General features: G+C 42.0%; 2 protein-coding genes across 2 annotated transcripts; one reads left to right on the top strand and one right to left on the bottom strand.

Annotated features, from left to right (window-relative positions):
- Positions 1–4,611: 4,611 nt before the first annotated feature.
- On the bottom strand, positions 4,612–9,915 carry LOC128736588 (uncharacterized). The gene is made up of 2 exons (XM_053831078.1): positions 7,042–9,915; positions 4,612–5,604 (listed from the first exon to the last, which is right to left on the bottom strand). Exons 1-2 carry the CDS (start codon positions 9,913–9,915, stop codon positions 4,612–4,614), a joined length of 3,867 nt encoding a protein of 1,288 aa, XP_053687053.1.
- An 8,674-nt stretch (positions 9,916–18,589) lies between these two features.
- LOC128736587 (uncharacterized) lies at positions 18,590–27,713 on the top strand. Its single transcript, XM_053831077.1, has 4 exons — positions 18,590–18,748; positions 22,857–23,294; positions 26,558–27,331; positions 27,396–27,713. The coding sequence occupies exons 1-4, from the start codon at positions 18,590–18,592 to the stop codon at positions 27,627–27,629; spliced, it is 1,605 nt and encodes a 534-aa protein (XP_053687052.1). The 3' UTR covers positions 27,630–27,713.
- The last annotated feature ends 44,376 nt before the right edge of the window (positions 27,714–72,089 follow it).

Raw genomic sequence — 72,089 nt, 5'->3', positions numbered from 1 at the left:
TTAACCAACTTTACCAATACGAAAATTTCAACGGATATTCCGGAACCTCCAGCAGGCCAACCCGTAACTTTAAGGTGTATCACTTAGAGAGTCAACTGTTATATGCCCTACAATTTCTTAAAAGAGACCACGGTCGTATCCGTTCAAAATCGCTCAAAATTCGAGTTTAGCCCCAATTAACTCAATATCCATATACTACGTGTATTTGTTATACGCGGAAAACCGCGTTATAGAAATATCGTGGTACCCGCGCTATAGAAATCCGCGTTCTACAAATCCGCGTTATACAAATCTTTACTGTACTTAATACTATTTAATACATTGCATATTGTTGCTTAGAGCTCAGGTATACATCTATATTTCTAACGAATTGAAATTTAATAACCTTATCTAATTATCTAATAGTACGAACAAAGTACGGATAAATTGTTAACGCTAATAGTACGGTAAAGATGCATTGTTATATCGCTATACTTAGCTACATTGTTATATTACAATAGGTGTGAAGGGTGTTTGAAGGTGAGAAATTAACAATTATGATTATTAGTTTCTAATTGCGCTATATTATTAGAACTACGATTTCTGAAGCTTGGAACACATCAAATATTCTCGATTTAGGGTCGATAGAAAGACTAAACGTAAGTTACATACGTCTATGTGAAATATGAATTAAGTAAATTTATTTTAGGAATTTAAAACCGCTGAATTACTGCGAAAATACATTTGTATACTGTTGCGAATTTGGAAACATTTCTTTCGACTCTCCCACCGAGAACAGCAGGTATAGTCCATTTTGCCCAATTCACCCCTAAATATATAGTAAAACTTAATTAGAGCGATTAAAATTAATTCAAAGACAGGGAAATAAACTCGAATAGTACCAATTTCCTCGAAAGACATCTGGAGAGTTGATTGTCATCGATTTAGTACCGTGATGAATTCACAATCGGTTCGTTTTGCCTGATTTTCTCCTAGATCTACAAAAACACGTTAATTTGCTATTGTGTAAAAAATCGTGATTTTTCAACGATGGTGTCCTTGGAAAAGTTTATCAATAAAATACAGCGCATCTTTTCAAACTATCAAGGTGATTTTCTATTCATCAATCAGGGTGATACAAACTTTTGTTGTTTTCTACTTTGCTGTATGGACAAATTCCAAATTTGTAAATTTGTGTAATAAACTACCCATGCTCTTCAAGAGGTTATAAAAACCTTCTAAAGAGTGAGCTTCTTGGTCGGAAGGTAGTTTCATAGCAGTTATCAGAAGGTTCTAGTGGAGCTCAAAGTTTTATTAGTGGTTTTATGAAATTGGTCGTGAAAACCGCTAGTGGAACGTAATGAAACTTACATTGTTGCTTGAGAAACCAGATGTTTCTTACCGAACCTCGACAGTTTCATATGCCTGAAAATGTCTGTCAGCCTTCCCCTTCCAGTTGCCATATTAAACTCCTGCACGAAAATCAGTTTGAACTCACCTTTGACGTGGCTTTTGTAGTTCAACGCCACGCAATCGTGAAAACTTCCTCATCATGTTTATCGTCATGATTTGGACTCCACACCTTCTTGATAATTCGGCAATTCGGCTCGTTGTAGATGACACTCCTCGTTTGTTTTGCGACATCTTGGACGGAGCCAGAGCGCGGTAGATGAAAATAACCAGGCCATAACCAGGAGTTGCATGCTAACAGCGAACATCAAAATATATACACGGAAAAAAATTTGATTCCGATGCCATGAATGAAATCATAAAATCATGAAATGTGAGTTCATGTCAAATCATGACTGAACTGCCACATCAGACATCACAAAATCATGAAAAATAGTTCATGATTTTGCGTTGTGGTGTACTGCAAGAAGATCGTGATATCATGATTTTTATTCATGGTATATTTTCATAAATCATGAGCTAGAAACCGGGAATCATGAGTCATTTTGCTAGTTTTGGTGATCAAATTTCTACCCGTGTAGAAAGACTAGAGCTGCGGTAAAAAGTACCCGCCATTTGAAAATATGAGAGCACGAAGAGCACATGCTCGCCGGCGCAGAGAAGCGGTTCGCTAGCAACCACACTCGGAGGTTCTACAAAACGGTGAGGAACAGGAATTCTGCCGTGCCTGTGATAATTATAGTGCTGGCAACCTGCTTACTGAGAAAAGCCAGGTGGAAGGAGCACGTCCAGATACTGTTGACCTCTTCAACATGGAGATTAGCTGTAAGCGATGGTCAAGCTTGCAATTCTTATCCTGGTTAAAGAGAAGGTTAAGTAGGCAATCAGTGAGCTGAGAAAACGGTAAGACTGGGAAGGACGATTTTCCGGGTGAACTTCTAAAAGTGGGAAGCGCGCGACTGTACGAAGCAATCCACCGGTTCATTGTCAGGATCTGAAAGGAGGAACTATTTTTGAAAAAGAACTTCGACTCGAGTGTAAAAACAGTCGAGGTATCCATTTTTGTTGACTGAGATCGTTAGCGAAGTCATTGGTCAGTGAGTACTATGCTAGTTTTTACGAGGGTCGCTTCGCGACGGTTCTGATATTTACCCTACGTCATTAGACAAGTTCCGATAGTACAACTTGCTGACTCATCATCTGTTTATGGACTTTAACGCGGCGTAAGATTCAGTCAAACTTGGGGCGAACCAACTACCGATTGAAACCCCCTTTAAAAAGGGAACAAATCAATTCCCTCAAACGAAATTAGCTGTGATAGATAAATATAGTTTACCAATACATAGAAACATGATAAGCTGATTCGTGCGACGCTGAGTGGATCTAAATCATGCGTCAGAATAGCGGGTGAGACCACAGCCGCTTTCGTGACGTTGAATGATCCCAAGCAAGGGGATCCACTATCTAACCTGCCATTCAACGTTTATTTATTTATTGGAATCCGGATATATGGGTCTTGCCCTTCATCCACAGGATATTAAAAAAAAATCACAGACATAAAAAACTTATAACATAAATTACATAAAATGCACTTTTAACTTATCTTTAATTGTTTGTCTAGAATCTAATATCGATGCTACATTCTGTACGTCATTTGCCATAGACATCATGCGACGAACCGGTTCGTTCATGCTGTAGTTCGTGTTTCTCGTGGGTAACTGGAACTGGCGAACTCTCCTCAAATTTCTGTTACCTTCGTTAAACGTTACTTGATTGAGAAGATATGGCGAATAGAACCGTTTTGTTAGGAGGTCCTTCAGGAACAGTACATCGTTTATTTTTCGTCTGCAATCCAGCGAATTTAGATGTATTAATCTGCACAGATCTACATATGGTGCTAAACCATCACGCCAACCCAGGTTACGAAGTGCGAATCGAACAAATTTCTTTTGGACACGTTCCAATCGCTGTTTGTGGATATTATACTGAGGTGTCCAAACAATTCCTGCGTATTCCACACTTGATCGTACCAAAGCTGTGTACAGTGTCACAATTGTATACGGATCATCAAAATCATTTGCATAGCGTTTTACTACACCGAACATTGAGAAGGCTTTCGAAATCACTCCATCGATATGTGCGTTGAAAGACAGTTTCTTGTCCATAATCACCCCCAGGTCGCGTACTGTGTCCGATCGTTGTAAATCGAAATCTCCTATGTGATAGTGATGTGTGACATTCGAGAGCTTATGCGAGAAAGTTAAAACGCTACATTTCGAAGTGTTGATCATCAAACCACATCTGTCGCAAAATGTTTTGAAGTTGTCCAAATCAGCCTGTAGCTTGCAACAGTCAATACTGTTCTTCACCGGGTAAAACAATTTCACGTCATCGGCGTACACTAGCACGAACGCATCATTAATGTACTCAGGTAAATCGTTCATTAAAACAATAAAGAACAAGGGGCCAAGGTGGCTCCCTTGCGGAACTCCAGAATTTACATCGAAGGTTTCGGAACAAGACCTATTAAGTTTGACGAATTGTTTCCTATTTGATAGGTATGTGTAAATCCAGGTCAACATATTTCCAACGATTCCATTTTTGTTCAAACAGGCGAGCAAAGCTTTGATACTCACAACGTCAAATGCTTTTGACATGTCAGTATATACCGTATCAACTTGATAACCGTTTGCCATCCAGATCTTAGTTCATGACACAAATTCTGCTAGGTTGGTCGCTGTACGATAGCTCTATAGGGTCCGGATGGGTTTGGTGTGGGATGACAAGGCCACCAAAGGAAGGCCAATGGGAATTCCGCCGTCCGAAATAAATCCTCCGCTCGCTTGGGTTGTGATCACTCGTAGCAATAAGTTCACTTGGTTTTTACTTATACCAACACTTTACTTCATTAAACATTTATTAACACTACTTATGCTACTCGACTTAACAAAGGTAAAAAAACTGATAACTAGTCAGAAAGTTGTCCTTTTATAGACTTGGAACAGAGGCTTAATTTTACCACGGACAAAAGTGAACAATTAGTTCTATATATATATTTCACAATGATAATGATTTGTTAATGTGTAGTATGTACTTCTGTCAGCAAGTAAGGTAGCTCTCATGTTGAGACTGAGCTACTTTTGCCGCACCGAGGGGATAAGCGTAGCTGCAATAGGGTGGTTCACCAACATCCTCTCCCCCCTGAAACAACCCATGTTTCAGTCAGTTGATCGTTTCGTTCACATTGAAATCTCCGTCATCCGTTGCAACCGGTAAGATGCAAATTTTGTCAACCGGTCTATCCACTGTCCCGTTCGCTGTTTGTAGAGTGACTACTCGGACCACCCCATCTGATCCCGGGTGGGTCGAAATGATTCGCGCCATTCTCCATTTCGTTGGCGGTAGGTTGTCATCACGAATCACTGCTAAGCTGCCTTGCCTTATTCCAACTGGTGGTTTCCACCACTTAACGCGCCCTTGTAGTTGATTGAGGTACTCGGTTTTCCATCGCCGCCAAAAGTCTTGCAACCTCTTCTGTACAGCTTCCCACGTCTTTAGTCTCCCGTAAGCTGTGTCGGTGTAGTCTGCTGATGGTATGGATTGGAGAGCAGAACCAACCAGGAAATGACCTGGTGTGAGTGGCCGCAAGTCATCAGGATCAACCGAAAGCTGCGTCAGAGGCCGCGAGTTCAGACAGCACTCGACTTGTGTTAGAAGAGTCGTCATATCCTCGTAGGAGACTGGCGTGTCCGCCAGCACCTTCAAAAGATGTTTTTTCGCCGATCGCACAGCAGCCTCCCAGAGGCCACCGAAATGGGGAGCTCCAGGGGGTATAAACTTCCACTGCATTCCATCGTCTGCACACTCCTTGGCAACCTTCTGGTGATGTTCTTTGGTGTTCAGGATTTTCAGCAACTCTCGCATCTGGTTTTTAGCTCCAACGAAGTTAGTGCCATTATCGGACCACAATGTAGCACAATTTCCCCGACGTGACATGAATCTCCGCAAAGCCTGAATAAACCGTGCCGTCGAAAGATCAGTGACCAATTCTAGGTGTGTCGCCTTCGTCACAAAGCAGACAAACACCGATACGTATGCTTTTACTGCGGTCCGCCGGTATCCTGATCTAACGTACACCGGCCCAAAATAATCGACGCCTGTAGTCGAAAATGGTCTCGCCGCCGTAACTCTCGATGCCGGTAAATCAGCCATAAACTGTTGAATCAGCGTCGGTCTCATACGGTAGCATCGCAAACATTGATGACACACCGTTCTTGCAATATTCCTTCCGCCTAAGGGCCAGTATCGAAGCCGAACCGTACTCAACAATAATTGTGGACCAGCGTGCAAGAGTTTAAGATGATAGTGTTTGAAAAGCAATTCGGTAAGCAAGTGTTTCGCAGGAAGCACAATGGGGTGCTTTGCATCATCAGACTCTCTAGAATGCCCTAACCTCCCCCCGACCCTCAATAATCCATCTTCCGCTATAAATGGGTTGTACCAGCGTAATGGTGATGAACGCGGTACCCACTCTCCCCGTGCCAGTGCTTTTAGTTCATTTGGGAAACCTTCTGCCTGCACCAATTGTATGACCTTATATTCAGCTCGTTGAAGCTCTATTGTTGTTAACGGACCACCTTGTCGCTTTCCCCCTTTATGGGACCGCAGATTGTTCAGATAACGAAGCCAGTATGCCGTTCTTCGGATAACAGCATTGAAATTAGGGAAACGAGTTAGATACCATTCGATGAAGCTGGGATTTTCCGGAACCACCGCCAGTACAACACGCCTTTTCTCTTCTTCCATACCTTCAGATGACAGATTATGTTGCTTAGGCCAATACGTCGGATTCTTGGATAGCCATTCAGGTCCTTTCCACCACAATTCATTGTTGATAATATTTTCCGGTGCAACTCCTCTTGAAATAAGATCGGCCGGGTTTTGTTCCCCAGGAACATGATTCCAGTGACAATTTTCAGTCAGCGACTGGATCTTGGATACACGATTCGCCACAAATGTTGTCCAAGTTGACGGCGTTGCCAATAGCCACCGTAGTACTGTAGATGAGTCCGTCCAAAAGAAAGCTTCCATAGAACACCTGATTGACTCTTTCACCTTCAAATATAGTTCAGCTGCCATTAATGCGCCGCGAAGTTCAAGTCTGGGGATTGATTGTGTTTTCAACGGTGAAACTCTTGACCTCGATGACAAAATAGCAACCTTAATTTTACCGGACGTGTCCTTGGTACGCATGTACGCGCAGGCTCCAAAAGCCCTCTCAGAAGCATCGGAAAACATATGGATTTGTACCCACACCGTACTACATATCATGACATAACGCTCAATACGTAAATTGTTCAGAAGCGGAATTTGCTCGTGAAAGACTCGCCACTCATCTTCAACCTCTCTAGGTAAAGGAGAATCCCATCCTAATTTATTTCCCTCTTGATCCTCTAGACGCCACAACAGTTGCATAAATATTTTAGCGCGAGTGATTACTGCTCCAATAAGTCCTAATGGATCGAATAAAGTGGCTATTATCGAAAGAACCTTTCTTTTCGACAGGGAAACATCTGACGACAAAGCGGGTATGCGAAAACGAAATCGTAAGACGTCTGTTTTGGGTATCCAAACTAAACCTAAAGTTTTAACCATGGGATCAGGGTCCAGATTAATCCCATCATCTGCTTGAATTGCGAGTTCTTCCTCCGGTAATCCTGCCAGTACGGTTTCACAATTAGAAGCAAACTTTCGTAGCCAAAATCCACCGCTGCGTAGCATCTCCTGCAGTTGGATGCGAAGTTCTGTAGCTGTGATTGGATCGTCAGCACCTGTTATCACGTCGTCCATATAAAAGTCCTCTCTAACAGCAGTCGAAGCCAACGGAAACCGCTTCTCCTCATCAGTGGCCAGCTGCATAAGTACTCTTGTTGCAAGAAACGGTGCTGGCTTGGTACCGTATGTGACTGTCGATAGTTCATACGTAGACAGAGGGACGTTGGGAGAGGTACGCCACAAAATGCATTGAAATTGCCGGTCTTCGGGATGAATATCAATTTGCCGAAACATCTTTTCAATATCGGCGACCACCATCACCTGGCGTGTGCGGCTACGAAGAATTATCGAACGCAAATCTTCTTGAATGACCGGACCGACCAGCAAGCTATCATTCAAGGAAACGTTGCTAGATGTTTTTGCGGAGGCATCAAACACCACCCGCACCTTAGTGGTTGTGCTGTCTTCTTTCACCACTGGATGATGTGGGAGAAAACATCGCTTAACATCCGTATCGTGTTCATCGTCGATTAATTTCATGTGGCCCATGCATTCATACACTTTCATGAAGTCGGCATATTGTTCTCGCAGCTTCTCATCTCGCCCCAATCGCTTCTCTATTTGTAAGAATCTACGCTCAGATATCTCCTTCGAATCACCTAGCTTGGCAAGTAACTCATCATTTCTCGGATAGGACACAGTATACCGACCCGAAGGCTGCCGTCGGGTAGTTTTGGTGAAATACTCCATACATCTTGATTCCTCGGGAGAGTAGTTGTGCCTTTGTCCAATGTCTTCAGATTCCCAGAACTTCTCCAGTAGGCTATCTAAATTGTAGTTTATTGCAAGGTCGCAAACGACAGATTTAACGGAAGCAGCCACCGAACATTTGCCCGTGACCACCCATCCAAACACAGAGTCCACCAACGAGGGTAAGTTGTTTCCAAGTCGGATTTTACGGCCAGTTGTGAAAAAATCGAAAAAGGCCTCAGCCCCCAATACCAAGTCAACTGAGCCACCTTTGAAGAATGTCGGATCCGCCAGTTCGATCCCACTCGGTAAATTCCATTGGTTGACGTCGACCAATATGACTGCCACTTGTGCTGCGATTTTGGGTAGAATGTACATTTCCATTGGTTGCGAAAACTCTGAAAACCTGGATTGTACCATGACAGTGATTTTCCTCTGTACCTTAGAAGATAAACCTTGGATGCCTACCACCTCGACCGTACATGGTTGCTCTTTAACCGTAAGAGATTTTCGCACTCGATCGCTTATTAAATTACACTCCGCCGCACTATCTAATAATGCTCGAGCATGAACCTGTTGACCTCGGTCGTCCACCAGAGTAACAATAGCAGTGAGTAAAAACACTCCAGTCGATGAACTAGATACCGTGTTGCAAACCACCTTGCTGGTGGTCGCCAAGTTGACCACCTTTGGTTCGATTGCTTCTTCGGTTGCAGCCATCACCGCCGAAGTTGGTTCGCCATTGGGTTTTGGTTTTTCTTCGGTTGCTTTACTCCTGAAGCACACGAGCGTATGGTGTTTCCCTTTACATTGCCTGCAAGTGAATTTCGAATTGCATTCTTTCGCATGATGACCCCGCCGGAAACAATTTCGACACAGGGAATGGCTACGCAGAAGTGCATCTCTCTCCGAAACCGATAACCTTTGAAATGATGGACATTGGTAGAGAAGATGATTATCGGAACAGCTGACACATGTGCCGCTCGTCGAAGGTCGTTGAACCGATGCATTGTATGCTTTGACCGTGGCTATTTTGTTTGGACGCTTAGGTTGTGTGTACTCTGCCTTAATTTCGCTGGGCTTGATGGGCACAGATTCCAAAATTCTGGCCCGACGCTGTAAGAACTCAGTAAGATCCTTTATGGTATCCGATTCTTTGGTGGAGGAAAATTCCTCCCATCCCCTTCTAGTAGTGTGATCCAAACGCGAACAAAGTAGATGCACCAGTAGCATATCCTTATAGTCAGTCTGCTGGGGAGTGACCTGATCCAATGACTTAACTATCTTTTCGAAATTGTCTAGTAGAGAATTTAACTCAGAAGCCGATTCTCTCCGAATCGTTGGTAACTCAAAGAGTGCCTGAACCTGACGTTTACGGAGAACCTTCGTGTTTGAGTAACGCTTCGTCAGTAGTTCCCATGCAACAGTATAATTTGCCTTGATAAGGGGAAGTGAATCGATAATCGATAAAGCTTCTCCTTCCAGCTGACTACGCAAATAGTGAAACTTTTCGATCTCGGGCAGGTCGGTCTGCCTATGTATCAGTGAGGTAAAGAGATCACGAAAGGTAAGCCATTCATCTATCTTACCACTAAATTTAGGAAGAGTAATTTGTGGTAATCGCACATGAGGGGTGGGCCCGGGGGGATTATCGAGAGAGCGAGTAGTCTGGTTAAGTACGGTTTGGTCACAATCTTCTCTTTGCTTACCAACAAGAAAAGCTTTCAGCTCGTAAAAACGGTTCTCGAAATCGATCCGATTTTTGACGAAACTATCTGCTTCTTCTATCGATTCTTCGTGGGATTCGACGTCATCGATGGCCTCGTTCATTTTATCCCACAATCGATCCAGCTGCTCCAGTCGTACGTTGACCTCTGCCGATCTCGTATCATCCCGGTACTGCTCCATAAATCGACACATATTGTCGAACGACGTTTGTAATCCGCGCAGCTTCGTTTGCAGTGACTTCAGTGACGGAAGTTTGGATTTAGCGGCAGGCATGGTGTGTTCCTCAAAAAATGAGACCAAAGTAGCAAAGCTTGGGGAAACTAAAGTGCTTGGAGAGCCAATTACCTGATGGCTCATGAATATGAGCCTTTTGTTTTAATAAAGATGCTCCTCGAACTTTCACACAGTAGAATCCGTAATCCCGTAGTACGGATCAGCCAAATTGGACCGGTTATGCCAGCAGCAACCGTTGATAATGATAGCGTCTCGTATAAATCCAATCACAATTGTTCCTTCCAGGTAAGCGTGAAGCAATTGGTTGCGGGTGTAGTGTAATCAGCAGTGTGAATCCAATTTCGTATGTGATTTACCACCATGGGAAAAGTGCGGACAATCCGCTACCGTCGAGTAACAACCTGTGGGTCCACAAACGAAAGACCGCGAGCACTGGGATTTGGGTTGTAAAACTTTGGAATCGCACTCACCGATTTTTCCAGAGGAATAAGGCCTTGAATAGTTGTATTTAATTCCGTGAGGCAGCAAACCGACGCCACTTAGCAAGATGGCGTATCCTATTATGTGTTTCCAGTAGATTGGGTAGGCCGGGTCCAATGGCGCCTTCTGATGTCCTTCGGATTGGATGTAATGGGTTCCTCAAACCGCATCCGGTTCGAAGGACCAGTTGTACGATAGCTCTATAGGGTCCGGATGGGTTTGGTGTGGGATGACAAGGCCACCAAAGGAAGGCCAATGGGAATTCCGCCGTCCGAAATAAATCCTCCGCTCGCTTGGGTTGTGATCACTCGTAGCAATAAGTTCACTTGGTTTTTACTTATACCAACACTTTACTTCATTAAACATTTATTAACACTACTTATGCTACTCGACTTAACAAAGGTAAAAAAACTGATAACTAGTCAGAAAGTTGTCCTTTTATAGACTTGGAACAGAGGCTTAATTTTACCACGGACAAAAGTGAACAATTAGTTCTATATATATATTTCACAATGATAATGATTTGTTAATGTGTAGTATGTACTTCTGTCAGCAAGTAAGGTAGCTCTCATGTTGAGACTGAGCTACTTTTGCCGCACCGAGGGGATAAGCGTAGCTGCAATAGGGTGGTTCACCAACAGTCGCAATTGATCTTTTCTTTAAGAAACCGTGTTGGTGATCTTTAATCTTTGTTTCCAACCATAGATAAAGGTGATCATAAACGAGGGATTCAAATAATTTTGGAATGGCTGATAAAATGGCTATTCCACGGTAGTTTTCTACATTCAATTTTCTGCCCTTTTTGTGAATAGGAACAACATGGGAAATTTTCCACCAGCCGGGGAAATATCCATGTTGCAGGGATTTATTGAATAAAATATGCAGGGGGTATATTAATCCTGATTTCCACATTTTAAGTAGTTCATTCGAAATTCCGTCTGGGCCCGAACCTTTCTTTGCATCAAGTTTATCGATTTTGTTACTAATTTCCTCCAGTGACAATTCTGACAGTTCGAAATTGTTTGGAAGAACTGATAGATGTTCGAAATGGTCTAAGTTCTCGTTTCGGTAAGTATTTTTAAAATATGTAGCGAAAAGATCGGTCGCTTGCTGACTGTCGCTCGAGTTTCTCCCCTGATAAGTAACATTAACAGGCGTCCCCTTGTCCTTTCTTTTCTGATTGACGTAGCTCCAAAACTTTTTAGGATTACTTTTCAAATTAACTTGCACATTGTTAACATGCTGAAGACGAAGCGCACGGTGTCTTGCTTTAAATCTGTTATGTAAACTATTGTATTCCTTCTTAAGATTTGGATTTGGATCTTTTTTTAATCGGTTGTGCAATGATTTTTTCTCGCGCATCATTTTAATTAAACCCGAGTCGAACCATTCAGGATAACGTTCACCTTTAGTCGCTGCCAGAGGTAATCTAGGACAGTTTCCCACTATCACCTGATATACTGTGTAGTAAAACTTTAAAGTATTATACTCAACAACGTTCGATACTTCTGTAGTCAACCATTCATTTGGTAACAGTTGCTCAGAACAGAGAAAATGGTGCATATGCTCGATATCGAAAGCGTTGGACGTGCTACTGAAGCTGTTTTCTGTTAGAAAAATTCTGTCCCAGTCAATAAGCATCAATTCCTGCAGGCCTGCGTCATAATTTATGCGGCCCCAACACAAAGGAGATAGAGATGGACCTACCTTACGTATGCCATCATCGTAGTGTAAGCGCTCCGTGTGTACTAGAATTTGCATCGCACTATGATGCAGTTCAGCAGTGATGATAGGCGGGATTTTAGAAACGTGATAACTTGCCTTGAAAGGTGCAAAACGAAAAACAAACGTGGAAAGAAACGGGACTATCTTCACGAAATCTATACGACATCGACGTATACGTATGTCATCAGGGTTAACAACGTGGATATCATCGGAATCAACCGTAGAGCAAGCCTTCTAATCGGAAAGCTGCTACTTTGGGATTTATCATAAGCAACGCCAAAACGAAGTAAATGGTTGCTTGAATAAAAGTCGACCTATATCCCAGCAATACTAAATTTTAATGCATAAAAACAATAAAAAAATAAGAATAAAGCCTGAGTGAATTTGATTCTAAATGAAATATAATTGGAACATAATTTTCATCAATTTTAATAACCCTGATCCTGATTCAAAATGTGAAATTTCGATTCCAATAACTAACAAGGTGAAAAGAGGTCCCCCTCCCCATCCCATTGGTCTTGTCGAGAGAAAATTAGGCCCGGGGAAATGACAATAAAAAAATTCCAGCGCTCAGCTCTCAAACACACCTTTTGTTGTGTAAACTCACAATGAAACATTCTAGCTAGGATGATGCTAGAATGTTTCATTGTGAGTTTACACAACAAAAGGCGTGTTTGAGAGCTGAGCACTGGATTATTGGGGATTATGTATTTTCTTTACTCTTATTTTCTTATTTTTCCCAATTTGAGTGCAAAAATATTTTCTAATTTTGTTATGTCCTCCTTACCAAACAACCAGTGTCGGATGAAAGTTATTTTCCGGTTTATCGTACTTTCGTCGTTCTCTCCTATAAAGTCTACGAAACTCGCGCTACTCTTGATCGAACAATCTCAATTGAGCAAACATTGGAAAACATCGCATCGCAAAGTTAGTCGAAATTATTTTCATCGACTGTAGTGTGTTGTTGAGTTTCGCGCTCGATTGATATTCCCCAAAGAGAACTCTCCTTACAGAGCCTACCATATAAACTCAATAATATTGTTTTGCAAAACAATTGAGAACAGCTCAAAGAGGATAATTAGCACTACATATTGAGTCATGACAACGGTCTAAAAATAATCGGATGGTTCTGGCGGAGCGTCAAAACAGTTTCGCACAAATTTCAAACCGTCACTGAATGAATGGATGGATGTCCGCTTTTCCGGCTGTCATTATGAAATCCATTATCTTTAACCCGGCAGACATTGTCATATAAACTGTATTCATTTCCTCTTACTATCAGCCGACACTGCAGGAGCGTGATGATATTTAAATTTTATTCCGCTCCACTTCAGTACTCCGGATTGGATTGTAGAATGTAACAACTTTTGCCGTCACGCATGACATGCACCGAATAATTGAATTTTCATCCCGAACTGGAAACTCTCCGGAGGAACCCGGTGACCCGTGTTCCGGTTGACTGAACAACCGTGGCCGTGTGTAATTACAATTATCGTAATGGAAACCGATATCCTCTAGCGAGCGGTTCCCGTTGCACTTTGTCAGTTGATTGCCACCGTCCGCCGGTTGCGGTGGTGAAAGCAACAGCCGGTGATTATTATTATTAATAATACTGGGCATAATCCTTGCGCCGCGCGCGGTACCGAAGGACCGCCGCCCTGAACCGTGCCCTCGGGGTGTCCGACTAAAGCGGACCTCCCGTATGCCAATGTCGACTTTGATATTTAATTAGACGCCGGATCACTCTCGGAGCGAAGTGTCAAACAACCGACGAGGCAATTATCCCCGATGAAGGCACGGCCTTTGCGTGCGCGCCGGGCCAAAACCGTGTCGAAGCAGAAATAACCTCAATGAACTTTGTTGATGGGGCTGAATGTTATTATTAATTGGTTCTTGGTGACCGATTTCGGTTATTAGGAAGATTAAACGCATTGTGCGTGATAGATTGTCTTCATTAAGGCGTATGAAACTGTAATCAAGTTATAGCCATTGATCCCGCTGATGGGTTTTCGGTAATTGGAAATTTCGAATCTATCATATCACCGATGGTGATTATCTTCGCGTTCATCATAATACCTAAATGGTATTGTTACACTTTATGCATACTAGAATTCAATTATACGTTGAATAAACATTTTATGAATAAAATTCATGATTCAAAAAAATTAAAATACAAATAGTGTGCTAAAGTGTATTCAGTCCAAATTTGAGACTATACTTCTGGCTAAATAGATAATGAAGATGAAAATGGAAAATGAATACCGTAAAAATTCACGCAATATATTCGACAGTGCGCATGTTCGTCGAGCATTTCACTGCTGTTACTGGACTTCATTCGTTATCACAGCTGGAAAACAGCTGATTCATATATGTGATCTACCACAAGATTTATTCGTAACTTCATTCTATTTTACCACCAGGCGGATGTATAATATTTTTCAGGTTATCGTTTCATATGTAAACAGAAATGATGTATCTAACTAAAAGTTTCGGGAATCGGATCGGGATTTGCATCAAACACATAATTTCGTATTTTTTTAGCAAAGTTATTTTTGTAAAACTATATTCGTAAACAATTTCATATAATTTAAATATATTTGTCGGTTTATTTTCTACCGCACGTGTAGTTATTACGAATGGTTCGTATTTTGTACAAAAAACATATTCGTAGCACATTTTGCATCAGAACGCATTTAATTTTCACTAGAATCTCTTTTTAAATCCATTCATTTTACGTGATTTCGTTTTACGTCTACCTTTTTACGTCCGAAATTTGTATTAACGTCCTCTCGTTTTACGTCTAAAATTGGAATTAACGTGCTATCGTTTACGTCCAAAATTTAAATTGAGGGGACATAAACGACTAATACTTTCTTTTTTTTATTTCAGATTATGATTCTGCAGTCTTTTCCTCTTATTTTGATACTAATTTTGTAATGATCCGTCTACGGGAAGTGGCCGAAAATTTTTTCATCTATCTTTTCTTTTTCTCTTTCGTTTTTCTCAAGCTGCATATAGTTTACAAAGCTCAAAAGTTATTAAAGTCTTTGTCAAGCTACTAGCAACAAAACGTATTGTTCCAATACGTTGTGTAGTTTCTGAGAGAAAGGTACATAAAGTTCGACTGAAGTTTTTTGGAGCGTCTTAGTAGAATACGAAACCCAAAAATAAAAAATAAGAAAACTTATCCAATTTAGTTCTACTATGTGTATTTTATTCATAAAGTTTGAAAATTGTGGTGTTTCAAGAGGGGCGTTTTATTCCGTCGATGTTGTTCCACGTCGCACTGGAATGCTTATGTGTTTTTCGGCCGCTTTCCGTAGTCGGACCATTTCAAAATCAGTATCAAAATAAGCGGAAAAGACTGCAGAATCAAAATCTGAAATAAAAAAAATAAATTTTAAGAAGTTTTAGTCGTTTATGCCCCCTTAACGTCCTCTCGTTTTACGTCCAAAATTTGAATTACCGTCCTCTTTTTCTACGACTACAAGAACTGTTCAACCGGTTAGTTAAATGGTGCAATTACAACTGCACAACTCTCTCTCTCTCTCTCTCGCTCTCTCTCTTTCCCACACACACACACACACACACACACACACACACACACACACACACACACACACACACACACACACACACACACACACACACACACACACACACACACACACACACACACACACACACACACACACACACACACACACACACACACACACACACACACACACACACACACACACACACACACACACACACACACACACACACACACACACACACACACACACACACACACACACACACACACACACACACACACACACACACACACACACACACACACACACACACACACACACACACACACACACACACACACACACACACACACACACACACACACACACACACACACACACACACACACACACACACACACACACACACACACACACACACACACACACACACACACACACACACACACACACACACACACACACACACACACACACACACACACACACACACACACACACACACACACACACACACACACACACACACACACACACACACACACACACACACACATACAGGCCGGTGAACACTCTAACCCAGCGGTTATGGTGCCGATCAAAGTCAGTTTGGCTTTGTTCGACCCTATACTTACTTACTTTAGTGGCAACGGTCCGTTACCGATCCTGCGCCGAACGAATTATAGTCCTCCAGTACCGTCGGTCCTGGGCTGCCGTTCTCCAATCCCCACGAACACCAGCTGAACGTGCATCGTCTTCGACAGCACACACCCACCGGGTGCGGGGTCTGCCTCGGAGTCTACGGCCTCTTCCTGGTTCTCTGCTGAAAATAGTTTTGGCTACTCTTTCATCGGGCATTCTGGCCACGTGTCCAGCCCACCGCAGCCTGCCACATTGCACTACCTTCACTATATCAGCATATTTGTATACTTGGTACAGCTCGTGATTCATGCGTCTGCGCCACACTCCATTTTCCATTTTGCCACCAAGTATAGATCGCAGAATTTTACGCTCAAAAACCCCAAGCACTCGCCGATCAGCTTCCTTTAGCGTCCATGATTCGTGTCCGTAAAGGGCCACCGGGAGGATTAGTGTTCTGTAGAGCGCCAGTTTTGTGCGAATTTGCAAACTACGGGACTTCAGCTGGCTACGTAATCCGTAGAAAGCCCGATTCGCGGCTGCAACTCGTCGTTTCACTTCGCGGCTTACATCGTTGTCACATGTCACGAGTGTACCAAGGTATATAAATTCCTCCACTACTTCATATCGTTCCCCATCTAACTCCACCTCGGCACCAACACCACTTGAGCTCCCACGTTCCCTACCAGCAACCATGTACTTCGTTTTGGCGGTATTAATGGTAAGTCCCAATCTCGCTGCTTCCCTTTTAAAGGGCCTAAAGGCCTCTTCTACTGCTCTACGGTTGATTCCGATGATATCGACGTCATCCGCAAAACCAAGAAGCATGTGAGATTTCGTGATGATAGTTCCATTCCTTTCCACGTTTGCTCTTCGTAATGCACCTTCCAAGGCAATGTTGAATAGCAGGTTCGAGAGTGCGTCCCCTTGCTTCAGTCCATCCAACGTCACGAAAGCAGCTGAGGTCTCACCCGCTATTCTAACGCATGATTTGGATCCATCCAGCGTCGCACGAATCAGCGTAACTAGTTTCGTCGGAAAACCATGTTCTAGCATTATCTGCCACAGCTCATTTCGTTTAACTGAATCGTACGCCGCTTTAAAATCCACAAACAGATGGTGTGTCTGCAAGTTGTACTCCCGGAACTTGTCTAGCAACTGGCGCAGGGTAAACATCTGATCCGTCGTGGAGCGACCCTCACGAAAACCCGCTTGGTACTCGCCGACGAAGGACTCCGCTAACGGTCTCAGTCTGCAGAACAGGATACGGGAAAGCACCTTGTAGGCAGAATTGAGCAATGTAATTCCTCGATAGTTTTTACACTCCATTCGATGTCCCTTTTTGAAAATTGGGCAAATGAGGCCATCCAACCACTCCTCCGGCATTTGTTCTTCCTCCCAGATCCTGACAATGATCCGGTGGATTGCTTCGTACAGCCGCTCGCTCCCCGCTTTTAGAAGTTCAGCCGGGATACCGTCCTTCCCAGCAGCCTTACCGTTTTTCAGCTCACTGTGGTTCGACCCTATATAGCCATTAAATGGGAGCGGGAACTCTTATCCCCACCACCACGCGGTGCCTACTGGGACGCAACCAGGTCTAGGGTCAACCAAATACCAGTCTTAAGTTGCACCCTCGGTTGTGTGCTAATAGGGAGACGGGGGCACGTAGTGCCTACGGGTGGCGTAGTGCAGTGGTATAAAGACGCAAGCATAGCTCAAGTCCCATAAACTAGCTGCAGACGTCGTAGTGTCCAGTTAGAGTTCAGGACTTTAAACCTAAAAGCCAGGTCAGGAGTGCCGAGGGCACATTAGGATCGGTTCCAGGAAGATCCTAATTATGGTATACTGGAAAGGCAGGATAACGATCGGATTAGACGCTATAGGGCTGACAGCGGTGCTATTCTACTACCTTAGGTAAGGAAGGGAGACACCTTCCCAAAACGGCGAGTAGGCTAATGGTACAGCTGCCATTCGTCCCACTAAACCGTGGCTTGTCTCTAGGTACGTTCAAAGCTCGTCACTCACGTCCAAGTGCAATGGTGTAGGATGAGATGACATATTCCTGACTAACGCTGATCGGATGCTGACATCCCTATTCCCATGAAGAATAGGGGGAGTCTCCCTAGTCATAACCTCCCTGCTTGCATAGATCACCATGGGATCGTAAAGGCGACTACACAAATACGAGCGGAGACAGCGGCCTAGAGTCGGGACCCAACAGCATGGAGATAGATTTACAAACACCACAATAAGTAGGAGAAAAAGGAGAGGAAGACCCGTTCGCGACCCGAAGCGCGAAATTGCAGCGTTGGCTAACTCGGACTGCTATGGCAAACGCCGGACAGCATGTACTGGCCACTGGTAACAGCAATCTACAGCCTGTGCAACAAGGACTGCCGTACGGCAGATCGAAGCTGGAGGAGGCCAAGAAAGCAGCCGAAGAACTCTACGGTTTTGTTAAGGATAAACTGGGAGTTTTTCCGACTGTGATGATAATAGGTTGGAGAATTGGCTGTTCAGTCTTTAAATTCAGTGGACGATTTGTTTTATTTACGCCAACGTTTCGATCTTTGGTTTAGATCTTCTTCAGGGCTTCTACAATATGTCTTATTAGTGATTTGTGATCTATCTTGTAATTTGTGATCTGACTTACAAAGTTTAAACCGTCTTTGTCTAGTAACATTTAGCCTATAGTGTTGTCTGTCTTTGAGTTTGGATGTATAATGGTCTGGTAAATATTGTATAGTCATGAATATTGTAGTAATTGATATTATGTAAACTCACTCGTTTGTCTATGATGTCTAAAATATGTTAATTGTGTCACAAGTTCACTCATTTGTAGCTGTTTTTGATCACGATATTTTAACTCTTGGTTTGATTTTTCCTATTGTATTGCCTATTCGCTGTTTTTATTCTGTTTGTGTGTAGCGTTAATCATTTATGTGCGTGCTAATTTGTGTTTGTCTGTGTGCGAGGTTTGTAATTTTTGTGTTTTAGTGTGTTCAGTATTGCTGTGTAACATATATCTATTCCTTCCGTGTCGGTGCGTTTGTTGATGTTATCTGTCGTCATGATGTGGCAAACTTCCAATATGGGTAGTCGTGTTGGTTTGTTGCTTTGATCTAGTATTGATGCTTGTTCTAGATTGAATCGGTGGTTGGTGTTTACGCAGTGTGTAATCATCGCTGTTTTCTCCTTCACTTGTGCTAGTTGTATTTCTCTTGTGGTTTGATCCTGTATCTGTGTTATTTTGTCTAATTTGTTTGTATCTGATTTGTGTCCAGATAATCTCGTTTTTAGTCTATTGGTTGTGAGTCCAACGTACATAGCTTTACACTCTTGGCAGTTAATGCCGTATATTATATTGTGTTTTTGTAATTTATCCTGTTTTCCTTTTGTGGTACGGTAAAGCCAGTCGATTGTGTAGTTGTTATAATGTGCTATTTTGATATTTGTATATTCACTAGTCTTTTCAATTAGTTTTGTTATCTTTGGTGTTAATTCGTTTATATATGGTATTGATTTGTATATTTTGTTGTCATTCTCAGTTTCGTCTGCTATTATATTTTTAGGGTATCTGTTAATTAATCTATTTATGAGTCGTATCGGATAGTCATTTTGCTTTAGCTCTTCTATTATTGTCTTGTTTATATCTGTTTGAGTTTTTGTTGTTGTTAACTTGTTGACTCTTGATATCAAGTTGTACGCTGTATTTATTTTTTGATACATTGGATGCATTGAGTGGAAATTAATAAAGCGTCCAGAAGCTATAGGTTTTTTGTACCATTCTGTACCAAATGTTTGGTTGTTATTGCTGGTAATTAGCATGTCTAAGAATGGTAGCTGTCTATTCACTTCTACTTCAACTGTGAACTGTATTTTTGGGTGGTAATTATTAAAGCTGTTTAGTACGTTTTGTATTTCGTGGCTTGGTATTAATAAAAATAGATCGTCTACGTACTTTTTTAAAATTGGAATGGGAATATTAATATTTTCTATAACCTGGTCTAACAGTGCATTCATTACCCAATCTGCCAGGATGGGCGACAAAGGGTTACCCATCGCAGTACCCCTCACTTGCTGGTAGTACTGTTGTCGGAATTGAAAATAACTGGCATCCATGCAATAGTCAATCATTTCCCAGAACAGATTTAGATTGATGTTGGTGTGTTTACTTATTTCAGGCCAACTTGTGTGTATAGCTTTCCTCACTAATTCTCTTGGTATATTGGTAAATAATGATGTGACGTCGAATGACACCGTTACATGTGCAGGAGGCGCTGTAAAACTGTTGATGTATTCACAGAATTCATACGAGCTATTGATGTTGTGTGTGTTGTCTATTGCTGTTTTAAGTATGTTGGCGATGTATTTTGATAGTTGATAATTTGGAGCTGTCATGTTGGGGACGACCGGTCGCAGAGGCAGATTAGCTTTATGTGCTTTTGGTTGTCCATAAATTTTGGGACAAACAGCGGTGTTGCATTTTAACAGCTTTGCAGTGTGTTTTTCGATCAGTTCGAGATTTAATAGTCGTTGTACAAAGTTGTTGTTTGTGTTTTGTAGTTTTGTGGTTGGATCTCGGTTTAGTTTGATGAATTCTGTGAATACATCAACAGTTCCGTATGAATTCTGTGAATACATCAACAGTTTTACAGCGCCTCCTGCACATGTAACGGTGTCATTCGACGTCACATCATTATTTACCAATATACCAAGAGAATTAGTGAGGAAAGCTATACACACAAGTTGGCCTGAAATAAGTAAACACACCAACATCAATCTAAATCTGTTCTGGGAAATGATTGACTATTGCATGGATGCCAGTTATTTTCAATTCCGACAACAGTACTACCAGCAAGTGAGGGGTACTGCGATGGGTAACCCTTTGTCGCCCATCCTGGCAGATTGGGTAATGAATGCACTGTTAGACCAGGTTATAGAAAATATTAATATTCCCATTCCAATTTTAAAAAAGTACGTAGACGATCTATTTTTATTAATACCAAGCCACGAAATACAAAACGTACTAAACAGCTTTAATAATTACCACCCAAAAATACAGTTCACAGTTGACGTAGAAGTGAATAGACAGCTACCATTCTTAGACATGCTAATTACCAGCAATAACAACCAAACATTTGGTACAGAATGGTACAAAAAACCTATAGCTTCTGGACGCTTTATTAATTTCCACTCAATGCATCCAATGTATCAAAAAATAAATACAGCGTACAACTTGATATCAAGAGTCAACAAGTTAACAACAACAAAAACTCAAACAGATATAAACAAGACAATAATAGAAGAGCTAAAGCAAAATGACTATCCGATACGACTCATAAATAGATTAATTAACAGATACCCTAAAAATATAATAGCAGACGAAACTGAGAATGACAACAAAATATACAAATCAATACCATATATAAACGAATTAACACCAAAGATAACAAAACTAATTGAAAAGACTAGTGAATATACAAATATCAAAATAGCACATTATAACAACTACACAATCGACTGGCTTTACCGTACCACAAAAGGAAAACAGGATAAATTACAAAAACACAATATAATATACGGCATTAACTGCCAAGAGTGTAAAGCTATGTACGTTGGACTCACAACCAATAGACTAAAAACGAGATTATCTGGACACAAATCAGATACAAACAAATTAGACAAAATAACACAGATACAGGATCAAACCACAAGAGAAATACAACTAGCACAAGTGAAGGAGAAAACAGCGATGATTACACACTGCGTAAACACCAACCACCGATTCAATCTAGAACAAGCATCAATACTAGATCAAAGCAACAAACCAACACGACTACCCATATTGGAAGTTTGCCACATCATGACGACAGATAACATCAACAAACGCACCGACACGGAAGGAATAGATATATGTTACACAGCAATACTGAACACACTAAAACACAAAAATTACAAACCTCGCACACAGACAAACACAAATTAGCACGCACATAAATGATTAACGCTACACACAAACAGAATAAAAACAGCGAATAGGCAATACAATAGGAAAAATCAAACCAAGAGTTAAAATATCGTGATCAAAAACAGCTACAAATGAGTGAACTTGTGACACAATTTACATATTTTAGACATCATAGACAAACGAGTGAGTTTACATAATATCAATTACTACAATATTCATGACTATACAATATTTACCAGACCATTATACATCCAAACTCAAAGACAGACAACACTATAGGCTAAATGTTACTAGACAAAGACGGTTTAAACTTTGTAAGTCAGATCACAAATTACAAGATAGATCACAAATAACTAATAAGACATATTGTAGAAGCCCTGAAGAAGATCTAAACCAAAGATCGAAACGTTGGCGTAAATAAAACAAATCGTCCACTGAATTTAAAGACTGAACAGCCAATTCTCCAACCTGTTAAGGATAAACATTACGTGAACAAGGAGATCAAGCAACTGGCGATAAGATTAAAGTCCACCATTCACGCTGTCGATAAGGAACAACAGAGCCTACGAACGAGAGTGGAAACGGCTTAAAAAGTGTTGACAAACGCTAATGAAGCACCACAGATAGCGAACCGGGAGGCAGTGAAAGGAAAGAGGAAAGGAAATCTCCAAGGGGCAGAATCCGGGTCTCTCTCCACGCCGAAGAGGCCAAGACCTTCGCCAGGAGACGCAAGACCAGGAGGCTCCAAGAAACCCAAGGATACGCCAACCACTAGCACACAGCTGACTACTGAAGAGGTCATCGAAGAAGATAGCCACGCTCCGTGGCAAGTCGTGGGGAACAAAGGAAACGAAAAGAGTAACAGAAGTAGACCCAGTAAACGCATGTTCATTAAGGGGAGGAATAAAGGCGAAGCGCTAATAGCAAACGGTGACTCGTACGATGAGGTTTTGCGTGCCATGCGGACAAAGCCGGAACTCAAGGAACTAGATGTAAATGTACAGAAAATTAGCTGCACCCGCAATGGCGAGATGATCCTCGAGCTGAAAAAGGACCCGCAAGTTAGTAGCTCTTCTCACAAAGAGCCAACTGAGACGTGACGGTGACGCGGTGGAAGTGAGAGCTCTGTGCCCGGAAGCGACTCTCCACTGCAAGGATTTGGACGAGGTTGCTTCGGAGGAAGAATGGCTTCAAGTCCATAAAGAACTACCGGTCTAATAATGGTTTTGTACATTGTTAGCTTCGTGCGGCGGCGTATGCTTCCTGATCGTAGCGTTTTACGAAGGGCAAAGTAGACCCAATTTCCCGCTTGAATGCGCCGCTGGATCTCCTTACAAGTGTTGTTGTCAGCGGTCACCAGCGATCCCAAATACACGAACTCCTCTACCACTCTAGTTCGTCGCCGTCAACGGTTACCGTCCGTGGGAGGCACGCATTTGTTTCCTTTGAACCTCTTCCTTTCATGTATTTGGTCTTCGACGCATTTATTTTTAGCCCAATTCTCCTAGACTCCGCTTTTAGTCTGGCGTAGATTGCCTCCGCCGTCGCAAAGTTCCTGGCAATGATATCGAAGTCATCTGCAAAGCCTAGAAGTTGGCTACTCTTGGTAAAAATCGTGCCTCTCGTTTCGATGCCCGCTCGTCGGATCACCCCCTCAAGAGCGATGTTGAACAGCATGCAGGATAGACCGTCATCTTGTCTCAACCCTCGTCGCGTCTCGAAGGGACTCGAGAGTGTCCCAGAGATGCGTACAAAACACATCACTCGATCCAATGTAGCTCTGATCAGTCGCGTCAGTTTGTCTGGAAAACCGTGTTCGTGCATTACGTGCCATAACTTGTCTCGATCGACTGTATCGTATGCTGCTTTGAAATCAAAAAAGATGTGATGCGTGGGCACGATACACATTTCTGCAAGATCTGTCGGATAGTAAAAATTTGGTCCGTAGTTGTGCGAGCCCCCATGAAACCCGCCTGATAATTCCCTACGAAACCTTGTGCTATCGGTGACAGCCGGCGTAACAGGATCTGGGAGAGTACCTTGTAGGCGGCGTTTACCAGCGTAATACCACGATAGTTGCAGCAGTCTAGCCGATCTCCCTTTTTGTAGATGGGACAAACTACTCCTTCCATCCATTCCTCCGGTAGCCTTTCCTCCTCCCAAATCCTCGAAATAACCCAGCGTAGAGCCTTTGCTAGCGTTTCTCCGCCATGTTTATAAAGCTCTGCCGGTAGGCGTTCCTTCCCAGCGGCTTTATTGGTCTTCAGCAACCTGATTTCTCGTTTGACTTCTTGGAGATCAGGTGCTAGGACATCACTATCTTCCATGGGCGCTCCTAGGTTAATTTCCGTTCCGCCTCCTTCTGCGACTTCGCCATTGAGGTGTTCATCGAAGAACTGCTTCCACCTGTCGACCACCTCGCGCTCGTTTGTGATTAGATTCCCTCCCTTGTCCCTACACATGTCAGGTTTCGGTGTGTAGCCCTTCCGAGTTTGGTTCACCTTCTCATAAAACTTGCGCGTGTCATTAGCTCGGAATAGTTGCTCTAATTCTTCACGATCTCTGTCCTCCTTTTGGCGCTTTTTTCTCCTCAGGATCGTGGTCAACTGGTTCCTAGCTCGTCGGTATTTGGCCAGGTTCTCTCTAGTGGCAATACGTAGATAATTTTTCCAAGCATTTTTTTCTCCTCTACCGCTTGTTGGCATTCCCCATCAAACCAATCATTTTGTGTACTCCGAGGCACAATACCTAGTGCCGCGGTAGCGGCCTCTCCGATGACCAAGCGTATTCTGCCCCAACCGTCTTCGAGGTTTGAAGCACCTAACTCCTCGGAAGAAGGCAGTGCCTCATTCAGTACTCGCGCGTAGTTCTCGGCAGCTTGTGGGTTATCTAGCTGCCTGATGTTCAGCCGAGGAGAGCGGCTTTGACGTGTCCAGTATACGGTGGACAGCTTTGAGCGCACATGTACTGCTACTAGGTAATGGTCAGAATCAATATCCGTACCCCGACGGGAGCGTACGTTCGTGATGTTAGAAAAAACCGGCCCTCTATGAGAACGTGATCAATTTGGTTCATTGTACGTTAGTCAGGTGATCTCCAGGTGGCTTTGTGGATATCCTTGCGCGGGAAAAAGGTGCTTCGGATCACCAGACCTCGGGAAGCTGCGAAGTTTATACATCGTTGGCCGTTATCGTTTGTGTCGGTGTGCAGGCGTGGGGTCCTACCACCGGTCTATACATTTCTTCCCTACCGACCTGGGCATTCATATCCCCAATGACGATCTCGATGTCCCGTAACGAGCAGCTGTCGTACGTTGCCTCCAGCCTCGCGTAGAACGCTTCTTTCTCATCGTCGGGTCTACCTTCGTGCGGGCAGTGCACGTTAATGATGCTATAATTGAAGAAACGGCCCTTTATCCTCAATACACATATCTTCTCGTTGATCGCCTTCCAATCTATCACGCGATCTTGCATTCCGCCCAACACTACAAAGCCCATTCCCGTTGGTAGTGCCACCGCTCTGGTAAACCTGGGCCTTTCCATCACGGATCTTCCATACCTTCTCTCCTTTGCGACAGATTTCCTGCAGAGCTACGATGCCGAGTTTGCGGGGTTCCAGCTGTTCAATCAGCACCCGCTCGCAACCTGCGAAATTTAGAAATTTAAATTTCCATACATTCCTTTAGTTTTACCGTGAACGCGCGGAAAGAAAACGTGCGATGTATTAGGGAATTGTCAAAAATGCTGTTCAAATATTACGAACACGTCCGCCATTATGGCTCGTAAAAAGCTGGATTGCGGATTTTCTGCTTTCCAGTCAGTGTGTCAGAGTTGAGCACTATGGTCAAAAGGTTTAGGTGTGTACATTATTTTGTCACCAAACCAATGCAATTGGAGCTGTTGAAATTTGAACTTCCTTCCGTTGGCAATCAACGATTAGACAAGAAAACGTAACCATATTACCTTTGAAAAAGGCCAAAACCAAGGGCCGAAACGTCAGGCAGTATAAAAAAAGCCGTTTTCAATATAAAACTGACTGGAAAGCCGAAAATCCGCAATACTTAATTCTAGATGTTGCTTACTGTTACTGTTGCAGTAGAAAAGCTAGGTCACATCGCTAGGTGGATTAGTTCGGGTTTTATATTTGAAGCAATACTGCAAGCTAAAATCTACTTCATCAATTCATGACCCTCCGCACGGATGTGTGATCTTCCCGGGCGATACAGCTGCGACAGCATCGCATTCACAATTATTTATAAACACACATTTGGTGATTACCTTTAACCGCTATACAAACGATTACAACAACAACTGGTGCTGATTAGGTCAAAATATCGAACGGCGGAGAACTACTCAAACCGTTTAGTCTCAATCGTACCTTGGTTGTGTACCGATCGCTCGATCCGGAGATGATGGCTGCCGTTCGGTTTTCGCTGCTGGGTCTGTTGATCTTTGCAACAGCAGCACCATCAATCCTCGCAGCAGCTGTCCCGTGTGACGATTCGGCCCCCGCTGGTGGTGTGACGGAGTGGCAAGCCCGCACTCCGGAACAGACATTGTACGCGTACGTTCGCTGCCTGAACGATTCCTCGGCTACGCTTGAGATGAAAACCAGCTGGGTGCGCTGGCAGCCGGATAATACTGTCGACAGTCAGTGTTATATAAAGTGTGTTAGTGAAGATCTAGGGTTAGTAGATAGGAAGGAACGACGAATTCGACCGGATCGGTTCATCAAACAAGCCGATGCGTACTATAGTGGTGATCCTGATAAACTTCAAGAGTTCAAGCAAGACGCTGAAACCATGCTAGCTGGGGAGCTGGATGAAGTCAACTGCCAATCGGTGTTCAGCAAATATGTGGAGTTTTTCCTTCAACATGCGCCAATTATTCTTCGCATGTTTCACGGGCACTACAGGGATACGGGATTAACCTATGATCAACTGGCGGATCAAGTGAAACAGCTCGGTCAAACGTTTCTGGATTTTTGCGAAAAACGACACGACAGCAAGTTGGATCCCGGTGACAACTGCCCATCGGCCACGCTGCTGGATTGCCTCTTTCGTGGATTCCGATGGATTAGCGAGGAAAATGAACTGAATGTAAGTCATGCGTAATTCGCAAAGTTGTTGCTTTTTTTGAGCTTGATCTATCGATTCACCGTAGGTCAACGAAGTTCGTCGTGACTACGGTTTGTCTGGTTACGAGCTGGATGCAGAATCGTGTGAATCATCGGCGGCCGATGCCCGTGCACTGTACCAGTGTTTGCGAGATAAGGATGCTGAGAAGTTAAGCCTGGTGATAGCGAACCGCAATCAGCGGTCGGCTTATTACTTTGATATGACATCCCAGGAAGAACCGTGGAAATCGGCGGTGGAGCACTCAAAGAGTCTACCTTAACGCGTTGGTCATTGTTTGCTGCAGTTGATGTAGGTGAATGGGTGAATACAAAAGTAGGATCTACATTATCTACAATAACAAATCATGAAATAGTAATGGAACTTGTATCTTCAAAAGGGGAATGCAACAGTGACTCTCTATCGTAGATAAATAAATAGATGCATTGTCAAACATCTGAATCTGAATTTCGCAAAAATTTTTAATGAAAAGTCACACCATAATCAATTTACAAATCATCAAAATTGGTTGTATAGAATAGAATGTTTGAACATAGGTTTAAACATATCTCCTTCGAGTTGTTTAACAATTTCCCTACACGTTATATTCACCACCATTGACCCATGAAGCAACCCAAAATTCGACTGCCATGTGAATTGATTTTTTTCTGTGCTTTTGCAAAGCAAACCATTCACCGTTGATTTCGAGCCGAATGAGCAAAAAAGTGTTTGCCCCTCCCCGGCAGCGGCGCGCCCGGCGTAGAGCTTTATTCTCGGAGGAGCATTTGCCATCCTCCTTCCGCGCGCCGTCCGTTTCCGAGGAGCGGTCGTACCGTACAAGTGCGGTGGTGATCAAATATTAAAATCAATCATGTGGAAAGGCGAGAAAAATGTACGACGCAACGGAGCGAGCGATGCCAAAGCATGTTCGACCGATGCGATGCTTTCAACCCTCTATGCTGGTGCGCTCAATCATATCACGATTATTTCAAGAATTCACTCCGTTCGTTCCTCTATTGAAGGTATAGGAGTCGACGAGTGTGTTCTCTGTTCGGCAAAACCAAAGGATATGTCTGTTTATTGCAATACAGGAGCGCCGTTCTTTTTTTTATTTTTTTTTCTTTACTCGTACGAGGATTGATCTCAAGGTCGACACAGGAAAGCTACGCTGCTGCTGCTTCTGCTTTTGCTGCTGCTGGGAGGAAATAAAGTACATCGGAAAACGAATCCTGACAATCACCTGCTGTCGAAGCAGAAAAGGAAAGGTTTCACTGCAGATTTGTCGATGGATAACCATTATTGTGTGCGATTGACCGATATAAATGGATCTTGCTGCGGTATAATCTCGGGTCCACTTACAGCTTCCTAGTTGTGCTGATGCGAAGTTTATTTATCGTGAAGGAAACGTGATGTTTTTCAACTTTTTATAGTTCTTCTAATCTGTGATTTAGCTTTTTGCGATGCCTTTAATCGATCTCATTGTGAAACTATAAAACTGACTGAGTCTTCCATCTTTATCAGTATCTTGATTAAAAAGTGGAAGCGATTCGATTGTCCGATAGAGTTCCTTTTCCGTACTAGGTGGATTTAAATTTTTTTTTCTTGTTTAGCACGAAAAGTTCCACAAATACACCAATGTTATTGGAGGCCGCTGAATACCAAAAACCATATCAACAAATTCCAGGTTGTTTGTTCGGCGCCATAAAAATCCACCGCTAGAGAAGCATATGCAGATGTGAGCTTTTGTGCTTATTTGGCCGGGGTACGACTTGCACCACCCCGCCGCGCCACGCTGCGTCGCTTGGCGATGCACAGTGGTTCAAAAGGGAGAAAAGTGGAACTTTTTTCCTAGTGTCTTTTGCTTTCATTTGAACATTTATGGTCTTCAGCACTTTTGTTCGTATGAATATCCCCTTTAATTTAAAACTGTCAAAAGTTCATCATCGCTTACTATAATGGAAATAAAAAAATAACTTTTTTGTGTTAGGAAATATAGACATAGATTCTTCGGCAAAGTTGTAAATATTGTAAAAACAAGCAACTTTCCTGAAGAAATAAAATTTCTCGAGATTTTATCGAGTGCTGAACTATAGGCCATATTCTTTAAAACTACTTTAAAAATTGGTTTTTTATCCTTAGCTTTCGTTAGTTGCATTTTACAAGAATACAATGTTCTAGGCAATAATCGAAGCTCTCAAAATACACGTTTTTGTAGCAAATCGCAAGTCTCTTGGACCTTTACTTGCTGAGTTATCGCATATTCAAGCTATAAATTTCCATAGCTTCACGAGCCTATGGGGTAAAATGGAGCAAGCGAATTTATGAAACCAGCGCTTTATCTTAAAGCTTAAGTTGAGTACTATAAACTTGTACGGGTTCCGCTTGTCCCCAACCACCCAAATGAGAGTACGGTAAGCATACGTTTTATGTGTTTCGCGTTCGCTAAAGGCTCGATGCACGTCCATTTTTTTGTGGTCGTAGATAGACACATGGTATCTTCGGCAAAGTTATAGAAAATATAAAGGTAAACAACTTTGCTAAAGAAATGACATTTCTATTCCTATCAAGTGCAGAGCGATAGAGAATTTTCCTTGGAAATTCTCTAAAAATTAGTTTTTCATACTTAGCTTATGTTGGTTGCATTTTACAGGAATATATGGTTCTAGGTGATTATTGAAGGCCTCAAAATACACGTTTTTGCAGAATATATTAAATCTCTAGGACCTTTCCTTACAAAGTTATAGCTTTTAGCTCGTGAGGTTAAGGAAAAATAAAGCTTAAATAACCGATAACTTTGTAAGGAAAGGTCCTAGAGATTTACAATCTTCTGCAAAAATATGTGTTTTGAGTCCTTCAATAATCGCCTAGAACCATATACACTTGTAAAATGCAACCAACATATGCTAAGCATGAAAAACTGATTTTTAAAGAATTTCCAAAGAAAATGCTCTACAACTGTGCACTCGATAGAGATAGAAATATCATTTCTTTGGCAAAATTGTTAATCTTTATATTTTCTATAACTTTGCCGTAGAAATCAGGTTTCTATCTACGAACACAAAAAAACTGGACGTGTATCGAGCCTTTCGCGAACGCGAAACGCATAAAACGTATGGTTGCCATCCTCTCATTTGAGTGGTTGGGGACAAGCGAAACCCGTACAAGTTTATAGCAATCGACTTGAGCTTTAAGATGAAGCGTTGATTCCATAAATCCGCTTGCTCCATTTTACCCCATGGGCTCGTAAAGCTATGGAAATTTAAAGCTTGAATATGCAATACCTCAGCAAGTAAAGGTCCAAGAGATTTGCGGTCTTCTGCAAAAACGTGTATTTTGAGAGCTTCGATAATTGCCTAGAATATTGTATTCTTGTAAAATGCAACTAATAAAAGTTAAGCATGAAAAACCAGTTTTTAAAGAAGTTTTCAAGAATATGGCCTATAGTTCAGCACTCGATAAAGATAGAAATTTTATTTCTTCAGCAAAGTTGCTTGTTTTTACAATATTTACGACTTTGCCGAAGGAACTATGTCTATATTTCCTAACACAAAAAAGTTATTTTTTTATTTTCATTACAGGAAGAGATGACTAACCTTTGATAGTTTTAGATTAAGGGGTATATTCATACGAACAAAAGTGCTGAAGACCATAAATGATAAAATGCAAACAAGAGACACTAGGAAAAAAGTTCCACTTTTCGCCCTTTTGGACTACTGTGCGATGGTTGTCTTGTTGCGTGATTGTGAGCGGCAGTCGGCAGTCAATCCGATAGGCACCCAGCCGGCACAGAACAGAACAGAACAGAACAGGCCGGCATTTATTGCGTTTTGATTTCAATCTGCACCTTTGTGCTTGTGTTGTTCCGAGCCGAGGCTTCCGTCTGATGTGCCGCCGATGCGTGTTGTTGTTGTTGGCCAAGTTTCGTTCTCGAAGCCAAAATAATTGACGATAGGAATTCGGCGATGAAAAGTGAGCTGATGGCTTGTCGGATTTAATGCCTTCGCTGCCAGAATGCCGGAAAACGTGAATACCAAATACCTAGCTATCGACGGGAAATTTAAACCTTCAATTATTTTGAAGATTTATGTCGGAAAGAATCAGTTACCGAAGCCATCAAAATCCGGTCGATATTAAAGTACAATAAAAAATTTGAATGTTGTCTGATTTCATTGTCTGAAAAAATAGCGTTTGTTTCAGTAGCTAAACAAATTAAAAATCAAGCGAAATATTATCCCATATGTTTGAAACCCACTGACTGAAGCGTCCCCATCACAGCATGAAAAACTAGCTTGATGTATTCAATGATAATGATGTTGATAAAAAAACCACATAGTCGATTTTAACATGAATGCAAATCTTTTATTTTGCATAGTGAACATGTAATCGCGAATGAATTTTATAAAAAATCACCACAAGTTCTGGGGTTGTTCATGTGGACCGAATTTTGAATCTTGAATTTAAATTAAATTAAACCTTCTGAGCAGCGTTGCCAACCTTCCAGATTTGTCTGGATTTTCCAGACTATTTGATGCCTAAAACCAATTATTATACCTTAATGGCATGATGCCGATGTCGGCTGATTGCATAGATGCGTGCTGATATGTATTTGTTTTTATTTTAATGGTTTTTCCAAACATTCATATGAATGTAACGGATGCGATGTTGAGTTATTCTGTGAATATGATATTCCTGCAAGAGTATCAAATTAAATGACTGGAAGCAGAAACGTGGCTCTGTTGAAAAGTGAAATCTTACCGCTCACCACCCATGATTGCCACATCAAAAGAAAATTTATCAAAAGTAGCGTGGATTTTTAGAAATCTGAAGCGACTCAGAAAATGTCATATCACGGAAAATCAGTAGTGGTTCAATACTAGAATGCGGAAATGAATTGCAAATCAGTAAATAAATATATTTGAAATGAAAAACTCTCGAAAGGATATAATTAACATTGAGAGGCTCTCTTTGACGTCCCTCTCTTCCGATTATTGCGGCAACATAAATGCAATTCAACTAAAGTTTTCCTAACTATTACCTTGCTAGTAACGCCACCCAGCAAACACCAACTCGAATATCAATGTACGAAAATCGTTATTGACTTTTGATAAATTCAGGATCGTAAAAATAGCCTAATAAAACGCACACAAGTTTATATTCTGTCGTATTTGACAATAACAAGTGATTGACTTACGACTTCCAGTACAGAATTGTATATCATTATACAACTAATCGCTTTGAGTAGGATCTTATTGCATATAACGACTCGTAAAGTGGAATTGTTAAGGTATATTTTGTTGTACGTATATGGCCTCCAAATTAGTACACATATATGCTAGTTTTGTGCATCAGATACGATTTTTTAGGGTATATATAAGTACATATAACTCATTTGTTACTCTGATATACATATGAAAATATTTACTGGGCAGCAATCAATGTAAGTATGTATGTATGGGGGTAGCCTGCATCACCTCAGGGGTTTCCCATTGTATACAAGTAGAATTACTGCAGAATCGTATTTATCTACCCAGCAACTTTCATGTCAATGCTGTTCGTGGAGAACTAAAAGGGGCTTGGTGGATCTATAAGCAATGTCACTTGCACGATTCCACGGAAATGTAAGACACTCCTTTCAGCATCGACCTCCCGTTTCTAAATACATAACTTATCTAGAATAATCTCACCACCAGTCCGTCGAATGGAATAGAATTGCATCATTTGAGTTTCCACAAGTGCTTCCATTATTAATTTAATTTTTTCTTCTGATATCCATGACCATTATTTAAACGTTTTTCGGTCAGATTTTTCACTGTACACTCGAGTCTTTTTTACACGGTTTGTTTTTTTCGATTACTCAAGAACGGTGCAATTTAGAGACCATTTACAAAATACGTGACGAATGTCGGGCCTCTCCCAAACGTATTGAGAAATAAATGAATAGTCCCTAAATAGCCCCGTTCTCAATATTCGAAAAAACGAACCGTGTAAAAAAAGTACTTGAGTGTACAGTATGAGGTGCTTCATGAGCTCAAACTAAATAAGTAATTAAAATAATTTATATTAAGCTTTCGTCTTAACAGGTCGTGTGGTTCAGATCAGGCAGCCGGCAACCACCCAGCTTCGCAGCTCCTAGGTTGGCTACTCAGTAGAGCATTACTGGGTGCCTGCCAGTTGGTCTCGAGGTAAGACGCTGGTCTAATAAGCCAGTCGTCGTATGTTCGAATCTTGGCTGGGAGAGGCTGTTAGAGTTAATAGGATCGCAACGCTGACCCCGCACTGTCCTGTATTCTAACGGCTGGTTGCGAAGTCTATCGTATAAAAACAGAAGGTCAAATTTCGATAACGGAATTAGCTTTGCTTTTGGGTAAGGCCACGTAGAGGCGCTAGGTATGGGATGGCTGGAGCTATGTTGGACGCTTCCTCATTTGCCTTCCCCATTTCATACCCAGCTAGTAACGCCAACATATAAACTGATACGTTAAAGTGCGATTGCATTGCCGTGATAAACGAAAGCAAACAGGCCCGAAGAGAATCTCTCATTGTTACTTAGGTCCGTTTGAAAAATTACGCGAGAACTATTCCATATAGAAAAAATTTATCATATTTACTCCAGAACTAAATTCGCTCGATACTACTGATAAGACCTTTAAGACAAACTTTCAAGACCGACCGACTTTCAAGACCTTCAAGAGAGATCGACTTATAAGACAGATCGACAGGCAGACAACTTTCAAGACAGAACGACTTTCAAGATAGACTTACTTTCAAGATAAAATAACTTTCAAGACAGGCGGAATTCCAAGATAGACGGATTTCGAGATACACCAACTTTCACGGTAGACTGACTTTGAAGATAGGCCGACTTTCAAAACAGATCGATTTTTAAGAAAAACGGACTTTCAACACAGACTGATTTTCAAGACAAACAAACTTTCAAGACTGACTGACCTTCAAAACATGCTAACTTTCAAAACAGACCGACTTTCAAGACAGACTGAATTTCAAGACAGACAGACTTTCAAAAAAGGCCGGATTTCAAGACAGACGGGTTTTCAAAAGAGTCAAACTTTGAAGACAAGCTGACTTTTAAGACAAACCGACCTTCAAGAAAGACTGACGTTCAATACAGATCGACTTTCAAAATAGACCGATTTTCAAGACAGACGGATTTTCAAAAAAGACCGACTTTCAAGTCAGAATGCCTTTCCAGACAAACAGACTTTCAAGACGGACTTTCTAAAGAGTCAGACTTTGAAGATAAGCTGACTTTCAAGACAGACTGGCTTTCAAGACAGACTGACGTTCAAGACAGATCGATTTTCAATATAGACCGTCTTTCAATCCAGAACGGCTTTCAAGTTAGGCCAACTTTTATGAGAGACAAATTTTCAAGATAGACCGACTTACAAGACAGATCGATTTTCGAGACCGACAGACTTTCAAGACACACAGACTTTCAAGACACACAGAGTTCCAAGACACATATCCTTTATAGACAGACTGTCTTTCAAGACAAACCGGCTGTAAAGACAGACAGACTTTCAAGACAGACTGGCTTTTAAGAAAGACAGAATTTCAAGAGAGAGCAACTTTCAAGACAGACAAACTTTCAAGAGAAGTTTTTTTTAAGAAAGACCGACTTTCAAGACAAAGTGACGTTCGAAACAGATTGACTTTTAAGACAGACAGACTTTCAAGACAGATTTTCAAAATAGACAGTCTTTCAAGACAGACTGGCTTTCAAGACAGAATGACTTTTAAGATAGACAAACTTTTAAGATAAAGATAGTTTCAAGAGATTTTTAAGACAGACGACAGTCGACAAAGTGACTTCCAGGACAGTGGGATTCTCAAGACACACGAACTTTCAAGAAAGACTTTAAGAACAGACCGACTTTCAAGACAAACTGATCAATTTTCTAGACAGACTGACCAACTTTCGAAACAGACTGACCTTCATTGCGGTCAGATTTTCAAAAAAGGTTGACTTTTAAGACAGTCCAACTCTCACCGATTTTCAAGACAGCCGACTCATAAGACAGAGAGATTTTCAATACTGGTATTTTCAAGATAAATCAACTGTAAAGACACAGGAACTTTCCAGACAGTGGGATTTTGAAGACAGACTGACTTGCAAGACAAACAGACTTTCAAGACAAACAGACTTTCAAGACAGGCCAACTTTTAAAACAGGCAAACAAACAGACGTCAGACGGTCAAACAGACAGGACGGACTGACTGTTAAAACGAACAGACTTTCATGATAGACAGACTTTCAAGACAGAGGGATTTTCAAGGTAGTTTGGAATAACATATTTTGGTATTACTAAGCTATTGAATAACCAATGCAATAACAAATAACAAATTGAATAACATATGACATATTAAAAATCATTTTATAAAATATTTACCTATTCCTTGTCAAGCGATTTGTGTCGTTGGACAAGCAAGGTTGCCGATTTCTCTGCAACATATTTTACCCGGGCACATCGAATACAATACCATTCGAAACGTCGACTGTACACGAAAAATAAACATTTTTGCACACAACTCGAGACCAAAAGGCAGTATCAAATTTCAAATAAATTTATAGAAACCCAGGGCTATTAGCTGACTGCGTGTAGAACAAAAATAACATTGGGCCATTATTACTTCCCTGCGGAACACCTAGTCATATTAAATTATATTTGTTTATAGAGTCTTCTACCGATATTTTTATTAAATAGCTGAGATTGATTTTATTTCCTACTTTTCCTACTACTTATAGCTTTCCCACAGCGTTTCAGTTTACGCAACCTTAGTAACAATTTGAGTTTTATAACACTCTTATGATGGCATTCAAGACCAAAATTGGTCTGGAAGACCACCATAAGAGTACAATAAAACACTTTAGAACTTTCAATAGTTCAACCACAGAGAACAGACGTCCCAGCGAAAGATCCACACTTGGATAAAACTTGTGTCAAATTATTATTTATATTGTTGGAGTTCGTCACCGTGAATTTTATATATCAATTTTGTTGATTTTTTTCGGTGAAAATAAAAACTATGATGCTTTCAGCGGACGTTTCGACCTACTATCCTTCAGTCATTGACTACGCCTAAAACATAATTACATTTATTTAACTATTTTACACTAATTAATTTCGAACAGTTTTCTATCGTCAACACAAACTTACTGTTGGGAATTGTCGATTTTCGGAAGAATCACTTTCTGATAGCAGTTGTGTAGGTTAGAACAAGCAGCTTCAAACTGGAATTTATTCGTCTTAATAACCTCATTTTTATCATAATGTATTAAGAACTTACATTGTAGTGTTTCTTCAAGCACTATCCGAAATGGCAATCTCAACAATAACAATATAATTGACCCTACAAGCAAAGGTAATTATTGAAACAATATTTGTTATAATACTCTACCATGAGTGTTCTTATTTGAGCTAACTTACACTATAGGTGATGATATGCACATATAACTCACTGACTAACCTCACTAGTGTAATATATTGTATTAATAACTTTAATCGATGGTAATGATTAATGATCGATGGTAATCAAATGAACTAGTCTTCTAAGTTGACTAATTAGAAGCCTTTTTTTATGAAGCACGTTTTTAACCTTCTGTCGCCTTACTTTTCACTTCATGTTGCAATTATGCTGCTTTTCAGTCGAGAGGTATCTGGAGCTAACACCAACATTAACCGTGCAGCCAGATCACGAGTTTTTAACACTTACATTAAACATCTATTCTCACTGCGTCGTCCTCTATAACTATTACTAACTAAGCTATCGTTTTTTCTTGTCTTCTAATTGTCGCAGCTTAGTCATTAGACCGTTGTATGTGTCATTAAAATTCCCGCACTCTCGCTGTAAGTTTACGGTCCGCTCTTGTCCTTTTACTTTAATGTGAAATATTTCGGCTGTGAGACGGGTTTCCTTGTTTTCGATTTTTTCTAAAACGCGCGTATTTTTAAAGTCAAAAACATGACCTTCTTGTATAGTATGTAGCGTTAAACCTGTCCTAGCTTCTGATTTTCTAGTGTCATTTTTATGTTCCGCTATTCGGGTTTCTAGTCTTCTACCTGTCTGTCCTATATATTCCATGTTATCTCCTGCTCCACATGGTATGGAGTACACAACATTCTTCTGTTTTGTAGCCGGGATCGGGTGTTTCAGTTTACTGAAAATTTAATTTTTTATTTTGTTCCTAGGTTTTGTAGCAACGGTACATAGGGAGTCGACATGTATTTTGCATCCTCACTATTTTGAATTTCATTTTCCATTGTGTTGTAGTGTTTGTGTACGCGCTGTTTTAACATTTTTTGAGTAAACCAAATCGGATAACTGTTGCTCTCTAAGATTTTTGTTGCTCTCTGTATTGCCGCTGGACGATCATTTATGTTTGTTAGTTTGATTGCTCGATCGTATAATGCGATTACTGTGTTACACTTATGTTGAAACGGGCTCTCCGATGTATAGTCCAGGTATCTCCCATTGGCTTGCTTGGGCAGCCAATTTGTTAAAATTCTTCCGTTGTCCCGGGTTAGCATCATATCCAGAAACTTGATCTTTCCATGCTGTTCTTTTTCAATGGTAAATTCAAGCCTTTCATGGAACGCATTATAAGTTTCCAAGATTGCTTGAATGTGTTCCTCCTTTGCGATGCACAGGTAGTCATCCACATATCGGCGGTAGTATAGGAGCGGAACCTGATTTTCTTGTAGTAAGCGCATACTCTCCTGTTCCAGCTTTTCCATTACTACGTTTGCAATTACTGGCGAGAGAGGGCTCCCCAGTGTAATTATGTTTTAGGCGTAGTCAATGACTGAAGGATAGTAAGTCGAAACGTCCGCTGAAAGCATCATAGTTTTTATTTTCACCGAAAAAAATCAACAAAATTGATATATATTATGTCAAATTAGTTGGGAAACTATAGTGATGATGTCGTTATAGGGGCATAAAATTCTACACTAAACTCACAACAGCTACCTTCTGGCGCTAGCATAACGCATATAGTCCATATATTCTAGCGCCAGAGGAGCCAAAGGTTGTCAGTATCCAAATCAAAAGAATCATTTAGTTGGGAAACTATAGTGGTGGTGTCGCTAGCATATTAGGTGATTTTAATTTGAAATTTTATCCAAGAATTCCGGAAAAATTTGTTCCTGAATGGATGTCTGTTCTCTGTGGTTCAACAGCCTGATCTAAAACCATACTGTTTAGCTGTTTATTATTGATTTACATTTATCGGCCTAACAGTGTACATGAACACCTACGAACTAAACAATAAAACAATTGTGTACAAGACACGACCGCATAGGTGACGTAGGACTACGCAAGTCTCTTTGTAGCGATAGGAGCATATATCCATGCATCTAATAATAATTCATGCGTTGAATGTAATATTTATCAAACTAGCAACATTGTATACATTCAAACTTCAATAGATTTCACAGATATTTCCAATGAAATGGCAAACATACGCATCCATAAAGAATTATATTATAACCGAACACTACAGCTGTAGCGTACTTTCCAACACAGATATCAAGTTCGTCAAGCCTTAATCGTCTCGCCGAAAAGAAATTGTGTTTGTCACGCAAATCATTAATTGACTGTATAGTAATATTGTGCTAGCAGCTGTACCTGGATTAAACCAGATTATTTTTTCTAATTACCATTGTCGCTCTTTATTTTTCTCACTAGAGCATCCTCACTGCGACATCTTTTAGATTGCGGTGTCCAGTAAGGTGCAAAATGCGGGATACATTCTTGCCTATAAATTTGATACAAGAAGACGAGTTTAAATTTCCTAAATGTCCGTGCTCTGTTTTATCCGTTTCGTATTTTTACTTCCCCAAAGAGTTTTATCAGGTCATAATTATAACTCCCTAGTGATTGGCGACATATCGCGTTTTGAACATTTTTGTGTGACTTGTAGCACTAGTCAACTTCAGGTATAACTAGCTTGAAACGAATGTTAACTGGCTTAAGGATCTTACTCAACACATGAAATATTTGTCATTGGACGCACGACTTATGGTTGAACCGAAAAATAAATAAATAATCTGAGTAAATTTATCATTAGTTCACTCGTCAATCTCCTTGAAAATAGAGATATACTCTGTTTATCAGTTATTTCACACTTGTCAGCAATACAAGCGAAAGTACATATGTAAACAATTACATACAACTAATTGTAAAGCAACAAATTAATATCCAAAGCCTATTGTAGTATACATATTAAAAGACGTGCCCATTCCTATAAACCGAATGTGGTGCCGTCGCTAGAATTATTATGCTAACGCGCGCAATGCATACTTTATGCTTACGCGTCTTTTGCTACTTAGTTACTCCAGGAATCTTCCTAGTAATAAGTATAAATTGTATCAATGTATAGAGGTTCGATCGGGTATAAAACGGAACCCATTCGCACCGATAAGTCAGTCATGATCGAGTCCTAATCGAGTCATACCCAATCAATAAACCAACATAATAAGTCACCAAATCGTTTCGGCAGTCGTTCAATATCACCATTCCAGTCTCAGTTTCGGTGCTCTACAGTAAACTACCAGACTATTTTCGGATCAGACAATCGCTAATTCTTCCACACTTTGAAAGACGCTGCATCACGTTACATGCATGTATATTCCGTCAACCCCTTTTTCATATAAGACATCAGAGTTGATTTAAGTCTTGCATGTGGATACCATCAGCTGAAAGATGGGGTTAATTGCTCACTTTTTTATCACTGTTCACTTTCAGGACATCCAATTGGAGTAGATTATCCGCGGTCCCCGGAAACCTTGTTAGAACGAGAGATATAACTTTATCACTTTATATGGCGTACTTCCCAAGCACAGATATCAAATTAGTGTAAGTCTGAATGTCATAAAGAATCTTCGACTTGTTGGGACGAGGGGGTTTTGTTGCTTTTTTTTTCTAAAAATAAAGTAATCGGAATCACAGTAAACAGAAGGTGTATCTAACTGTCGTCCCTGCCTGTGAAGCAAAGCAATCATAAAGAAAATGTATGAGGGTATTTGACCTTGAAATTTTTCGTTAATTTTCACACATTCGTGATTGAATAAGAAAATCATAATAGAAAACATACAATTGCTACATCTATTATGAGTCGATCGATATATAAACCATGGAAATCCATTCACAATTGGCAGAACCGTTAGCGTACAAAATCTTTCATATTTTCGTGGCGCTCGCATTTTTTGAATTTTTGAAACACTATTTAAGTCAAACAAATAATAGCGCATGACTGCTCATTCGTCGTCTGCGTAGTCTGTTCTGTATTGCACGAGTCTCATAATATTCCACTGTCGAAGTTGGCCTTGCTGATCATTGGTATTTGTTCTGGTGAGGATTCACAAAGATGCATGCATGCATGCATGAATTTTTCCAGTACCTAGTACTTTCTCAACTAAGGTCACGAAGTTCACAACCTTCCGGGGAAGATCGTTTAAAAATATGGTAAACAGTAATGACCCTAAAATACTATCTTAAGGTACTGGAGGCAATACAATTTAATTAATAAGGGGAAGGAAGATTCAAATGGGTAAAGAGGTAGGTAACGGGGTGCAATTGGAACGATAACAGTTATACTCCTGACTGGGTGATAAGAAGGGATTACTGAAAGGAAGGAATAGGGTGGCCATTGACAGGGGGAAGGTTCAAAACCGTAAAAAAGGATTGTCTTGCATTGTAAGGATTACCGAAAAAAGACAGATTTACGACAGAACAACAGGAGGGAAGCTGACAAAGGGAGTAAACACATTCAAGTGAAACAAAAGAGCGTTGTTTCTTGCATTATAAGAATTTTTGTTACTCCGGGGCTCCAAATAGGGCTCGGGAGGGTATTTTCAGCCCATTAAGCGATGGCATCTATTTTTTCGGCCTATGGCCTAGTTCTAGTGGAAGAACAGATGGTTTTGACGTTCGTTGAACAAAAAATAGTAGATTACTTACAGTCTGAAGAAAATACTTATAACATTTTAAAATTGTATGTCGGCAAAGTATTTTTATTGGCGAAAGAAGAGGCAAATAGGCTGAATTTAGAAACCTGCTGAAAATACCCTCCCGTACCCTATGTTCATTGGTTTCAAACGTACTCCAACGAGTAATACTCCCAAATGAAAATTGAATTGTAGTTTAGCATTGACGCAAAAATTCTTGAACAAGTCATTCAAGAAGTTGTTCTTTTCACCGTTGCAATCCTGGTGAACATGGTAACTCCATTGATTTCTGAGAAAAAGGAGACGCATGGTAATTTTTTTTCTTATTAAATTTCCCAAAAATATATGTTGGAAAAATTCGGCCAAAAACCAAAAGTGTTCAAGAAACTTTTTTTATTTTCAAATGAAATTTAAGTCCCAGAGCACTGTATCTAATATTTTCAGTAATCAATTAAAAAATCATATCAAAAAAGTGTCACTTATAATACTGTTGAGCTAACCAAAGCAAATCATTTACAAATTTCACTGTAGGTTATATCACCTGTTGATTAATAAAAATAATGAATTTCAGCGGCCAGTTCTACCACGACCATACGTTCCGTATCATTAATGTCAAAAAACAGAATTTTAAACATTCGGTCAGATAATAAATATTCGATTTCTTCCCTGCCCATTAATAGACTAGATTTGACTGCCTACGGTTGGAGTGTTTTCTGCTGACTACGCTGTCAGCCTAATCAAAATATGTGTATTATTCAGACCATTAAACCTCCGAGTGCGGTAGTTGTCGTACTTCGACAACAATTGCCATCAATTTTCGACACAGTTTGTGACACACAGCTATTGCAAAGCTTCGAAGCGTCAATTTTTCGGCCTCCCATCCAACAACCATCAATCCCTCGCAAACGGGGCTCCCTGTGCACACAGCGGCGCGCAAAGATTTATTCTATTTACTTGGAATTGAATCGACCAGTAGCTCAAGAACCACTTGTTCACTCACTTTGCCGGTTTTCCCATGAATTCAATTTCAGCTCAACAAGGTCCAGTTTACTACCCTCCACTCCACCATCCGGCAGCGCGGCAGCGCGACCGGGTCTCGTGATGGAAAAGAAAAACAGTACGCAAGGAAAGCGTACCAAAGGAATAAAGGTCGAGATTTTGCTAGCGAGTGATTCAATTATTCAAATTGAATTAAAATCCAGTGCGAAAGCATTTCCCTTCCGTTCGGTTTGTCGGAAGTCTCCGAGTCGGACGACTCGGTCGGTGATGTCCATTGTTAAAAAAAAGGAATCCGCCTGCTTCAGTGCTAAGGGATTCAAATGCTCCCGGGGCATTGTAGACAGAGAAACAAAAAACATCAACGAAATAAGGAATAAATAACGAAGGATACTGAAGTCAGTTATTTGTCATTTCTCAGTTGACATTGGGCATGCATTGGAAAAATTGAATTTCCTTAAGTTATTGTTTTGAGTGCTTAATCGCGATTCAATTGACCGATTCGAATACGCACAGAGTTCGCACTTTGTCACATAAATTTCTTAAATTTATACCAACAAATTAGCCGTCCTGGAGGTTGCGACCCACTTTAACTGTTGACGGAGGCTATTCGCAGATCCTTGAAAAGATATACCGAAATTGAACTACAAATCAACCAACCTCCCCCGAAACTGGAAGCCCACGATTAGCATCTTTACTGGCGTGCTGGAAAGCCAGTAGAAAAGTTCTCAAGTCCGAGCTTCGAGCGGCGAGCTGTTAGTAACGATGCTTGGAATATAAAATTTCAATTTAGCAGCTGTGTGAAATTATCTTTCTTTTCATCGGATTTTCACCTACCGTACGGTGGTGGTGGGCGGCGTCTTTTTCACCGCCGATCGCCGACTGCAGTGGATGAGTGAGTACGCGTCGAAATCCGATTCATAAAATCAGGACAGCATGGGTGGCGGTACAAAACAACTTTTGGCTTTCCGTTTTATCAACACAATACCACGCGGTACAGAAAGCAATGGTGATTTTGATATGTTTTCTAGTGTTGAAAAGCTGAAATTTCGCATCTGACATGAACTTCTGAGCTAGTCAAATCATTATCATAGTAATCTGACAGCATTAACTTATTGTTATTTTGACAGTTAAAATCAAATGCAGGCAGAATCTGATAGGTGGATTTACGAACAATTTTTTTCAAATTCGTTTCCATATTTGACTGCTGGTGACTAAGGATGACCAACAATTCTCGATTCGTTATTCGTGTTGGCAGGATGCTGTTGCTCCGCTGGATCTACTCGTTGCAATTTCGTCTATTGACCTTCCGCCTTCGACTAACTAACACTATACGACATGTCTGATTTCATCAATATTTATTAGTTCACAGATTTTCTCCCCCACGCAGTAACAAAAAAGTGTTGGTAACTTGCTAGCTCTAGGACCACCCTTACTGGCCGGGGTGACGCGCAGTGGCCAATTGATTCTTCAGTAAGTGGCAAAAGCGATAACATCTGGCCCCTCGGTCGATTCGGGCGATTGCTAAGCGGTGAATAATTGAAATCGAGAAAATTTGCACCAAATGTTGAGCTCGGATACCGCAGGCTGGTTGGTGCGTTGTGTTGTATTAAGCTATTTTTAAACTTAAATATGCTATTCAAGCAGAAAATGAAAGTAGAATTTTTGTCGAAATTTATGGTTTGAGAGTTGCAGTGTATTATTGAACTTTATTCTTTGATTAATTGGCCTAAAATGGATAAAACTCATAAATAAAATAAAACATAAGTTGTTTGCAGATAACCAAATTACTAGATTTCCTCGCAGTTTTTCATCTCTGTCCAAGCAATCTCGCGTCCACCTGCATAAAACACAGGAGATGGTGTAAAATATATCTTTGACGATCCCGGGGGATACAACCGCAGCTTACCTACTGCTACCCACCCACTACTCTGGTTGTATATCTACAAATTTTCCGCAAAGGTTCGCGTGAACAAATCCTGTATCCTCCGCTCGCAAGCGGTACCCCATATTCACTTTGCAGTGCCAGCATAAAACATGTTGAATACACACGTATCATTCAACCACTTTCACTAACCGTGAACGAGATCACTATGAGCCATCACCGTTCTAGGGTTGGAAATAAGTAACCATAAATTGTGAGTACATACATTTTTCATTTCCAGCTAAATTGCTCCACTGTGCAACAACACGTTGCACTGCAAATGTTGCAGTGCAAAAGGCATTTACAGCAAGCATGCAACTGTGGTTGGTTGGCGGCTATATTTTTCTACCGAGAAGGATGAAAAAAAACTTCATCTCCGCGTCAGCAAATATATTTCACCGTAGACTCCGTAGGCATAAACGTCGGTGAACGAAGCTGTGAACCAACTTGTCGCCAGTCGAACTCCCGTCCCGTCCATCACCCAAAACATGCAACCGACCGCCAGGACCGTCCACCCGCCCGTCCGCCCGCCTAAGCACATTCGCGTTCAAAAGCGGCAATTTGAGCTATCTCAGTTTCCATCAGCGTAAAAATGTATTTTTTTTCGCTTCTCATGCACTCCACACCCTGCTCTTCGGTGGATTATTTTGTCTGTATGCAATTCTCCGGGAAAAGCCCAATCCAAGCGCGGCGTACCAGCAGCGGAGATATTACATCTCTTCTGGAACATGCATGCAATTCCCTGCAGCATCCACGACGGGGTTTCCTGTGCTGCGATCGTGAAGTGTGGGAATATCTCTACACTCATATATAGGGACGAGAGCATACTTGTGTGGAATTCGCTTCTTTCTTTTTTTTTTTTTTTTTGCTCCACCCGGTAGCAGCGATAAGCTCGGAGCGGCTGGGGAGTTTTATTTTGCAGCGTTTATTCCATTTTTCCCGGTTGGATGATCGTCTTAATTTGGTTCGAGTGTACGCTCGGTCGCGGCGGGTTGTGGCTGTGGAATTTCCCCCGGAGCTATCGGAGATGAGCACATTCTTAATCGTGGAAATGTCGCGGGGGAAAGAAATGATAACCGTGGTTTCATATATTTGCATTCCTACGGAACATTGCGATTTTCTACTCAGCTGGGTTATAATCGAAAGTGGTAAATTGATCGGATGTCGTTTTAGATTTGAAAGGCGTTCATTTCGTTTATTCATTTAGTGTCATTTAGTTTCCCCAGTGATTAAAAAAAGGCTTACTGAATTAGCTTAGTTTCAATTAACGAGTTTGAAAGTAATTCTATTAACCGTCAAGAATGGGATAAACTCAATAAGGGTAGATGCCCAAGTACTGGTATTTTTAAGATAATATTCTTAGTTACGAAGCTTCAAACCTTTTGTGATGGAATAGAACTAGCCTATCAAGCAGCAAAATAATTGGAATTGATGGATGAAGCGTAAAAGTGCCATCTACCATCAATATCTTTGGCTCGAGCAGCACGTTCCTCACAATCATGTGGAAGATTTGTGTCTTGTGCCATCTACCTTACAATGGAATCCAATAAACGATCAATGCCAAGTTTTAGCAGGTCCGTGACAGTTAGACTAGCATCGCTGACCCTATCCCTTCTGTGCAGTGGAATGAAAATGCGCGGTACCCACGTATAAAAATTTGGCTAGCATCAATCCCACTTGTACGTTTAACGCATTTTATTTGGACTCTGACTCTGATCCTGACCCTGATTTTGAGCTTGACTCTGACTCTGACTCTGACCCTGACTCTAACTCTGACTCTAACTCTGACTAAATCCGACTCCGACTCCGACTCCAACTCCGACTCCGACTCCAACTCCGACTCCGACTCCGACTCCGACTCCGACTCCAACTCCGACTCCGACTCTGACTCTGACGCTGACTCTGACTCTGACTCTGACTCTGACTCTGACTCTGACTCTGACTCTGACTCTGACTCCGACTCCAACCCCGACTCCGACTCCGACTACGACTCCGACTCCGACTTCGACTCCGACTCCGACTCCGACTCCAACTCCGACTCCGACTCCGACTCCGACTCCGACTCCGACTCCGACTCCGACTTCGACTCCGACTCCGACTTCGACTCCGACTCCGACTCCGACTCTGACTCTGACTCTGACTCTGACTCTGACTCTGACTCTGACTCTGACTCTGACTCTGACTCTGACTCTGACTCTGACTCTGACTCTGACTCTGACTCTGACTCTGACTCTGACTCTGACTCTGACTCTGACTCTGACTCTGACTCTGACTCTGACTCTGACTCTGACTCTGACTCTGACTCTGACTCTGACTCTGACTCTGACTCTGACTCTGACTCTGACTCTGACTCTGACTCTGACTCTGACTCTGACTCTGACTCTGACTCTGACTCTGACTCTGACTCTGACTCTGTTTGTGACAGACAGACAGACAGACAGACAGACAGACAGACAGACAGACAGACAGACAGACAGACAGACAGACAGACAGACAGACAGACAGACAGACAGACAGACAGACAGACAGACAGACAGACAGACAGACAGACAGACAGACAGACAGACAGACAGACAGACAGACAGACAGACAGACAGACAGACAGACAGACAGACAGACAGACAGACAGACAGACAGACAGACAGACAGACAGACAGACAGACAGACAGACAGACAGACAGACAGACAGACAGACAGACAGACAGACAGACAGACAGACAGACAGACAGACAGACAGACAGACAGACAGACAGACAGACAGACAGACAGACAGACAGACAGACAGACAGACAGACAGACAGACAGACAGACAGACAGACAGACAGACAGACAGACAGACAGACAGACAGACAGACAGACAGACAGACAGACAGACAGACAGACAGACAGACAGACAGACAGACAGACAGACAGACAGACAGACAGACAGACAGACAGACAGACAGACAGACAGACAGACAGACAGACAGACAGACAGACAGACAGACAGACAGACAGACAGACAGACAGACAGACAGACAGACAGACAGACAGACAGACAGACAGACAGACAGACAGACAGACAGACAGACAGACAGACAGACAGACAGACAGACAGACAGACAGACAGACAGACAGACAGACAGACAGACAGACAGACAGACAGACAGACAGACAGACAGACAGACAGACAGACAGACAGACAGACAGACAGACAGACAGACAGACAGACAGACAGACAGACAGACAGACAGACAGACAGACAGACAGACAGACAGACAGACAGACAGACAGACAGACAGACAGACAGACAGACAGACAGACAGACAGACAGACAGACAGACAGACAGACAGACAGACAGACAGACAGACAGACAGACAGACAGACAGACAGACAGACAGACAGACAGACAGACAGACAGACAGACAGACAGACAGACAGACAGACAGACAGACAGACAGACAGACAGACAGACAGACAGACAGACAGACAGACAGACAGACAGACAGACAGACAGACAGACAGACAGACAGACAGACAGACAGACAGACAGACAGACAGACAGACAGACAGACAGACAGACAGACAGACAGACAGACAGACAGACAGACAGACAGACAGACAGACAGACAGACAGACAGACAGACAGACAGACAGACAGACAGACAGACAGACAGACAGACAGACAGACAGACAGACAGACAGACAGACAGACAGACAGACAGACAGACAGACAGACAGACAGACAGACAGACAGACAGACAGACAGACAGACAGACAGACAGACAGACAGACAGACAGACAGACAGACAGACAGACAGACAGACAGACAGACAGACAGACAGACAGACAGACAGACAGACAGACAGACAGACAGACAGACAGACAGACAGACAGACAGACAGACAGACAGACAGACAGACAGACAGACAGACAGACAGACAGACAGACAGACAGACAGACAGACAGACAGACAGACAGACAGACAGACAGACAGACAGACAGACAGACAGACAGACAGACAGACAGACAGACAGACAGACAGACAGACAGACAGACAGACAGACAGACAGACAGACAGACAGACAGACAGACAGACAGACAGACAGACAGACAGACAGACAGACAGACAGACAGACAGACAGACAGACAGACAGACAGACAGACAGACAGACAGACAGACAGACAGACAGACAGACAGACAGACAGACAGACAGACAGACAGACAGACAGACAGACAGACAGACAGACAGACAGACAGACAGACAGACAGACAGACAGACAGACAGACAGACAGACAGACAGACAGACAGACAGACAGACAGACAGACAGACAGACAGACAGACAGACAGACAGACAGACAGACAGACAGACAGACAGACAGACAGACAGACAGACAGACAGACAGACAGACAGACAGACAGACAGACAGACAGACAGACAGACAGACAGACAGACAGACAGACAGACAGACAGACAGACAGACAGACAGACAGACAGACAGACAGACAGACAGACAGACAGACAGACAGACAGACAGACAGACAGACAGACAGACAGACAGACAGACAGACAGACAGACAGACAGACAGACAGACAGACAGACAGACAGACAGACAGACAGACAGACAGACAGACAGACAGACAGACAGACAGACAGACAGACAGACAGACAGACAGACAGACAGACAGACAGACAGACAGACAGACAGACAGACAGACAGACAGACAGACAGACAGACAGACAGACAGACAGACAGACAGACAGACAGACAGACAGACAGACAGACAGACAGACAGACAGACAGACAGACAGACAGACAGACAGACAGACAGACAGACAGACAGACAGACAGACAGACAGACAGACAGACAGACAGACAGACAGACAGACAGACAGACAGACAGACAGACAGACAGACAGACAGACAGACAGACAGACAGACAGACAGACAGACAGACAGACAGACAGACAGACAGACAGACAGACAGACAGACAGACAGACAGACAGACAGACAGACAGACAGACAGACAGACAGACAGACAGACAGACAGACAGACAGACAGACAGACAGACAGACAGACAGACAGACAGACAGACAGACAGACAGACAGACAGACAGACAGACAGACAGACAGACAGACAGACAGACAGACAGACAGACAGACAGACAGACAGACAGACAGACAGACAGACAGACAGACAGACAGACAGACAGACAGACAGACAGACAGACAGACAGACAGACAGACAGACAGACAGACAGACAGACAGACAGACAGACAGACAGACAGACAGACAGACAGACAGACAGACAGACAGACAGACAGACAGACAGACAGACAGACAGACAGACAGACAGACAGACAGACAGACAGACAGACAGACAGACAGACAGACAGACAGACAGACAGACAGACGTAGTTCAATTTGATGCTTAGAAAGTAAACAATTTTGTTAAAGTGTAAAACCTCTTTGATTTAATGTCCTGAAAGTGAAATGTGATGTGAATAAATGTGAATGGATTGCATCCATATACTGCAATAATTTGTTCGGAACTGTTGTCTTGCACGGCAACAGGGCTGAAGGGATATTTATGCATGTGACGTAACGCAGCAATTCTCAAAGTGAAGAAAATCAGCGGCAGTCTTATACGAGAATAGTTTTTGAGTGTTTCATTTGCCACGTTGCGTCAGTTATTTGCTTGCAATTCTTTACATAGTTTTAATTTTATATCTGTCAAGTATGCAAATAGCTGTAAAGTAGAGTGTCAAAAGGAAAAAAAAATATCAAAAGGTGAAATCATCACCAATCATTAGAAGATATGTAATTGTGGCCTGATGGTTTAACTCATGGTGGCATTACAAACTCTAAGAAACAGATAAAAATAACATACAGAGTTCATTTTTTTTTCACATTTTTTTCTCTAAAAAAATCTTTAAAAAATCGACGGCGAAACAATAAACAAAATTGTGGTGCATTTTAATTGTAAACAAATCAGTGTGTGTTTAACAAAATTAATGGGCCCAACAGGAATACCTTGTAAAACATTGTTTTTATAAGATGTAAAAACAATATTAGCTCCCAGTCGAGGTATGACGCTGGCGTAATAAGCCAGTCGTCGCATGTTCGAATCCCGGCTGGGAGAGGCTGTTAGAGTGACTAGAATCGTAGCAACTGGCCCTGCAATTGTCCTGCACTCTAACAGCTGGCTGCGAAGTCTGTCGTATAAAAACAGAAGGTCAAGTTTCGATAACGGAATGTAGCACCTAGGCTTTGCTTTTGCTGATTGCCACTAACGCCCATGTGAAGTTTTTTAACTGTACCTACTATTTCTTATGATCTTATAAATAATTACTCTTTCAAAGAAAGTTGTTTATGTGAGTGTAGCTTACGATAGGAATTACTTTAGAAATTTGTCACTGCGCAACGCTAGTATACATGTGATTTTTAGGAAAATGCAATACGACTTGACCTGTCAATTTGAAAATTGTTTCCAAAGAAATTATTTAAGTGATCTGTCTCTGTCACGGTTCAACCTAAACTCTTTTTTCAGTAAAGTGGAGGAGCGTTTGGTGAGAAGAATCATTAACTGGATGAAACTGGGAAATTTTGATAAGAAGCCAAATAAATATTGGGTAGCTCAATGGTAAGTGGACTCCAACCCAAAGTTTCTCGGTTGCTACCCGGGTGTTTTAGACAATTAAACTATTATCACAACCCTTATATTAGATAGTCTCACATGTCATTTTTTCCCTCCCGTCTAACCATTCCATATACGCACACATATGCTCCCCATCCAACGGTAATTATTTTTTGTATGAATTACCAAGGATTGTGTGTTGGCCAAGGGTTGTAGATCTCACCAAATGCTTGTTCACTTTACTCAAAAATGACTGTGCCATTCCCAAAACTATGAAAACCAGTCCAATATTTTTACTGAATGGCGCTAGTGTACGTAGGCAAAACCTTCTAAGATAATGACTATAATTAGTATCATGAAATATATCTTATATAAGATCAATATCAAAATACACTAACACCACCCTTTTATCACCGTGACTAAAAAGAATGCTCGTAAGATTGTTCACCGCTCGGCGACCCACTATAATTAATTATGTAATTTTTGTAACGCAATGTAAATTAAACAAAATGCGTAGTAGAAAAATGAAATAAAACGGAATAATTCTTTTCGGAACCGATCGGAAGTCAAATGTTTCTTCGGTACTTTCAATAGCAATTTATGCCACCACACAAAAACAGAAATTCATAATTGAAGTAGCTTTTTCGCTTATCAGATTCAAACCAAATATCAAACATTCTGCTTCAACCCTTCGTGGGGGCGTTACAACAACCAAGAGGACGCATCAGTTGTCACTAATGACCTATCGTGAGTCGACGTGTTTCTATCGGTACAACCCATTTCGGCAAGCTGGCACCCATCCTAGTTAACGTCGGTACTCGCCCTCGTTCTCTCTCTCTCTTACTGTGTATGTGTATAAGTCTATCTTGTGCTCACTTACCCTCTAATTATCAATCAACAAAACATGATAACATCAATTAAATTAATGTTTTGCCGTGCTCGTTGGAAATCGATACCGGCGACATCGAATTACATGATTTGGTGTTCGACGCCGAAGACGAAGACGATGCCGCCGCGAGCCACAGCCGGGGGGACACAGCCGTAAGGTTAATAACATGCTATTAGGGGCAAAATACTACCGACCTGGGCACCCGAGCCAGCTATCATCACTCGCAATTATCGATCCGAGCGGAGTCTAAGGTCGCCTTGGGGAATTCAGTTGCTGGGTTTCCATTTTCGGGAACAGCTCCAGTCAAGTAGCGAACGCAGCAGCTGTCAGCCAACAGTCGGGGCGAAAGGTTGCGGGCACGATAAATTTATTATCACTATTTTGACAACAAATCGTAATTGCTGGAATGCAAATGTAGCCCTCAGCACGATATAAGTGGTAGTTCACACGAAACAACCGGACTGTCCACTCCACTCCGGTAGATTGGTATAAATTGAGTACAAATGATAACTGATTGCATTTTTGGCACTCCAATCCAATGGGTGGTTGGATGAGGAAGGGGCAACAATTTTCACCAACTCATCACCAACACCAACCCCGCAGGGGACTCGGTTCAGTTGAGCGCTTTTCAATTATGGTCGATAAAATGCGAACGAGAGTGTGCTGATTGGTTTGAGTGATGGTAGAACGCATTCGATGAGGAAAAAAATGTATTCGCATTTTGCGCAACTTTTCATTCGCTTCGAATTGTGGTTGTTCAATTTACGACTACGCGAAAGTTCGAACAACCGACCGAAGCTTTATGAACATTGACTATGGAATCGTTTCTAGATTGGGTTTACTTCAAAGATACGTTTGACTCAGATTACCATTAAGCACTCAATCATTATTTAAATTAATTCTCTTTCGCAGAAAAATATATTTTTCAATTTGCAAAACTTTCAGTCATTGTCGGATAGATTTTAATTAAAATAATTAAATCCAATGCAAACCAGAATAATTGATCCTCCGAGGCAAGTCGTCTTACTAGCCACTTCCAGAAAGCAAAACCGCTTCGTTTCCATCCAGGGCGGCAAAACTTGTCAGCGTAATCCCTAATCCCTACACAACTGAACACAACGACGCCGTTCGCTTCACCAGAGAAACTCATTCGCAACCGCAGCCAAAATCAGCAAAAAGTGACACCACTCTCTGTTCCGTGCCGAAGCCAAACCGTCCGGGACGGACGTTCAGGTCCAGGCATGAACGACAACTCGAAAGCTGCTAAAATCGCATTATTACTCACCGACCAATCAATTATCCATAAAATAATCCTTCGCACAAGCAGGTCATTCATCCATTCAAAGGCCAATCCTTTTCCGAATTGCCAACAGAATCTTAAGATTCTCCAGAAGCCCTTTGCTGGAGCCGCATCCGACAAAACGGCATCCATCGCCTGTAGGAGTCGACAAAAGCCGCCCACTTCTTCGGCTTGACTTCCTTTGCCGATAGTTCGATTATCGAGCTTGAACGAGGATCTTTTTGCCTGTCGTCCAACGATGGTGGACGTTCGCTTCTTGCCGGTCGGTCTCGCCCTCCGATGTACGAGGCTGTAAAGCTAAGTATAGCAAACTCGAACTGTCCTGCAGCAGGCCGCTCCGGTCCGCACATTTCCCGTTATCGTTACAGGACCACATTGTTGTCTTTCAACTTGAGTTGGCTTCAGCTGAGAATAGCATCCCTTCCTTCCGTGCATCCGGCCAACTGTCCAAGACTTTGAGCAACACATCGCATCTCAAGGGTTCGATACATTTTCTTTAGCAATTCATGTGCTTCGGTTTCATGACTGAGTACACACTGGCAGCCCCCCTCCCACCGACACCTTCTTCGGTTTCACCTTGACAGAGAGGACCACTGTTGAAGATTCTGATAAATGTACAAGTGTTCATAATGTCGGTTCCTCTTTGTGACTCGCATCATCTTCTTGCTGGTCGGAAGATGTTGGTACCGGTTGGTACAAGTTTCCCTCGGCCGGACCGACTGGCGTTGGTTGGCAGGGATGATTGTGGTCTGTGGCAGCTTATAGATTCTATATAGTTGGCTGTATTATCGGGAGCAGAACCCGTTCTGAACCCGAGCCTGCTAGCTGCATCCATGGGTAAACGAGATCAATCTGATTAGGCCACAGCTTGGTTTATATTTTACCGGCCGGTGCTGGGTGGACTGGACGAGAAGCGCGCGAGTACGAAGCTGCAGCTGCTGTCGGGAAGTCATATCAGTTCAGGATGACACAATCACAACTTGACTATGATTGGTAAAATTATGAGCCGGCAGAGCCGTGCCAAGGGGCTGACGTTATTGTTTGATTGGTCCTAGTTTAGTTTACAGCAAAGCTGATTATAGCATTTAGAATCGCACGAATCCTCGTTGTGGTGATATCATTCTTATTTAAGTTCACCTGTAAGGAGAAAACATATTTCTATCAGTTTGGTTTTGCGGGACATCAAGTAAAACTTTGCAGTTTCTGGGGCATTTTTCGGAAAGTTATGCGTAAATGAACTTCAGCATTAACCAAAGCACATTCTCAATAAATTTTATTTGTGTCAGACTTACTTCACAGACAGACAGACATAACACTCGTTTTCCATCCTTCGTACCGATTAAACCGTCATTTCAAATTTGTTCATAGTTGGGAATGCCTCCGTTTTGGTCTAAGTGACGCTTTTTGACGAAAGAAGAGGAATTCCCCATAAAAAATACTTGCTACTTCGAGGGATACCCATGTTGCTATTTGATATTTGGGAATGTCGATCATAGATGGTGCTAGTGTTCAGGCTAAATGTGAAGTACGATAATTTTTGTTGATTTTTCTTCTAAGAGTTTTGTCTGTTTGTCTGTGCTTACTTGATACATGTAACTCTCGTCCCTGATTTTGAAACAATTTTTAATTTTTACTGTCTAACACGCAAAAGAATAATCTAAGCATATTGTTACAAAATTACTGATCATTTTATTCATCCAACAATGTTAGAATTCACATTCATTCCAAAGTTACAGTTTAAAATTTCTCTTCTCATATTTCTACTCATTACAGAAGCAAAGCCGTAGTCCTACGACGAAAAGGTTCCACGTTGTGCAAGAGATCTTCAACTGCAGAATGCAAAGTGACGCTTCTGCTGCTTTTGGAACCATAAACCAGGAGAAGCTAAGCAAAGCTTCTTCTGGCCTGGCATGGCACTATAGAACTTCGACAAAATAATGGTACAACAACAATTGCGTCGCTGTGGTTCCCAAGATATTGTCTCGGTCGGTCGGTCGATATAAATGGTGCTTTATGCCGCATTCGGAACTTCACTGTTCTGTTTTTTATTCGACCGACTTTAGCCGTTACAGTACAGAACAATTGCGACGATCCTGAGCAGGTGAGATTCAAATATACGACGACTGGCTTTTTAAACCTAGAAAACACTGGTGCTCTAGTGCTCTAGTTAAGTTTCTCTAGTTAAATCAGTGTCATACTTAATTTTTTGATATGAATTGGATGAAATTACATTCCGCTGGATAAAAATTCGTTCCCATAAATTGTCTTAAAGTGAAAACCGTAACTTTTAAGTACGTGCCATAATCATTTAATAGTATAAGCGTCTTATTTCGTCTGTAACCAAAATCAAGCCTCTGAGAGAAAGTCATATTCAATCAAGACAAGCATCAGTAACGTAATTGTATCTCATTGAGATACATAGCGCTAGATTATTGCATTAAAAAGTGTTTTTTGCCGAAATTAGAGAGAATCAGGTTGGGTACCTCGGACTCACTCTAAATTAGCCGCGAGGCGATTCACGCGGCCTACGGTTAGTCATATCTTCTATCTATATAAAAGCCTTGTCTGTAGCCAAAACCAGGGCTCTGACAGGACGTCATAAGAGGCTTATCGGTAACTAAAAACAGGTCCTTGACAAGAGGATGTCATGCTTTCGCAGCAATGGGTTCTATTCTCAGTCACCTAACTAGTCGACTGCTGGACTGCTCGATAGCTCAACTGGTTGACTGGACTACTGGCTTTGATTGCTTGACTGAGCAGCTTGATTCAACTGCCCGACTAGACCACCTGACTAAACTGTTCAATTCGATTGCTCGATACAACTACTCGATTCAACTGCTCGATAAGACCACTTGACTAAATTGTTCGATTCGACTGTTCGAATCAACTGCTCGACTCAACTGCTCGACTCAACTGCTCGACTCAACTGCTCGACTGAACTACTCGACTCAACCGCTCGATTCGACTATTCGAATCGGCTGCTTGACTAACGACTCGACCAGACTGCTCGACTAGAGTACTTGATTCAACTGCTCGACTGTACAGCTCGATTGAAGCCCAGCAGAAATCACGAATGACCCATGCTGTTAAAGTGACTATAATCAAACAAAAAATAGTAATAATACAAAGATTAAACATCTTCGCAAGCACTGGTCAATGGAATGTATTCGCAGTTTTCTTCACAGATATTTTTATTTTCAGGATCGTAAGATTCGGGCTCAACTAGTCATATATCTAGAGCCTTATTCGGTCTGTAACGAATACCCCAGCGCCACAGTGCCAACCAGTGGCGTGTCTAAACATAAACCTTTCAGAAGTATATTTCGGCTTGAAAAAATCAAGTTTTCGTAGGATGGCTGATCTATTTTTACGCAAATAATTTACTTCGAGCAAAAATACCGGCTGATTAGATTAAAGATTCCGCACATCAAGTTCAAGTCATTTCAACATCTAAACTAGCTTGACGTCCTGAAAGAAAACCGCAAGAGAATAGATCGCTGCAAGCCCTCCGTTTCAATTAGGGCTGTCGGTATTGGGCGCTTTTGGTGAAAACCGGTATTTCGGTATTGGCGTAGAAAATACCGGTAATACCGGTAAAATACCGGTATTGGCAGATTATTCGAAATCAATAGAAATGTCGATGTATTTCAGTAAATCTTTTTATTTTCAAACTTTAGCTTCAGTATTGTTGCTTATCAAAGTAGAATTTAAGCAGATATAATACTCTAAACGATTTTACTAGTATGAATTTTATTACCAACGCTTCCAACCAATGGAAAAACTTCCACTTTCATCGATGTCTGACGAACGGCTCTAAGCGCATCAGGAATTTTCCTTTCATTTTTTCAAATTTAAAGTAGGGAAACCCGCTCTTAATTATTTACAAATATCTTGTATTGTACTTTACAGCAAAATTAATGCCCCGGTCTCCTACAGTCTCTCAACGAATTTTTCCTCCATCCTCAAACCGGAACTCTTGCATAGCGTCATTTTCTTCATAATCCTTCACAGATATCTTATCTTCTCTGTTATCATTCCCACTATTCGAAGATAGTGGGATGCAGATTTCATATCCTTGTTTAATCAATGTATCACTCGAAAGACTTCCAAATTCCAAATTCTTTCTTAGCAGATCCTTTGATGGCAAAAATGCTCAAAAAGCGCAAAGATCCCTGTATTCTGATCAGGGCCCGGCATTGTCGAAACAAATAAGTGAAGCTGACTTTCTCCTACCTTCGCTTCACACATGAAGCGACTTGTTTCATGGTTATTTAAGTAGTTGGAAAATAGTTAATATTTTGCTCGTTATTTAAAACAATGCTGGTCGCTTAAAAAAATTCTCTGCAAAATGCAACGTTGGCAGTCGATGAAATTCCTTAGAATTTTTCCACTCCTCGCATTTAACTTGCAACGGACATGAAAAATATACTGCAACACGAGAAAGCTGATTTACTAAAAGTAACGTGACGTAATTGAATAAGTGAGTTGGTGGGATTTCTCTGGCCATTTAGGAAGTAGCATTAATAGTTGGTAGATTAGCACGGTAGATTTTATTGCAGGCAGTAAATGTTGCTAGAGAATAAAATTCAGCGTCGAGCGTTCAGCATCGCAAAATACATCCTATATAAGAAAAGAATACTACATATACGCAACGCGAGTGAGTTCTTCGCTATTTTCCATACCATCTTGAAGATGTCAGTCATTTGAGTAACCTTCCTGAAGACCGCAATCTTCTAGATAGTCAGCAACGCAAGATACAGCTTGTATAAGAATGCTACATATACGCTAGCGCCACGTAGTGAGTCAATTCTGCGTTATTTTCCATACCATCTTGAAGGCGGCAGTCATTTAAGTAACTTTCCCGAAGACGTTAATTCAAATTTCGGAAGTAAAACGAGAGGACGTTAGTTCAAATTTCGGACGTAAAACGAGAGGACGTTAATTCAAGTTTTGGACGTAAAAAAAGTGGACGTTAATTCAAATTTTGGACGTAAAAAAGTGACGTAAAACAAAATCACGTAAAAAGAACGGACGTAAAACGAGATGCTAGTGTATGCGTGAAATGGTAGGAATCTCACTCAAAATCAATTCAATTGCATTCAAAGTTGCTGCACAGAGAACAGACATTTATGTTCATATAAAATATCGTTCAAATGCTGTGTAAAGCTTTAAACAAAACACTAGCGACATCTCTCTTAGCGTGCGCCACATAAACTACATCCATGTTGCCAGAATCAATACATTTTTCTGCTATGTTCTACATATTCGAGTTACTAGCAACTATAATGCCAGTTACTGTAGCAACGACGTTGGCTCGAATCTGTTTATTGAATTTCAATAATGTTCAACGACGTATATAAACATTCGACTGCCTATCCCAAAAATTACTTGGTGAGGAGTATAAATCGAATTATTTTGTTGAGGTATGTACAATTTAAAATAAAAATTGGAATAATCTATCAAGCGTTACTACCAGGTACTATTTCAACAAACATACAGGCAGTACATAGGACGGACTTCAATCTCTCCATCAATCGCACGCTAAGGACAGCCAAAGTCTCTGTGTGTCTGTTCTCTGTGGTTGCTGGCCTTCTTCTGAATATTTGATAGAGAAATACAAATGAAACTTTAAAAGCGGTCGTCATGATGAAGTAAAAATCGTTTCCATGACGCTGATTGAAGCCAATTTTGAAACGAAGCGGCGCTGCTTTAGTTGAAACTGAAGTATCATTACTTCATAGTTGAATAACAATTTACTATTGTAAGTGACGTTTCTGGGCCCTGATCTTGTTTCCTAAATTCGTTATTTGAAAGCTTCGAATAATTTTATGGCTTTTAAATATCAAGTTTTTCTAACATAAACTCGTCTGGCTCATACAATGAAACATTTTTACAGCAAAGATGCTCTCCTGTGCATTAAATGGGCTCAAGAGTTATAATTATTTGACCCACCATTTCACTCTCTGCATTGTTAGTAGTCGAATAATCTCGTAGTAGTAGTAGTAGTAGTAGGGGAAAGCCACCATCATTTCAAGGACTTGCCAATGTATGTGGGTAGAATTACAGTAGATCCAAATTTGATTATCAAATGAATTTCACACTAATGCTGTTACAGAAGGGCCAAAAGGGATTGGGCGGACCCACAAGCAGAGGCACTTGTGCGCATTCCGGGGTTATAAGAGTCGCCTTCCAGCATTAGGATCCTTCCATGTAATAATCAATTTCGCTATACCAACTTTAACCCACGTGATGATTTGTTTGTTTTGAATTGAGAAGTGCCATATTTGCTTCAGACCTTAAGGATTCAGGTTGGCAATCCACTCCGTCATCCAGCCTTCCACATTTATGATATCAATAATAATACTGTTAATATATGATATGATATTAAGATGAAATGTGGTATAAATGATAAAAATAGAACAATCTCACCAGCAGTCCTTCGTATGGAATAGAGTAGCGTCCTTTGGGTTCCATAAATGCTTCTTATTTAATTTTAATTTTTAAAAGTTAATTTAATTTTTCATTCTGGTATCCATGTGCAGTATTAAAACTCGTTTTGGCCAGTTTTTACTATATAGCAGGAGATGCTTCATAAGCTAAAACGAAAAAAATAATTAAAATAACTTATTAGGCTTACCTATTAGCTAGGCCGTGTGGCTCCGCCGTCTGCCCAAAACCGCGGTTTTGAGACCAGGCAGCCGGGAACCACCCAGCAACGCACCTCCTAGCTTGGCTACTCAATAGAGCATTACCAGGTATGGCCACGTGGAGGCGCTAGGTAGGGGCTTGGGATGGCTAGAGCTATATTGGACGCTCATTTGCCTTTCCCATTTCATACCCTGTTAGTAGTCGAATAATCTCGTCTGCATTAACTCCAAATTGTTTTTCTTAAAGTTTTATAATCTTCGATCAAAAATAGTTCAGATTAGAAAATACCGGAAATACCGGTTTTTTGCCTTTCCAAAACCGGTATTTCGGTATCCAAAAATTGGCCGGTATTACCGGTTTCGGTACTACCGGTACTACCGGTTAGACAGCCCTAGTTTCAATCGTTTATATCAATATACCGTAGGAATTTATTACAAACTGAAGTCTTGTGAGAAAACGTGGTAGACGATATTGTCGAGGATGTGATGTGATGCAGAAATGTTCTGAGTGGAGAACTGCGCTCAAAGACCAGCGACGGAGTAGTTTACACTGAAATTGGACTTGGAATTAAACGCGAAATTTCACTTGCAATTTAGCATAAACTGGACTTAAAATTTAAGTTGAGACCGGAACTACGTTCAGGCAGGTTGTTTATTTATCGCAAGCTAGTGCCCCAGGCTGGTAACTAGCAAATGAACTAAAGTTTAAACGATTCGCTGCCGAGTAGAATTCCAATGTTTTGTGCAAACTTAGTAAAATACTTTTACTTTTTCTATCTGGCTTGGAGAGGAGCCGTGAAAACTGGCTTCTTTGTCGTCTTTTCTGAAAAATTTCGATACTTTTCTCACGTTTCCTAGCTGTTTTACCAAAAGCTATGAATATTTAGTTTCCTTTTTGTGTGTTTTTTTTTGTTTACATGAGTGTAGAGTGGTCCAATTCGGCCATTTGGGGGATTGGGATTGGGATTGGGATTGGGATTGGGATTGGGATTGGGATTGGGATTGGGATTGGGATTGGGATTGGGATTGGGATTGGGATTGGGATTGGGATTGGGATTGGGATTGGGATTGGGATTGGGATTGGGATTGGGATTGGGATTGGGATTGGGATTGGGATTGGGATTGGGATTGGGATTGGGATTGGGATTGGGATTGGGATTGGGATTGGGATTGGGATTGGGATTGGGATTGGGATTGGGATTGGGATTGGGATTGGGATTGGGATTGGGATTGGGATTGGGATTGGGATTGGGATTGGGATTGGGATTGGGATTGGGATTGGGATTGGGATTGGGATTGGGATTGGGATTGGGATTGGGATTGGGATTGGGATTGGGATTGGGATTGGGATTGGGATTGGGATTGGGATTGGGATTGGGATTGGGATTGGGATTGGGATTGGGATTGGGATTGGGATTGGGATTGGGATTGGGATTGGGATTGGGATTGGGATTGGGATTGGGATTGGGATTGGGATTGGGATTGGGATTGGGATTGGGATTGGGATTGGGATTGGGATTGGGATTGGGATTGGGATTGGGATTGGGATTGGGATTGGGATTGGGATTGGGATTGGGATTGGGATTGGGATTGGGATTGGGATTGGGATTGGGATTGGGATTGGGATTGGGATTGGGATTGGGATTGGGATTGGGATTGGGATTGGGATTGGGATTGGGATTGGGATTGGGATTGGGATTGGGATTGGGATTGGGATTGGGATTGGGATTGGGATTGGGATTGGGATTGGGATTGGGATTGGGATTGGGATTGGGATTGGGATTGGGATTGGGATTGGGATTGGGATTGGGATTGGGATTGGGATTGGGATTGGGATTGGGATTGGGATTGGGATTGGGATTGGGATTGGGATTGGGATTGGGATTGGGATTGGGATTGGGATTGGGATTGGGATTGGGATTGGGATTGGGATTGGGATTGGGATTGGGATTGGGATTGGGATTGGGATTGGGATTGGGATTGGGATTGGGATTGGGATTGGGATTGGGATTGGGATTGGGATTGGGATTGGGATTGGGATTGGGATTGGGATTGGGATTGGGATTGGGATTGGGATTGGGATTGGGATTGGGATTGGGATTGGGATTGGGATTGGGATTGGGATTGGGATTGGGATTGGGATTGGGATTGGGATTGGGATTGGGATTGGGATTGGGATTGGGATTGGGATTGGGATTGGGATTGGGATTGGGATTGGGATTGGGATTGGGATTGGGATTGGGATTGGGATTGGGATTGGGATTGGGATTGGGATTGGGATTGGGATTGGGATTGGGATTGGGATTGGGATTGGGATTGGGATTGGGATTGGGATTGGGATTGGGATTGGGATTGGGATTGGGATTGGGATTGGGATTGGGATTGGGATTGGGATTGGGATTGGGATTGGGATTGGGATTGGGATTGGGATTGGGATTGGGATTGGGATTGGGATTGGGATTGGGATTGGGATTGGGATTGGGATTGGGATTGGGATTGGGATTGGGATTGGGATTGGGATTGGGATTGGGATTGGGATTGGGATTGGGATTGGGATTGGGATTGGGATTAGGATTGGGATTGGGATTGGGATTGGGATTGGGATTGGGATTAGGATTGGGATTCTTCTGCGCAAGATTCAAGGTCACGGAAATCGTTTCAGTCCATGTAATTGCCTGTCCGATATTCTCTTTGTGATATGGAGTAAATAGTCTCCTGTTTCCAGTGTGCGAAGAGGAAATTGAATCTGCTTGTAGTTGTGCTCCTTCTGCGCAAGATTAATGGTTATATGAGAAATCAATATTCAGCATCATTCAGAGGGGAACAAATGATTGAACAGAAAACGTCGTTGTGAGAAGCGTATTTCTCTGCCTCTCATATGCTTATGATGAGAAAAATCAAGCATGGTTCTATGAGAAGGTGAACCAATCTGGTGAAGGATACCCTTCGAAGCCTGATATGTGTAGGGACGAGGAAGCAAACCTGATCACAAACAAGCGCTGGGTGGTCGACAGGTAGGCGCAGTTCTACGATGTGCATCTCAATGTTACAGAATATGTGTGACTACAAGCGATAACAGCATGCCGACAAAGAACCACTAACAACGGCACTTCATTGGATAATGTTAAAGATTTTGGAGAGGAGTAGAAACTACCGTAGGAGGGGATGGAAGGATTGGTTTATCCCATCCGTCAATTGTCAGCAATGTCAATTGCTGTAATTACCGCGGAATTATGCTGGCCAACGCCGCCGAGAAGGGTAGTACCAGGCGGGCTTTATGAAGGGCCGTGCTACTACCAATCAAATTTTCGCTTTACGACAAATCCTCCAAAAATGTCGGATGTTCATCTGGACATGATATTTTCGTGGGTTTCAGAGCAGCATACGATACAGTCGTGTGCGAATAGCTATGGCAGATAATTTTCGAGACAATCCCTTTGACATGGTTGGTAACGACACCAGAGCACATTTTCCATTCCAAAAGCGGCGCCATAAATTTGTTCATTATTTCAAAATAATCCTAAAAATTGTAAACAACTAATAGCTCAAACAATATTAAATAGTTCAACAAATATAAACACATAACACCGTGCAAAATTGGTGACTGCTAATGCCAAATTTTTGTGAAAAAAATCATGTTTTGATATAAGACAATTTCGATATAAGACAACTTTTTAAAATTATAAATTGTCTTATAACGAGGTATCCCTGTATCACACGATTATAAGCACACACAAACAACCATAATAGACATCTGAAATTTTTTTTTTTTTTCAAACTGGTAATTTTTACCTTTGTTCATCTTCATGCAAAATGACAATTTGTTCCTGAAAGTAAACATAAAGAAATAACTCATAAAAAGTGTGCACCGTTTTGTTAATACTCAATGTAATTTAATTAGAAATTTATGATTGCTTATTACCAAAAGAGATGAATAGATAGCTCCCTAGTCCACTCCTGACGAACAATGCCGACAGCGACAATTTCCAGCTGAACGATCGCAATACACTACCGAAACAGTCGCATAATGCTATGGTTTTACGTTTCAATTTGGCACCAGCATCCATTGAAAACGGAGCTGGATTAGATTCGACCAGCACCGATCTCTGGCTGACAGGCACCGGAATGACGCAACACACTTAGACGGCGACAACAAGTAGCGTGTTCAATTTCTGAGATTATGATCGCATATAGAATAACAAAACCACGGGGATTGAAATTGCTGCCGGGGAGTCGGAAAGCAGCAGCGGTGGGACCAGAATCGACTTCGAAAAGCATCCCGCACCAGCAGCCCCTAACGTACATACGTAAACACAATAGCTCTCACGTACGGTGAAAGGATGCAAGGAAAATACTCTCTATTGATCAAAGGCTGGAACAACCCAAAGTGGGTCGAAACAACCAGAAATGATAGCAACCGTCCGAAGAAGACAAGATAGAGAAAATAAGGCTCACTTGGCGCAATGCTCAGATTTTCCACTTCACAAACTCCCCGACACCCCAGAAAGCCATCTTCACTATTGCTCAACCGACGAATGCTGCTCGGAAAGGAGTGAATTCTCCAAAGTGCTCCAGTTTCATCGAATTGAAAATGTAAGTTGAAACCGTACTTCCCCACTTCGGGTACTTCCAGCTGCTGTTGGGTCGACGTGTGGATACATGGATGGGAGGTGAAAAAAAAAATCTACTCTGTGTATTCTAACTTGTATTATTCAGAATCTATTCTCCAAACCAAACCGCCTCGCCTGCTTGACAAACGAAGAACCGACACAATAGAGGCAAGGCAAGCCAAAGGAACCCTCCTGCTGGCCTCATTCGGACCTGGTTTGTATCTACACACGCAGCCCCGGCGGAAGCGAACACACAAGTGGAATTGATGATATCATTTTCGTTCGAAACTATCGAAGAGAGCCACAAGGCTCTGCTACTTGCTACAACCTGGGTATGTGCATGGAAAGCTCCATTATGTTAAATGGTAAGCATGCTGCTGCGGAGAGGTACACTTAGCTCACCTGGCCGCAACGAAAGGGGAACAAAATCATAGCATCGCAATTGCCCGGAGACTTACTTGGAACTTCACGGGAGCAAAATATCACTTTTTTCACCGGAAGCTTCCTGAAAAAATGGCCTAAACAAATAAGCCGTTTCCGAGAAATAAAATGATGCATAATTAATAAATGTTATCTGATAGAGTTTTTCTCGGCCAACGGAAAAATTTCCTGAATCAAATTACTAGCAATTACTAAAATCTGCTAAATACTTCTGAGAACGAAATTACTTTTTTTTTATAATTAGCCCCCTAATAGAATGAAAACTAATTGAAAAAGTGGGCCGAACTGCGGTGTACTTTATCATAAATTATAAATGGCTCCCGAGACCGTAGCAATTCAGCATCCATCCTGCGCGGGCTAATAAGCTCTAAGAGCGTATAACGATAATGAGAGTGAAAGAAATAATTAATTAACGTGAAGCTGACTTCCGGTTGTCTTATAACCGAAGTGCAACAGTGCCGAGCAGGAGCAGCGAAAAAAAAATACAAAATAAAACGATAAGCAAGATTGGTACGGCAAATAAAATGCGAAACTGGCGTTGAAGTGACGACTCCGACGAACGAAGCGTTTGCCCGGGACGGGTCCCGGAGTAGACCGGTAGATAAATCATAGAAATAATTTATTACTCTACTACTTTTCCGGTTCCGACGTTGTAGCCGGAATGGGGATAAGAGAAAGCATATAGCTGTCTGGGATTTATCCATTCTACGGTGGACGATTTGCAGAAACTAACCGTCAACGTATTTTTGCAGCCCGTAAATCTTAAGACCGTATGCGCCTGCCGAGAAATACCCAATAAGCGATAATCTGATTATGATGCATTTTGAAACGATACAAGACATCGTCATTTTATCAGAGACACGGTACCGTTTTATTATCAAGGAACTAATTAGGAACAAATGATGGAAAGCGTGTTATGAAGTATTTCCACTTTGACACCATATCCAGATCGCTGTCTGAAATAGTTTGACATAAATTACGAAATCGTATTGTTCGCATTTTCTGTGGAGAGGTACTTCAAAAGGAATAGATTTAACCCCTCCAGCCAGACCCATCAACAATCAGATTGGGCAGATAAACAACTCGAAGCTAGCTAACACACCCATCAAAAGACTGGGTAGGGTACTTGTTAACCAGCCTGGGGGATGAATAATTTATTGCCCGACTAACAGTCTGATTCCTCCTTCTTTCAGATAGCGCTTAATTATTCACCATAGCTCACTGACAGACAATACAATGGTGATGCCGTGCTGCTGCACTGCTGCAGTGCGGAATTTCGGTGCATCTGCGCCGGAAAAACAATCACTGTTGTTCAGCCATACTAAACAACAAGCTCTTTTTGTTCGCTGCCGATAAAATATGGCATATGTATGTGCTGTGCTGTCCAACAATAACGGAATCGAGCAAGAGTAATGGCTAATTGTAACACTAATTGTTATTACTGACTTCCGCGGTGGTGGGTTTCATAGCTTCATAGAAATTATTTATGATAAATTAATCACAGTACACGATTACACTTGTACGAGTATTATGTCATAGGACGCTTATCCATATGCGACTGAAGAGTTTTATTGGTCGATTCCCTACCCGTTTTTAGGTTATGATTTTTATAACAATGCAACATCAGCTCAAATTGATAGGGGTCGTGGTCTTAATTCTACATTATAGCTCTGCTGGATCGTATGCATAGCTGGATGGTACTTACTGTACTTTTTCGGCTACATCCCGCTAATCGAAGCTGGGTCGAATTTAGGAGTCCTCGCCACGCTTATCGGTCTTGGGCTACCGCTCTTCAATCGCCCCTAAAACCCGCGGCCCCGCGCACATCCAACGGATACGGGGTCTGCCTCGAAATCAGCGGATTGCGGGATCGTACGCTCAATAACACCAAGAGCTTGTCGGCCGCTTTATGTCAACGTCCACGCTTCGTAGCTGTAGAGTACCACCGGAAGAACTAGCATCTTATAGAGCGCGAGTTTCGTACGGAGTTGCAAGCTATTGGACCTCAGCTGACTACGTAATCCGTAGAAGGCTGTCGTTTTACTTCATGGCTCACATCGTTGTCATTTGTCACTAACGAATGAAGGTAAACAAATTCATCGACCAGTTCAAAAGTATCTCCACGATCTGTTACCATCGTACCATCCTTAGATTCGTAGGCCCAACACCCAAAGGGCTACCACGCTGTCTACCAACCACCATATACTTCGTTTTGGCATAGTTTATGATAAGTCCTCCTATCCTCGCAGCTTCCTCCTTAAAATGTGTACGTCTCTTCTACGGTGAACACCGATGATATCGATATCATTCGCAAACCCTAGGAACATGTAAGATTTCGTGATGGTGGTATCGCTTCTCTGCACGCTTGCCATTCGAAAATCACTTTCCAATGCAATGTTGAAAAACAAATTCGATAGCCCATTTTCTTCTTCTTCTTCTTCTTCTTCTTCAGCATAGAGCCGGGTGGCTCGTGCTATTTCAAGCACGCGTCTTCATTCAACTCGGTCTTGGGCCACTCGTCGCCAATTTCCTAGTCCTGGTGCCGGTGGCGTTGTTGAAGAGGACTATTTTCGTCGCACTGTCGTCCGGCATCCTTACGACGTGTCCGGCCCTCCGTAGCCTGCTAACTTTCGCTAGATGTACGATGGGAGTCTCCCCCAGCAGTGCCTGTAGCTCATGATTCATACGCCTCCGCCACTCTCCGCTTTCAGTTTGTACTCCACCAAATATCGTCCGCAGCACTCTTCGCTCGAACACAGCAAGGGCGCGTATGTCCTCCGCCAGCAGTGTCACGGCTTCAAGTCCATAAAGAACTACCGGTCTAATAATGGTTTTGTAGATTGTTAGCTTCGTGCGGCGGCGTATGCTTCCTGATCGTAGCGTTTTACGAAGGGCAAAGTAGGCCCGATTTCCCGCTTGGATGTGCCGCTGGATCTCCTCACTAGTGTTGTTGTCCGCGGTCACCAGCAATTCCAAATACACGAGCTCCTCTACCACTTCTAGTTCGTCGTCATCAACGGTTACCGTCAGTGGGAGACTCGCGTTTGTTTCCTTTGAGCCTCTTCCTTTCATGTATTTGGTCTTCGACGCATTTTTTTAGCCCAATTCTCCTAGACGCTGCTTTCCGTCTGGCGTAGGCTACCTCCGCCGTCGCAAAGTTCCTGACTACAATATCGAAGTCATCTGCAAAGCCTAGAAGTTGGCTACCCTTGGTAAAAATCGTGCCTGGTAGGCGTTGAGTACAAACTCAGCTTTACTTACTTTACTTTAGTGGCAACGGTCCGTTACCGATCCTGCGCCGAACGAATTATGGCTGCCGTTCTCCAATCCCCACGAACACCAGCTGAGCGTGCATCGTCTTCGACAGCACACACCCACCGGCTGCGGGGTCTGCCTCGGAGTCTACAGCCTTTCCTGGTTTCCTGCTGAAAAGAGTTTTGGCTACTCTTTCATCGGGCATTCTGGCCACGTGTCCAGCCCACCGCAGCCTGCCACATTGCACTACCTTCACTATACCAGCATATTTGTATACTTGGTACAGCTCGTGATTCATGCGTCTGCGCCACACTCCATTTTCCATTTTGCCACCAAGTATAGATCGCAAAATTTTACGCTCAAAAACCCCAAGCACTCGCCGATTAGCTTCCTTTAGCATCCATGATTCGTGCCCCTAAAGGGCAACCGGGAGGATTAATGTTCTGTAGAGCGCCAGTTTTGTGCGAATTTGCAAACTACGGGACTTCAGCTGGCTACGTAATCCGTAGAAAGCCCGATTCGCGGCTGCAACTCATCGTTTCCCCTCGCGGCTTACATCGTTGTCACATGTCACGAGTGTACCAAGGTATATAAATTCCTCTACTACTTCATATCGTTCCCCATCTAACTCCACCTCGGCACCAACACCACTTGGGCTCCCACGTTCCCTACCAGCAACCATGTACTTCGTTTTGGCGGTATTAATGGTAAGTCCCGATCTCGCAGCTTCCCTTTTAAAGGGTCTAAAGGCCTCTTCCACTGCTCTACGGTTGATTCCGGTGATATCGACGTCATCCGCAAAACCAAGAAGCATGTGAGATTTCGTGATCATAGTTCCATTCCTTTCCACGTTTGCCCTTCGTAATGTACCTTCCAAGGCAATGTTGAATAGCAGGTTAGAGCGTGAATCCCCTTGCTTCAGTCCATCCAACGTCACGAAAGCAGCTGAGGTCTCACCCGCTATTCTAACGCATGATTTGGATCCGTCCAGCGTCGCACGTATCAGCGTAACTAGTTTCGTCGGAAAACCATGTTCTAGCATTATCTGCCACAGCTCATTTCGTTTAACTGAATCGTACGCCGCTTTAAAGTCCACAAACAGATGGTGTATCTGCAAGTTGTACTCCCGGAACTTGTCTAGCAACTGAGGCAGGGTAAACATCTGATCCGTCGTGGAGCGACCCTCACGAAAACCAGCTTGGTACTCGCCGACGAAGGACTCCGCTAACGGTCTCAGTCTGCAGAACAGGATACGGGAAAGCACCTTGTAGGCAGAATTGAGCAATGTAATTCCTCGATAGTTTTTACACTCCAGTCGATGTCCCTTTTTGAAAACTAGGCAAATAAGGCCATCCAACCACTCCTCCAGCATTTGTTGTTCCTCCCGGATCCTAACAATGATCCAGTGGATTGATTCATACAGCCGCTCGCTCCCCGCTTTAAGAAGTTCAGCCGGGATACCGTCCTTCCCAGCAGCCTTACCGTTTTTTAGCTCACTGATTGCCTTCTTAACCTCCTCCTGTGTTGGTGGCTCCACAGCTTGACCATCGCTTACAATTTCTATCCTATCCCTGCTGATCTCCGCATTTACCTCTCCATTCAATAGTGTCTGAAAGTGCTCCTTCCACCTGGCTGCTACCGCCGTTTTGTCGGTAAGCAGGTTGCCAGCACTATCATTGCACATCACAGGCATGGCAAAATTCCTGCATCTCACCGTTTTATAGAAACTCCGTGTGTCGTTGTTGGCGTATTACTCCTCTGCGCCGGCAAGCACGTACGCCTCGTACTCGCGTTTCTTCAGACGATGGATTCGATGGATAATTTTTTCCGCAGCTCTAGTCTCTCTGTATCTCTCTCTGTTTTGACGCGTTGCCGCAGTGAGCATGCGACTCCTGGCCTGGTTCTTTTCATCTGTCATTCTCTGGCATTCGGCATCAAACCAGCTGTTACGCTGTCTTCCACGCGTCGTGGCTGCCACCTCTCTCGCTGTTGTTTGGATGGCACCATGGATGTTTCTCCACAGCCCATTTATATCTTCTTCTTCTACTTGTCCTGCGATTCGCTGGTTAAGCTTCCTGGCGTACTCCACTGCTACGCCGTCTGCCGTTAACCGCTGGATGTTGAAACGCAGCGTCCTCTCAGTGCGAGCTTTCGCCGTGTTCGACAGCCTTACGCGAATCTTACTCACTACGAGATAGTGGTCTGAGTCGATATTTGGTCCACGAAAAGACCGTACATCGATAACATCAGAAAAGTGTCGACCGTCAATCAAGACATGATCGATCTGAGAGCTAGAGTCTCCATTTGGATGCCTCCAGGTGTGTTTCCGAATATTAAAATGTGGAAAGTAGGTGCTACAGATGGCCATCCCTCTGGCCGCGGCAAAATTTATGAGCCTCTGACCGTTATCATTGGTCGACAGATGCAGGCTGTGTCTTCCAACGGAAGAGTTCCTCCCTCCCGATCTGCGCATTTGCATCTCCGATGCTGATTTTCACGTCGTGTTTTGGGCACTCTCCATAGGTCCTCTCAAGCCTGTCGTAAAACTCGTCTTTAGCATCATCAGATTTATCATTTGTCGGTGCGTATAAGTTGATTAGGCTATAGTTGAAGAATTTGCCCTTAATCCTCAACACGCATATACGGTCATCTACGGGCCTCCACCGGATAACTCGTTGCTTTTGTTTTCCCAACACTACGAAACCGACTCCACGTTCTGCTTTCTTACCGCCACTGTAGTAGATGTGGTACTTAAAAGAAGTGCCTGCAATAGGGTCTACTGCACGAAACTCCCTTTCTCCGGAATTTGACCATCGAACTTCCTGACTAGCAGCGATCTCCACTCCGAGTTGATGCAGCTCTCGAGCAAGCAAGCCAGCCCGTGCCAGTTCATGGAGAGTTCGGACATTCCAAGTACCGTAAATTCGGGTGAAATTGATCACTTTTTCGAATATTTTTAAAATATCTTTGAATAGAAACATATTTAGGAAGATGATTCAATTTTAAAATAAGTACTGTAGTGCTGGCTACACGACAGTATCATCTATATCTTATATAAATAGTTTTATTTTAGATAAAACTTAATGTAATCGTGAAATTGAAAATTTACAAATAACGGGTGAAATTGATCACGTAGAAATCAAGACGATATTGCTATTAAACCATACGCTCTGACAGCAATAACCTTACGTGCAGTATAAAATCTGGCGTAATCGAGATATTGCCTGTATGTAGGCAACAATGTCACGTACAGCAACTAGCACAAAAATCAAACAGTCAGCTCTACATTAGCATGGTTGATGCATCTGCTAAATAAATATGAACGATAGAAAAGATATTAAGCCAATTCTAGCATCGTAATCGTTTGTTTTTGTTTAAACATTGCTGTATATATGTGTAAATGTACGATTTTCGTATACAATCTTCACCAATCTAGTGAAACAAATAATTTAATTTTCCTCATATACGGGAGCTTGACTGTCTCTTTGAATGTGTAGTTGCATTTCGCTATGTAAGCACAAACCGATCTCTTGCACTCTCATGCAACTGCCATATGGAGCGTTTGTAAAATTTGTGCGAAGTATTGTCTGTCTTTTGCACCCTTTTATAAATCTCAATTCTGCTTTACAGAAAGAATAAACTTTCGCAGGTGGCAGCTCCATTTCGCACCCATAGCGATCTAGAAATCTATGTTGCCTCAGTTCATGATGTTATCAATCGTTTTATTTCGTAAAAGGTCAAATCAAACAATTTCTGTCGCATAATTTTATTCATGGAAATTATCAAAGCACAGCCAGATAATTAGAGAATCGAATTAGTTCTATCAAAATTTCCTTCTGCAACGAAATTTGTGTTAACAGCAAGGAGTTTTATCGGGCATGTTGAAAATTGCGATTCGATCAAAATAGTAAATTTTAAAAAATCAAGCCATTTACAAGATCAATCTTGCTGAAAGCCGAGTGACTTTGACCTGTAACTCAATCTTTATATGGATGGGTGCATATTCAGCTTTATGAATCAGTATAAACGTAGAATAAAGAGTTTTTTACTCGTTAGTCCAAGCTGATCAATTTCACCCGACTGATCAA

This window comes from Sabethes cyaneus, chromosome 2 (assembly GCF_943734655.1).
Source record: "Sabethes cyaneus chromosome 2, idSabCyanKW18_F2, whole genome shotgun sequence".
Lineage (NCBI taxonomy): Eukaryota > Metazoa > Arthropoda > Insecta > Diptera > Culicidae > Sabethes > Sabethes cyaneus.
This window is presented reverse-complemented; position numbering and strand designations above follow the sequence as displayed.

Coding starts and splice junctions, on each gene's coding strand:
- LOC128736588 (XM_053831078.1), bottom strand. CDS start 9,915: ATGCCTGCCGCTAAATCCAAACTTCCGTCACTGAAGTCACTGCAAACG. Junction 5,605..7,041: donor ATCTGGACCCTGATCCCATG/GTTAAAACTTTA, acceptor CTGATTCAACAG/TTTATGGCTGATTTACCGGC.
- LOC128736587 (XM_053831077.1), top strand. CDS start 18,590: ATGGCAAACGCCGGACAGCATGTACTGGCCACTGGTAACAGCAATCTA. Junction 18,749..22,856: donor AACTGGGAGTTTTTCCGACT/GTGATGATAATA, acceptor GAAGCACCACAG/ATAGCGAACCGGGAGGCAGT. Junction 23,295..26,557: donor AGCTGAAAAAGGACCCGCAA/GTTAGTAGCTCT, acceptor GGTGCTGATTAG/GTCAAAATATCGAACGGCGG.